The sequence below is a fragment of the Tachysurus fulvidraco genome, chromosome 1 (assembly GCF_022655615.1).
Source record: "Tachysurus fulvidraco isolate hzauxx_2018 chromosome 1, HZAU_PFXX_2.0, whole genome shotgun sequence".
NCBI lineage: Eukaryota > Metazoa > Chordata > Actinopteri > Siluriformes > Bagridae > Tachysurus > Tachysurus fulvidraco.
Genome location: NC_062518.1, coordinates 6439212 through 6511300, shown reverse-complemented (window position 1 = coordinate 6511300; position 72089 = coordinate 6439212). Strand labels below are relative to the sequence as shown.

The 72089-nt window shown below is 36.9% G+C and overlaps 4 protein-coding genes across 13 annotated transcripts in view; 3 read left to right on the top strand and 1 right to left on the bottom strand.

Annotated features, from left to right (window-relative positions):
• Positions 1–1764, top strand: part of itga11a (integrin, alpha 11a) — a 47194-nt gene extending 45430 nt beyond the window's left edge. The window contains exons 29-30 of the mRNA XM_027136922.2: positions 39–152; positions 397–1764. Of these exons, the coding sequence (XP_026992723.2) occupies positions 39–152; positions 397–474 (192 nt within the window). The 3' untranslated portion in view covers positions 475–1764. The remainder of the gene's footprint in view (positions 1–38; positions 153–396) is intronic.
• Positions 1765–2836: 1072 nt separating this feature from the next.
• Positions 2837–7493, top strand: mns1 (meiosis-specific nuclear structural 1). 2 transcript variants are annotated; one of them, XM_027137207.2, is made up of 10 exons: positions 2837–2988; positions 3771–3995; positions 4108–4235; positions 4323–4425; positions 4515–4744; positions 4895–5111; positions 5208–5315; positions 5459–5716; positions 5862–5987; positions 6085–7493. In XM_027137207.2, exons 1-10 carry the CDS (start codon positions 2971–2973, stop codon positions 6178–6180), a joined length of 1509 nt encoding a protein of 502 aa, XP_026993008.2. In that variant the 5' UTR covers positions 2837–2970; the 3' UTR covers positions 6181–7493. The 2 variants fall into 2 exon arrangements, with proteins under 2 accessions (XP_026993008.2, XP_026993009.2); XM_027137208.2 differs by having other exon boundaries at positions 2979–3060.
• A 3319-nt stretch (positions 7494–10812) lies between these two features.
• tph1b (tryptophan hydroxylase 1b) lies at positions 10813–21105 on the top strand. Its single transcript, XM_027137209.2, has 11 exons — positions 10813–10984; positions 12656–12790; positions 13065–13248; positions 13338–13438; positions 13559–13626; positions 13754–13950; positions 14774–14909; positions 15304–15430; positions 19165–19260; positions 19363–19496; positions 20408–21105. Exons 1-11 carry the CDS (start codon positions 10895–10897, stop codon positions 20580–20582), a joined length of 1443 nt encoding a protein of 480 aa, XP_026993010.1. The 5' UTR covers positions 10813–10894; the 3' UTR covers positions 20583–21105.
• Positions 21106–32884: 11779 nt separating this feature from the next.
• On the bottom strand, positions 32885–71583 carry kcnc1a (potassium voltage-gated channel, Shaw-related subfamily, member 1a). Of its 9 annotated transcripts, XR_003439159.2 has the most exons (5): positions 70217–71578; positions 48127–49060; positions 41562–41747; positions 35977–36171; positions 33823–35787 (listed from the first exon to the last, which is right to left on the bottom strand). XR_003439159.2 is itself a non-coding variant. In XM_047815617.1 (4 exons), exons 1-4 carry the CDS (start codon positions 70784–70786, stop codon positions 33149–33151), a joined length of 1719 nt encoding a protein of 572 aa, XP_047671573.1. In that variant the 5' UTR covers positions 70787–71578; the 3' UTR covers positions 32885–33148. The 9 variants fall into 9 exon arrangements, 8 of the variants coding, with proteins under 8 accessions (XP_047671573.1, XP_026992841.1, XP_026992842.1 ...); XM_047815617.1 differs by lacking the exons at positions 33823–35787; positions 35977–36171 and adding an exon at positions 32885–33177; XM_027137040.2 differs by lacking the exon at positions 35977–36171 and having other exon boundaries at positions 70217–71579.
• Between the last annotated feature and the right edge of the window lie 506 nt (positions 71584–72089).

Below are 72089 nucleotides of genomic sequence, written 5' to 3'. Positions count from 1 at the left end.
TATACAACTCAATAATTTAAAGCTGTATTTTTCCTTAGATAATTCTGGAAGTGAGGAAGGAGGAAGATTATCGTGTTCCCATCTGGATTATTATTGGGAGTACGCTAGGAGGATTGTTGCTACTCTCTCTACTCATTTTAGCTCTATGGAAGGTAATAACTTCTGTATGTACTGTATATATAAAACCAATATAATTCATATCAGATCCTGCCATTTTAAGAGGGATGTGTATAATTTCACAATTTCCATTTTTTTTAAATATGTTGTTAGCATGGATACTTATATATAATATAATATATGTTTATATTTAAATTAAATGTTTTTTCACAACTTTTCTTCTGGAAGTTTGGCCGTGGGATGTCACATGGTAAATCCAAGCTATTTCTGTTTCCCCAGCTGGGTTTTTTCCAGAGACAGAAACCCAGGGAGGAGGCAGAAAATGAGGCCAACGGTAAAGTAGCAGAGGAGCGATAACGCAAGCTGCCCACAGGGCTTAACCCGGCCCAACTCTCAGGGAGCGTCCCACTACGAAACTACACGTCTCTGAAACAAGAAGTAGAAGAAGAGAAAGAAATTAGATAGAGAGAGGATATATAAACAAGACCGGTATGCATGTCAATAATAAGAGGAAAAGAAAGTAAGGAAAGAGTCAAAGCAAGAAACGTGAGACGGGAAAATATAGACAGAAAGGAAATGAGGGATTTGCTCAGTGCACTGGACAATCTGTTGCTCATTCATAAAAAAAAACACTGCACCACCTTTCACCTGGCCTGCACTGCTTACTGAGCCCTTGTATCACAGACAAGCCTCCATATATGATCATCAGTCGCAATCGACAGTGGGACTGCATTTAAAGACTTCAAGAGAACAGCTTCTGGGAACATGAACTTTTACATGCAAACATCTGATCTCATGCCAAATTAAACTTCTTCTTTGCAAAGATATACAAGAGAAACCTCAAAGGGCTGTAACTCTCCACAACGGCCATGTTTCCTGGTGCTTTTCTCAAAAAGAAATCTTGGAAAGTAAAAGAGAAAGTGGTGAATTTGAGAGCAGAAGTTCGCACAAGAGCTGACTTGCTTTTTTTATATCAGCAGATTTAAGATGTAACATTAGGCACTGGTGTAAACTAGCTCCTTGTTTTATTTTCAGTGGTTATAATTTATTGGTATGAAAATTGTGTTTTGGATTTTTTTTAATGTCTTCTTGTTGTATTCTGAGACAATAATACATACATTTTTGCCATAGCAAATATGTTTGTCCTTCAAGAATGATTCTCGACTCTTTGAGAGGATGATTTCCTGATTTCCTTTTTTAAATCAATCTTTGATGCACTTTTGATATTGATAGAAAAATGCAAACTTGAATTTTGTTATGAATATCTTTTTTATAACCTAAGCCAGAAATAAGTGTAATATTGCTTCCAAAAGGACTGTGGCATTACCTTGTAGCTCTAGTTTGGCTTTTAAGATGAGCTGTAGTGTTTCTCTTCTGCTTACAAACTCAGCATCTCAACAAATAGCCTTTAAGAAAGGATAGGCTTTTGTTCAGTAGTTTTTTTTTCTCCAACCATGCCCAATGAAAAATGTCCAGAACATTCCATAATGTTCAGGTATACTTACGATTGTTATTTTGTATAGTGTCAAAACTGAAGCATGTATTATAGTCAGAGAAATTTAAGTGTACTATCATTTTTATCTGTATGTCAAAAATAGGAAACAATGGAGTATTTGTACAAAAAGTAATAAAAATGAATACCATTTACTATCAGTCTGTATCATTTCTAATATTAGAATATTTCTTGACACAAGTAAAATCCTCTAATACACAAATTGTCTAGACAAATATTTACAAATTTGATGTAAAGAGGAAATTGATATAGATTTTTACTGCTTGAATTTATCTGCTTATGCATAGACTAGATCAGCAGTGTGATTCATCAGTTCAGGCATTTTGTGTTATGTGAATCAGAATCAAAAAGAGCTTTATTGGCAAGTACATACAAGGAATATATTTTAGTGTCATACGCTTCCAGTACACAGAGACAACAAGATGAGATTACCAAAAAATTGAAAAATAAGTAAACAAATTGTATGCACAGTTGTGTTATATTTGATAGAATAGAATAGAATAGAATAGAATAGAATAGAATAGAATAGAATAGAATGAGATGCAGAGATCTACTAGAATGGAAAGGGTGACAATTAAATGTAAGGTTATTGCACAATGTTATTGCGTAATGGTGGGAACATTTAACTGTTCATTAGGTAGATTGACTGGGGGAAGAAACTGTTCTTGTGACTGGTTGTGCTGGTTTTGGGGGCTCTGTAGCACTGGCCAGATCCTAAAACGTGGATGACTTGGATGTGAAGGATTTGGGGTTTTATTGTGACATTATGAATCACAGATGTTCTTGATTAACATCATAGTCACCATAGATTAATAAATACCACATTTCTACCTGTTAACTAAATATCTCATTTGTTTTGGGTTGGCAAACGCTCTTGGCTAATTTTTCTGATTTTTTTTTACCTGGTTTTCTACATTACTAATCGATGGTGAATAAGTTTTAACAGTATATTATAAGCTCTATTTACTACAGACATGTCAGGTTGAATTTTATTAACTTTTGATGTTAAATGCTAAAATACTTAGCATGTTAGCAGATGTGTATAGTACACACCAGTATCTTTTTTTTATGGGTTAAGCCTGTAGTTTACTGAAGTTAAAGGATAATATCGTTTTAGTGGGTTTCATAAAATTGTAGAAACTCATCCACACTGATTCCTGGTCATAAGTCGGTTCATAAATAGTTAATAAAAAGGTTTTCTTGAGTTTTCTGAATTAGAGGAAATGCATAGCACGGTGACCAATGAGAAGCGCACGTAGATTTTGTACTGACCAATTACAGTCGAGTTTGTTGGTACGAAGGGTTGCCTGTTGGTTTCCACGGTAACGACTTACAAACAAATGGAGGACAAAAACATGGTAGGTACCTAGCAGTTTGTTGGTAACTTTATCAATGCGTTTCTGTTCCACAGACAACTGTACTGACCTGAGGTACGAATTATTCACGACTAGGGTGGTAAATAATTCCTGATGTTAAAGAGCAGAAAGAATAATTCACTTTTTTTAGCTGCTTTGTGAGTTTAAAGTTGTTAAACTCCACATGTTAAATGGCATGCTAGGTAGTTTACCTTAAACTTTACTCTTTTTTTTAGCATAAAACACATCGGAATTTAAATAATAATATTAATAGTATATTTTAAATATAAAATAATAGTTAAAATACTAGATAACAAATGCAGCATCGAGATATTTGGTGATGTTTAGCCTTGAGGAAAGAAATGAACATAACATTTACTTAACAAAACGTGAAAATGGCTAAGGGGACCTCAGTAATGATATGCTCTATTTGGCTGATGAAAGCAGAAATTTAACTATTAATAAAATAAAGAAAACATCGAATAAAATGGTGAAGAATGTGCGCATGCGCAGACCGGGGCGTTAATTAACTTTATCAGGAAAGTTTAATTGTATTTAAGGAACTGTTTTGTTGGTGGAAATGTGTAAAACTATTAACAACTAAATATATACATGCGGTCAATCATGGGGATCCTTGGATAAATGACCTGGATGACATTCCTGTTTAAAGCAGAATGTGCATTTGTTGTTTTTATTTTTTTTTTTAAAAAAGGCTGGGCTTGAGCAATGTTGAATGTTCTTGAAACTTTGTTGGCTTACAATTTTTAATTGCTGTTCATCTCCAGGCTGCAATGAGCCAGCGGCGCATCATGTCTCACAGCTTGCACGAGCGAGCAATCGCCAATTTCAGGCAACAGGAGGAGAAACGTGAGGATCACAAGAGACGTGTGACCAAAGATAAGCAGATTCGTGCCAATCTCAAAAATGAAGAGAGAGTGGAGATGAAAAGGTATCTGCGCACATTGCAAGATGAGGAGTATGAGAGACAAATGGAGGAATCTTACTTAAAGGTTTGATGTTGTCTTTCATTGAAAGTTTTTTGCATCGTACAAACATATGAGCGGTCATCATATACTCTGTATTTACTGTGAATGTAGGCTTTAGTCCATTTTGTTTTTACAGGCAGAGCAGGACAGGATGCACAAGGAGAAGCTATTGGAGCAGGAGGAGAGGATGGCAAAAGAACTGGCCCGTATAAACTATGAGAAAATTCGAGATGAGAAAATGAGGCAGTGCATCAAAGCAAACAGGTGGATAGTGATGAAAAACTACATCGTTAATTTTGTTGTCATTCTGTGCAGTTCATTTATTATTCACCTACTTTCTGTTCACTGTAGTGTGGAGATTCGGGAGTTAGAGGCAAAGCTGAAATCGGCTTATCTAAACAGAGCAAGAGCAGCACAAATAGCTGAGAAAGAGGCTATCAGGTTTGAGGCCATGGTGAGTGCAAGCTTTCTGAACATTAAAAGTCCTTAAATATGAAGGAAAAGTTTGACCTTTTTTACTTTTGTGTATGTGTTGCATTACAGAAGGAGCAAGCTGACATTGTGCGCAGGATGAAGAGTGAAGAGGAGCAAGCAGCAATAGAGCAGGAGAAGCAGGAGCAGAGGCGCTATGAGGAAGTGGTTTGCTATCAGCAGGAACTAGTGAAGCAGCTGGAGGAGAGGGAGAGGATGAGACAGGAGTCATATGATGAGTTCCTCAAGGAGAAACTCATGGTGGATGAAATTGTGCGAAAGATATATGAGGAAGATCGCAAGTGAGATGATGTTTATTGTAATATTTTTCTTGACTGCAATATGATTTTTTTCTATATACTTCTCTTACTGCCTGGTTTATTGAGATTAGCAGTACGTTTAGCAAATTATCAAATATGATGATCTTTGTTGTGGATTGTTTTGTTTTCTAGGAAGCATGAGCTCCGGCTCGAAATGGTCACGGCCACACAGCGATACATTGAAGAGTTCAAAAAGCAGCAGGCTGAGTGGAGGCGCCTGGAAAGAGAGAAAATGGAGGAGGAGAACCGGCGAATTTTGGAGTATGCTAAATACCAGGAGAGGAAAGAAGAGGACAGGATGACTAGTGTTAGACAGAGAGACACAATTAAAGAGAAACTTCAAAAGTTTGTGGGTGACTCGTGACTATAAAATTAGAATCCTCAGATTTGTCAGTAAACAGTATTGATGAATAAATTCTGAAAAAATCCTTTGCTGTCCTTTTAGCTGACTGAGAAGATTGAAAATGAACAGAGGCAGCGGGAAGAGATGGACCGTGCCCGTGATCTGCTTTGTCTTGAGGAGCAGGCAGAGGCTGACAGACAGAAAGAAATTGTGAGAATCTGTCTTCCAATTCTTCTAAAAACTTTAAAGCCAAATATTAATTTACTCATGTTTGTTTATTTAAAACATGATTGTGCTAAAGCAGCATCTTTCACCAAAATAGCCATGTTTCTTAATTTTCTTTTTCCCCACAGGAGGAGATGGAGCGGAGAATCCGGCAGAGGCTGGAGCTGCAGCAGACCTGCCAGGAACAGTTGGCCTTTAAACAACTGCGCCTTCAGGCTGAAAAGGAGGAGGAGGAAGCTTTCAGGCTCACGATGCTGGCCAAGTTTGCTGAAGACGACCGCATTGAGCAGATGAACGCTCAGAAGCGGCGCATGAAACAGCAGGAGCACAAACGTGCTGTGGAGCAGCTAATGGAGGAGAGGAAACAGAAATACCTGGCTGATAAGGTGAAGCTTAAATCATGGGTTAGGCAGTAGAGATGTAGTGCCCATTTTTTGTCTGATGTGCAGCATATATATTGATATATTAATATAAATTGAGGTGTGATGTTTTAGATGGAGATATTCATCTGTGATGTTTGTGTGTGTATAGGAGAGAGAGGCAGAGGAGCGAGCAATTGAACAGGAGAGAGAAACTCAGCGTCGAGAGATCATCGAGGAGGAGAGACTGAAGCTCCTCAGGCTTCACGCTACAAAGCTGTTGGGGTACCTACCAAAGGTAAAGAAACCAGGCAATCGCCTTATTATTAAATAACATTTTATACGTTTGTGTGACTGACTGTACTTAAATTTTTATTTTTTTTATTTTTTTTTAGGGAATTTTTAGGGAGGATGATTTGGAGCATTTTGGTGAAGACTTCAAGAGCAGTTTCCGGACGTTCGACAAGAGCTGTGGAGAGGATGAGCAATAACGCTGATCAACTTGTGACCACTAGATGGCAGACATAAATGATTTTACAAGTAGTTTATTACTAGTTCTAAGCAAAGAGCTTTTTACATTTTAAAATCACATAGTGTAATAAACTGTCCAAAGTATAAATATACAAGAAAAACATCCTGAATTAGGAGGAAGCACTCATTGTCATGCTTCTCAGGCACCCCATGACCCGAGTAGTTCGGATAAGCAGTAGAAAATGAGTGAGAGTGAGAGTATTAGAAATAATTTACATATTTAAAAACAGCATTGAAACAATCCCAGGTTTGCTCTTAATCTTTGAGGAAATTCTTTTTTCTAAGCTATTGTTTTTAATGGTTTGACTTTGTGACTACCTTTTAATAATCTAGTGAAATATTTTGAAATTATATAGACTGCATTTCACTACATAGGAAATAAAAGTAAAAGGGATTAGAGAGTAATACACATAGGGATCTTCTTATTTCCATTAAGGTGCTGTTTGAGAGTTATTTGTGCCTTTATTTTGTCCAAGGAGCTTAGCATTTGATAAATATGCATTTTTGACCTGGTTCCTCTTCAGATATTCATATGCTTTCTAATAAGTTAACAGTAAATTAATCCAGTAAGCAATCAGAACATTTAGAGATTCTCTTATAACTAATACAGGAAGTAAATAATTAAGAAATAAAACACAATTTGCAGTTTACAATTTTGCATGAACAGCTATACTCTTAACTATGGCTGTCAAATATAATGTCGTTGAACATCCACAAGTCCTCTGAAGACTCAGAAACCTTCCTGACTGTTAAACCAAGCTCAGACACTGGAGAACTCTTCCATAAATTTGAAATAAATATCATCTTATTAAAAATGTCACTATGTAGTATTATATATTGTTGGAGTTTATATTGAGTGTTCCACTTGCAGTTTAGTCTGCAGTTTAGTTATTTTTTTTTTTAAATACATAAAATAAATGTACATGAATAAAGTGATTTCTGAAGTGCACAGAAGTAAACAACAGGTGTGGCAAACTATTTTAAAAAGATTCCCTGCAAATAATAATGCATGTTACTTTATATTTCATTAACTAAAAACATGAAAAGTCATCGAGTCTGAACATCCTCCTTGTTGTAAAGTCTAAGAACTTTATTAACTTGTTAGACCTTAATTGACTCATTAGAACTCAGATAAAGTATTGTCATTAGTAATAAGTTTTTTAGAGAATTGTCAGCTCCCTTACTCCTTTGCTCTTAGTCCTTGTGAATGAACTGTTATTAATATTACCAAATGTATTTTGATATAAACCTGTGATTTGTCTTGCAACTGGAACTTTTCATATTTTTTGATCAAACTGTTTTGGGAATTTATTACATTAAAATAGTTGACTTCTTAGAGAACATAATTTGCTTTTATAGCAGTCAAAATGTATAAGTTAGCTACACCCAGAGGAACAGCTGGTAACCTTCTTCCAAAAATGAACATAGCTCTACTGCTTGACTGACACTGAGTAGAAGCAGGTTCATGATCATCACAGAATCTAATCAGATGTGATGGTTTGTGCACAGCCTTTGAGCCTTGAGCATCTTGTCAACTGCCAATCATACCTAGCTTCACAGATCCTGTCTGAATTCAATTCTAAGATGCCGGGTTCCTCTGCAAATAATTTCTACGTCTGTGTTGATGTTTCTGCATCATGTCAGCGCCTTCTATACTATAGCCTATGTATAGAAACCAGACATGTTCATATGGAAAGATAAACTACAAATGGTGAGAAAAATGTGCTTTGCTTCCATAAAAAAGCTTGGTGTTTCAGTTAGTCCAGTTCTTCATGTCATTCATGCAGAAGTTATTGAGATGACAGCTCAGACAGATGTAAACGTAAGCATACAGAATACACAAAAGTATACACACAAGTTCACACCCCAGGAGGCTATACAGTATAAACACTCAGAGCCACTGCTGAGTCTTTTCAACATTTATGAATGCCTCAGTATGAGATATGACTTTTATGTCATTTATGTCATTTTATGTTTAACCAACAAATACAGCAATAATATGGTTTCCAAAGGTCAATAGAAAAAGAAAATAATCTGAACATTTTATTAGTCCTTATTGTGCCAAGCATTGACTCAGAAGTGATTCAGACCTACTCTGGGAATTAGTGTTTCCTCTATAATTCCAAGACCTGCTAAGAGAATAGTTTATTGTAGGTATCATGAAGTTGGTTCTGGTAAATGGCTGAATACTTCAGTCTTGGAACAAATCAAGCAAAGCCCACTGAACACAGCAAGGTTTAATTCAAGCTGACATTGTTTTCCAATGCAGGGTTCATTTGACTTACCTAAGAAGACAGATGTCAATGATGCATGTTGGAAAGACCAGGGGTTACACTGAGGGATGAACACAGACCCTTTTGAGATATACCATATAAGTTAATGTGACTTACTAAACTTCTGTGAGTCTGATTTTTGTGGAACACTACGTTAAAGTGAATTTTAATGTAAGTTCAGAACTAAATTTGATTAAATGGCAGAACATTATATTTTCATATAGCAGAATATTTGATTGCAAATGGATGTATGATGTGATAATTTTGTCATCATTGTCTGTCTTACTCTTCAGCTAAAGCTAATATGATTTAAGTATAATGTTCTGCTTTTGTAATTTCATATTGTTCTTCACTTAACATTCAAATTTCATACAGCCTTATGTAAATCATAAATCTTGAGTCCAAGAGGGTCATGAAAAATTTGTGCTATGTAATTACCGGATGATAAACATATATATTTGTGTGTGAAATATTGGCACCTGATTTAATGATGTATGATCTTTAAAACTGTTTTTGTTTTTGACACAAATGTAAACAAATAAGCTGATGTTTCTGGATGACTTTATCTGTATGAAGTTGACTCATATGCTTAGTGAGTGTGTATTATATTCTTGTTAGCCTATATAGGCCTATAATATTAGATTACTTTACATTATTAACATTATAAAAAGCTGGGGATTTTGTTTGTCATATTCTGAGAAAACTCTTATAAATTGGCTGTAATTCCCCCAAATAATCAGGTACAAACATGCTCTATTTCCAGCCCTGTAGGTGTTTCACATCAATGAAGCAGAGACATTATAGCATTAGGAAGGAGTGGAAGTGTGGGAATGTTGAAATAAAATATAAGCCATGGGTTGGCATGGGTTTTACAACCACGACTCATTAAAGCACACTTTTGGCTTGATTACTGCAGGGGCGAGATCGTAAAACTCCATTGTTCACAACTACCAGATTGTTATTATTAATAATACATTAACGTGTGCTTTAATTACTTTCCATCATCACCCACTGGAATAAGTTAGCTGAGCAGGACTCAATCTGAAATTACTCCTCAGCAGGTTTGATCGGGGGTTTCCTGTAAAGAGTGATAAGCAAATACCCGTCCTTCACCACAACCTCATTACAGCTTGTGGTCCTGTTTGATAATGTGCTTTTTGCCATCAGTCCTTCAGCAGGTATTGTCCAGCGAGGTCACTAGTGAAGTTCACTTATCCACATCACGCCATGGAAAAACAACCAGGAGACACGACAAAAATAAAATAAACAAATGCAAACGTCAGTCCGTATGTGCAATGGTCGATCAAGTGCCTTCATGTCCCCCTCCATGTCTGCACTTTGGAATAAATATTTTAAATGTATAATGTAAATGTTCTATTTATTTCATGCAGAATTAGAATAGGTTGATGAATTAACATTTTGATGAAGATGATTACGATTGTGATGATGAGGACGAGGAAGAGGATTTCTTTAAATATTGCTATCGAAATGTGATTTAATAATGCCACGTATAAACAAATTGTGCTACAAACAATTTTAATTCTGTATGTAAACTAAATATGAAATTTTGTTGAAATAGTTTAACTTTTATAGTATAAAGCAATAAATATCTTTCCTTCAAATGTAGATAGTAAGATAGTCCTTGAGAGTTATAATAATAATCTATCTATATCTATCTATAATCTATATAATCTATCATATGTTGAGGAATTTGTGTTATTATTAATAACACATTTAAACATATCTAAATTTACCTTAAATAATTCAGCATGCAAATAAAAAAGAATAAAAATCTCAATTACATAAACATAAAGTACTTTACTTAATGGACAATTCCATTAGGTCACCATGCACGACTTTATGAGGATCATATCAGCCAATGACAAATTTCCAACTATATTTTGTGCATGTTCTGCTCGTGTTCTTTTCAGTAGGTATTTTGCTAACTAATGGAAATGTGCTGTACCTAATGGCAGTTCTTGTGTAGCTCAGTAAAAAGGAAAATGTTTGTTTTTTTCTTCTTCTAAGGGTCATTATTTAAATAGGCGTTGTAGAAGAATACAAAAAATAATACATTTTCACCACCATCTTCAGGTGTTAAACTATAAAGGTTTGAGTAAAATCATTTTTCCAAATAAACACTTTATTACCTTATTATTATAATTAGTACCGTGTCGGATTAATTAGCCCACACTACACGATGACGCTTCTTGATAATTATTTTCCGTGTCCTTTCCCAGTTCTTTTATCATCACTTGGTGGCGCAAAACCGGTATGCACGCGCATGCGCGCAATTGCCCCCGTCCGGTGCCTCGCGCTCAATAAATACCGCGTCGAGCTGAAGTCCAGAAGACACGCGATTTCTCGGTCAGGCGTTCGGGCATATACATAGTTAGATGGCATGTTTTCGACTAAGACGAACGGACCGCGCCGAGGACGCTCTTTTGATTCCATTCACAAATATCACATAGAAAATCAACAAAACTGTGAGGTTAGTGATTTTGTCATTATTGCTACTCTTCAAGTGCATATCTTGGCATTTATAAATGATAGAATGGGAGACATACAAATGAAAGTGAATGGATCAGATGTAATGTAATGTAATGTAATGTAATGTAATGCAGTGGGACAAACTTAGACCTCTGATCTGATTGGGATCGCTGTCCACAACACAGTGCTGAACTTTCTCCATATTGTGTGAAATTACAGGGTTTAATTCCTTCTTTTTATTACTTGTAATAAATTGTGTAATAAATTGATAGTATTGATAAATTGATATAAATTGATAGTAAGATCTCTGCATTATTGTCTTTTACTTGAATAGGTTCACTGATAGTGATATCTCTTCAAAAAAAACAAACAAAAAAAAAAAAAAAAACATAATGTTTCTTAAGCCAACAGTGTGCTTTGATGAGTCGTGGTTGTAAACCCCACGCCAACCCATGGCTTATATTTTATTCCTACATTCCCACACTTCCACTCCTTTCTAATGCTATAATGTCTCTGCTTCACTTATCCACATCATGACATTGAAAAACAACCAGGAGAGCTGAACTTTCTAGATATTGTGTGAAATTACAAGGTTTAATGCCTTTTTTCTATTACTTTGTGTAATAAATTGATAGTAAGATCTCTGTATTATTGTCTTTTACTTGAAAAAAATAGGTTCACTGAAAATTTTAAAAACATGTAAGATAAGAAATAGTGGTATCTTTAAAAAAACATTTTTTATGTTTTAAATCTTTTTTAATTCATTTTTTTTCTTTGATATAAAGTCATCTCACCAATTTAGTTTAAAATATGAAAGCAGAATTCAAAAATATGCTCTAGGATATTAGGAAAATTCATCAATTGAATGTCAAACACCTTATTCGCTTTAGTAAAATACAATAGTCTAAGTGGTTCAAGTAAGAATGATGGGAATCAGATGGTCGGAGATCAGAAATTAAGAACTTATGTATTATGCTTTGTGATATATTAACTGGAACATTCCTGCATGGTGGACCTCACTGAAATCTTAATCCTGATCCAGCCATCATTTATACTTGGATAATTTCCAACATATTCTGATACAGTAAAATCCTGAGTTAACTCTTTTAATTCAAAATTCAACATTCTTGTTTTTTTTGTGTGTGTGCCACACAATTGTGTTGACAGTTATTGAGTTCAGCAAAGCTAATAAATTATTGTGCATTAATATCGAGTCATTTAGTGGTAGAAGAATTAACTTCAATGAAATTTAAGACCCTGAATCTATGCCAAGAACAAACTTGATATAACTTCACAAACCTGGGTATTTTCAGGCAGTTTAAAAAATGCATAATAAATAATTAATGTTTTTTTTTTATTAAAAAAGCACAAATATTCAGAAATGTTAATCTTATTTGTTATTCAGGATGGAGTAGTTTATTATTTAATTCCAAAAATGGCAATGTATTATTGTCACAGGATAGAAACATAAACATCAGCCAGTGACATGCATTATTTATGTAAAGGTGCTGATATGTTTGTGTTTGGAGCTTCATAATGAGCAGCTGTAACAGGAGGGAGTTAGACTGTACATTATTGCAATATTATCTAACTGTCAATGATTTCTTAGTTAATTATTTATATGTATTATGGTAATAAACTATGTTACTATGTTTTGTCCTTTTGTTTAAAGATGAATAAATCCACATTTAATCATACTAATGAGAGCCAAGATGATTCCCTGTCTTCCAAAAGAGAACATGCAGCAATTGTCTTCTCTCTGAAGAACGAAGTCGGTAACCTTGTAAAGGCATTAAAACTTTTTCAGGTATACATAACTTTTTTTTTTTAGATAAAATAACATATTAGCTAAGTATACTAGCTAATTTATTTGAAAATAATTAACAGTATGAAACCCCAGGTACAAGAATGGTACAGTTTAGTATCCATTTTTCTGAGCATGTGCAGTACATTTATTTGAAATATTTACTTGTGGAAGTAAAATAAATTGACAGGAACATGATAAGACTTTTAGAATTTAAGACTTGGTTTTAGACTTTTGGATTTCTTTCTTTTCCAATTCATCTAACATTCACATCCAGGAACACCATATCAGCCTTTTACACATTGAGTCCCGGAAATCTAGGCGGCGTAACTCTGAGCTGGAAGTGTTGGTCAACTGTGACAGTGAGAGAGAGACGCTGAACAAAATCATTCAGCTTCTGAGAAAACAAACGAGCATCATCACCATGGACTTACCGGACCGACAGTGCACACCTGGAGATAGTATAAGTCTTTTCTTTTTAGACATTTCGACATCATGTTTTAACAGAGCTTCTATATGATGTAGTTTTACCTGTTGCTCTTTTTTCTAGCTATCTCAGATGAGCCATGGTTTCCCAAGAAGATCTCAGATCTTGATAAATCTGCCAACCGTGTTCTGATGTACGGTTCTGACCTGGATGCCGATCATCCTGTGAGTGTTTTTCCCCCTACAATTTCACTTACTACAGTACATGTCTACATAACAATTGCATCAATTCCATTATACCAGAAAGCCTAATTTGACAGTAATATTTGTCTGATCACATCTCAGGGATTTAAAGACAGTGTCTACCGAAAGAGAAGGAAGTACTTTGCTGACCTTGCAATGCACTACAAACAGTAGGTCACATAGTTTTACATATTTCTATATTGCTTTTCATAATATGAAAAGTAACCAAACTGCATATCACTCAGTTGTTTCTTCTGCTTTACATGAATTTCCTGCTCCATCTAACCCTATGTGAAGTGGAGACCCAATCCCACGTGTGGAGTTCACAGAGGAGGAGGTGAGAACATGGGGCGTGGTGTTCAGAGAGCTAAATAAGCTCTACCCTACACACGCCTGTAGAGAGTACCTGCATAACCTTCCTCTGCTCACACAGCAGTGTGGCTACAGAGAAGACAACATCCCTCAGCTGGAGGATGTATCCCGCTTTCTTAAAGGTGAGACAGTAATTCCATCATCAGTTCTGTATAAAATGAAGGTTTAGATTACAATACAATAATAAAAATTAGAATACAAACCATGCTTCTGTTCAGATCCTAAATTTGATCTTGTAAAAAAGCTTAGGGTTGTTTTTCATCGAAATATATTCATTTTTCCGTTTATACTTTTTTTTTTAACTGTGTAAACAAATTTCCAATTTTAGGTGTGTGTGTGTGTGTGTGTGTGTGTGTGTGTGTGTGTGTGTGTGTTTGTGTGTGTTTGTGAGATTGGCAGCAGGTGTATGTGGAACTCCAGGGACTGTGAATGTGACCACTGTGTGTAAATCTAGGGATTGTAGTCTTTAGTGGCCATGTTTGTAGGCTGCAGTGTTTTCTTTGAAGTTCAAGAAGAGAGGTGACATGACACAGCTACTTCACTCTCTTTTTAAGTCCAGGTTTCTCTGGAGTTCTCCATGTCTGTGTTCACAAATTACTTCTGGATATTTCAAATCCCCTACCTCTAAAAAACTTTATAAATTTGTGCCACTGAACTGCTCCTTGGTGTGAATGTATGTGTACCTTCTCCTTCCTGCAGGGAAAGAAAGAAAGAAAGAAAGAAAGAAAGAAAGAAAGAAAGAAAGAAAGAAAGAAAGAAAGAAAGAAAGAAAGAATGAACAAAATAACAAAATAATGTTACAGTAGGGGTTTTCATATAGAACACCTTTAGGACCCTTTGATTTTCTCAAAGAAAATGCACAAGACTCCCGATATAAAACTGTGTGTGTCTGTGTATGTGTATAAAGACTATGTCATGTCTGTTTGCATATGTTTTTTTTTTTAGAGCAAACAGGCTTCACAATTCGCCCAGTAGCTGGATATTTGTCACCCCGTGATTTCCTGGCAGGTCTGGCATTTCGCGTGTTCCACTGTACTCAGTACATTCGCCACAGTTCTCATCCACTCTACACACCTGAGCCGTGAGTATGACATCATACATCATGCATCAGCTCCCTGGCCTGGCAGTTTGTCCTTGATCTAAAACAACAAACACACCACCACCTGCTGCTTGTCTCTACAAGTTTCTCATCGTGTCATCTCATCAGCACAATGAACAGCTGTCAATGTTTCTATTGTTTGTCTTCTTAGTGTTGCCTAATTTACTGTCACCTACTGTCTCTTCACTCTATATGCCTTTTCTATTCATTATACAGTACGTAGCATAATTTTTAAAGGTTAATAAGACTCAAGAGATCAAATGCATTTTAAAATATTTTTCTGTAATCTCATCTCTACTAGTTTGTACTAATAGAGCAGTCTTGACCATCATCAAGGGCACTACTTTATTTTTTGGTGCGGTATTTTGTTTTACAGGGACACATGTCATGAATTACTTGGTCATGTGCCCTTGCTGGCTGAACCAAGTTTTGCCCAGTTCTCTCAGGAGTTAGGCCTGGCTTCTCTTGGGGCTTCTGATGATGCTGTACAAAAACTGGCAACCGTAAGTCTTCTGCTACTCAGAGCTATAATCATATCAACATGTCAGATTAATAAGTAGTCCTAGCATTTTGTGGTGGTGCAGCAGGTAATATCAGGACACTCTGGGTTTCTCTCAGTGCTGAATGTCAACTTTCTGTTCTTTATCCGTTGCAACCCTGACCATAATGAAGTGATTACTGCAGATGAACCAATGTAGACAGAAAATTCATTAGTGTGCTTAAGGATCTGATTATTCTGTATGTGCCACTTTAAAAAAGTTCTAGTAGGGTTGAGTATTGGATGACTTTTGAAGTACTGACAATGGTTTATTTATTAGATTGTTAAATGCAGTTGATTCTAATATATAAACCTAATTTCATTTATCTTCAGTAAGCTCTCTATGCTGTTCAGGTTCATGTTGGATTTGAAGCGTATACCAGGAGCATTGTAGGCCACCATTCACACACACTGACACTCTCATTCATATCTATTGGCAATTTGGTATATCCAGTGTAAGAAAGATTCCTCCTCGCACTTGTCCGCGTCCCTTTATCTCTGCAAAACAATAGGAGCTCCGGAGCACTGAGAGAACAAACCACACGAGTGAAATCAAATCTGGTTTATTCCAAACAGCTGCTCAAAGAACTGAGCAATGAATACATACGCAATGGAATACAGTAAGCTCTGGTGTATGAGATAAGGCGGGGGCTAAGTTTTTTTCAACATAGATGGGGAATGCCACAACTCTTATCCAGGCATTGAAGGTCAATAAGCCTGTACATGAGCAAAGAGAAACTGAGTGTCCTGCGAGTAATCTCACAAGCAGGTCAACCTATCTTGTCTTCTTCATCCTGTCAAGATAGAGCGCTAAAAGAACAGGATAGACTCAAATCAAGAACACTAAATCAGAAGAACATTAAATCAGAAGAGGTGAAGATGACATATAACACAGAAATACATTTTTACATGACAGAGGTTTCATCATTTCTATTCCCTTCACCTGGTATCCTTCACCATCACTCTACCTATCCTACCTAAAACTACCTCTCACCCCCTCGCTCTTACCCGCCGCAACCTTTACTCTGTCTCCCCTTCATCTGTAACTTCTGGCACTCTTTCTTCCCTTCCTGATCCTGACTTCCTCACTACCCTTGGACTCAGCCACAGATACTTTCCTCTCATCTCTTTCCTCAACTATGGACTTCCTCTGCTCTATGTTCACTAAACCCAAGAAAACTTCTGCTCCTTGGCTTTCAGATGTGCTGCGCAACTATCGAAGAGAGCTAAGATCATCAGAGAGAAAGTGGAAGAAATCACAACTTGATGCAGATCTTGATTTTTACCGAACACTTCTTGTCAAGTTCTCCTCAGATGTGACTTCTGCCAAGACTTCCTACTACAAGGAAAAGCTTGAAGCTTCCTCACATGACCCTCGGAAATTCCACAACATCATCTCTTCTCTGCTCAACCCCTCGGCTCCACCTTCTTCATCCTCCCTGACTGCAGAAGACTTTGCTTCTTTCTACCAGGAGAAGATTAATTTCAGCCCCGACTGCACTTACATCTCAGAGTATGCATTCCCCTACACCTTCATTGTCACATTTCTCAACTGTGGCAGCAGAAGAGATTTTGCAACTCGTCCAGTCCTGCAATCCTACCACCTGCCCATTGGATCTGCTCCCTACCACTATGCTCCAGACCATTTCGCAAGACCTTTTGCCCTTCATTTCCACTATCGTCAATAGATCCATAGAGGTATCATCAGGTACCAACTACTTTCAAGAGAGCAAGGGTTATCTACTCAGTAATCAGTAACTACAGACCGGTATCACTTCTCTCATTTCTTTCAAAAATTCTTGAACGCATTGTCTATAATCAACTGTCTGTCTATCTCTCACAGAACAACCTTCAAGGCCCCAACCAGTCTGGCTTTAAAGCAGCTCACTCTACAGAGACAGCCCTTTTGGATGTCTCTGAGAAGCTACATACTGCTAGATCAGCCAAACTGTCATCAGTCCTCATCCTCCTTGACCTTTCAGCAGCGTTTGATACGGTCAACCACAAGACTCTCTTATCCACCCTCAAGAGTCTTGGGATTTGCAGATCAGCTTGGGAATGGTTTGCTTCCTACCTGGAAGGGCGCTCATATCAGGTAACATGGAGGGGAGTGACATCTGCTCCACGCAGACTCTCCACTGGCGTCCCACAGGGCTCAGTACTTGGTCCTCTTCTTTTCTCCTTGTATACTCACTCTCTTGGTGAAGTTATTTCATCACATGGGTTCTCTTACCACTGCTATGCTGATGATACACAACTTATGTTCTCTTTCCCACCCTCAAATGCCACAGCTTCTGACCGGATCTCAGCATGTCTAGCAGAAATTTCATCATGGATGACTGCTCATCAGTTAAAGCTCAATCCTAGCAAAACTGAACTGCTATTCATCCCAGGTGATTCATCCCCAGGTCATGATCTTGCTATATCCTTGCACAACGATCTGATCTCCCCTTCAGCCACAGCTCACAACTTTGGGGTAACCATGGACAATCAACTGTCCTTTTCCTCTCATGTTGCTAATGTGACTCGCTCATGTCGGTTTCTTCTCTACAACATTAGAAGGATTCGGTCATTTTTGTCCACACAGACTGCTCAGGTACTTGTTCAGTCTCTTGTCATTTCTAGACTGGATTACTGCAATGCACTGCAGGCAGGTCTACTTCTGAACGCAATCCGTCCTCTGCAAATGATCCAAAATGCAGCTGCCCGGCTTGTTTTCAACCTGCCAAAGTTCTCACATACCCCTGCTGCTGCGATCCCTCCACTGGCTTCTGGTAGCTGCACGCATCCGATTCAAAACACTGATGCTGGCCTACAAAGCCAAAAATGGACCAGCTCCCTCTTACCTAAAAGCCCTCATCAGTCCTCGCACTGCACCCCGCAACCTCCGATCTACCAGCACTGCTCGACTAGTTCCACCATCTCTCAGGGTAAGAGGCAAGTATACTACAAGACTCTTCTCTGTTCTGGCACCAAGGTGGTGGAATGAACTTCCCCTAGAGGTCCGGACAGCTGAGTCACTGGCTATTTTCAAACGGCTGTTGAAGACCTACTTATCCAGGAAACACTTCAACTAGCACTTCTTCCCTTATCTTTTGCATTTAAAAAAGAAATCTTTGACACTTTTTCATTGTAACTTTGAACAAATGTTTTAAACTCATGGTATCTTAAGTATGTAACCTAGTGAACCAGCATTAATGTATTCAATGTTAGAGATTTAATGCTGTAAATGTAAATGTAAATGTAAGATTATGGTTACGTTATCAGCAAGCCTTACCATCCTATGTTCCCGATAGATATGTTTTTGTACACAGAGTACAAAAACAAGAAAACAAGAACACACTTATCACAGGTCAGCATGACCAGAGTGGGGAGAACATTCCATTCGACAGAGAAAGAGAAATGTGGAAAGAAAATGAAATAAGCACCAAAATTAATTAACATAAAGAAAATTCATTTCAGCATCCAGTCCACCTATTGCAATGATTTAAGGAGGTGTAATGAAACTCAGAGGAAGGCTACATAAACACAGGTCAAACATGTGAGCTCCACAGACACAGTACACTGAGCTCAGTACAGAAGCTAGGACCCTGGAGCTCAAAAGTAAAAATAATCTTTAAAATAAAAGTGAATATTGTCAATATAGAAATCTGAGCCATGACCATAAAACACAAGGTTTTCTTGTATATTTGATTACAGTGCTACTTCTTCACAGTGGAGTTTGGCTTATGTAAGCAGGACGGCCAGCTTCGAGCCTACGGGGCTGGTCTTCTCTCATCCATCAGTGAACTTCAGGTAGCTAACTAATTCATTGTGTTTGTTAAGTTTTAAGAGTGATGATATATAATATTATGATTTATATTAAACTTAGACAATGACAGTGAGCTTCTTTAACAGCACGCACTCTCAGGTAGCGCCAAAATCCTGCCTTTCGATCCCAAAGTGACATGCAGACAGGAGTGTCTCATCACCACCTTTCAGGAGGTCTACTTTATGTCTGAGAGCTTTGAGGAGGCTAAGGTTAGGATGAGGTATGTTACTAACCTTTTTTCCTGTTATTTCTATAATCCTGAATCTTTATTGATAGACATTTAAATGCATCAAAAAGATAGATTTAACATTAAAACCATTTCTGCAGTAGATCAGTAAACATTTAAAGTAGTGAAGCAGTGAGAATAAATACAAGAAATACTGTAGACGCTGTGGTTTTGAAAGCTATTGCACAAATGAGCCCATTACACAATATTTTGGTGTATTTTAAGTGCAATAAATGAATTTCAAATCTAATAAAGCTAATAATTTTACTATATGGTACCAGTTTTACCACACAATTTTCTAATGCACTATAGAAAGCTTTTTTTTCACTTATTATAAGAACAGATTTCGTGATTTTAGAACAAATTTCTAGTTTTTCTATTAGATGTCTTTAAAACATTTGCAAAAAGAGACAGAATATAATTGCACACATACTGTAAGTGTTCATTTCAATATTTCCATAATCCATTTGCAATAAACACATTTCAGTGATTTAATTTTTGTTGTTTAATTGTGTTAACACACAGCAGTCAGATGCACATAAATTATTAAAGAATAGCATTTGTGCATATTTGCATTGTTTTACGAATATCTGTACTTGTCTATGACTCATGAGTAAACAGGATATTTTAAGAAAATGAATGACAAATATAATATAACTGTTATTTTCAACAGAATCTGAGGCAAACAAATAATGTCATCAATTTATTGACTTTGTTTTAAGAATTAAAAACTCCAGAGATTCCATATGGAGCAAATTAACAAATTAATTAATTCATCTGTGATATAAACTCAAACATTTTGCTCACAGATGAGATCAGACAAATAATGCAGGGAAATTATTCATATTAATCGTAATAATTCGTCCATTTATTTTACATTTTAATTAATAATTTTCCTTCCACAGGGAATTTGCTAAGACCATCAGGCGTCCATTCACTGTGCGCTACAACCCGTACACACAAAGTGTGTGTGTGCTGAGGGACATGCCCAGTATTAACAGCGTGGTCGAGGAGCTCCGACATGAACTGGACATAGTGGGAGACGCCCTTCAAAGGCTCAACAAACGTATGGGAGTCTAATACCACGATGCACAGTATTGCAGAGTTTAGCAAGCTCAGAATGTTTGTCAAACAGCTAATGAGTGGAATCTGAGATCACTGGCTTAAATCTTGTCAATTATCTTTCACTGCAAACCATTTAATCACTACAATGTTTAAGATGTATCAGTCACATCCTGTTATCTCCACTGAAAAATCAATGCTGATTGGATGCCAGAACTACACACTTCACTGATTATAAAGGCACTTCAGTAAATGGTGTACACTTGTCCTGATCGATTAATGATAGAATCTTCATCCCAGTTTGATGTCCTAGTTAATCAATCACAATTCTCGTCAAAGCCTGGAGAAAACGCACTTATATGGGGAAGCCATGGTGTGAGCCTCACAAATACATAACCTGATTTGATTATTTAAATGACAGTTTATTTAAAAGGCAAAAGTCTTTTTAAAAGATATATTAATGTAATTATTTACGGATGCTATGTTGCTTGTTCTTATTGCTGTAGCCTGTAGCGTATGGGTTAGAAATGTACAAAGAATATTATTTCAAAATATTGATTTAAATGAGAGAGAGAGAGAGAGAGAGAGAGAGAGAGAGAGAGAGAGAGAGTGTGTGTGTGTGTGTGTGTGTGTGTGAGAGAGAGAGAGAGAGAGAGAGAGAGAGAGAGAGAGAGAGAGTGTGTGTGTGTGTGTGTGAGAGAGAGAGAGAGAGAGAGAGAGAGAGAGAGAGAGAGAGAGAGAGAGAGAGAGAGAGAGAGCCTTTACATACATGTTGTTGGTTAATCTTATGGTCTCCTGAAGTTCCATTTAAACAGTGCAGAATAAGAAGTGACACAATATAGCAGGTCGTAATTCAATGTAAAGTATCATGGAGTAAAATGTTTAGAAATAAAAATTACCTTTGACCTGGATATAACATTTATTTGCTTTTTAAAGTGAAAGAAAAGGAAAAGTCTTTCAGATTGCAGTGAACTTGTTCAGCCAGCAGATAGAGGAGTTGGATCATCAGCAAGAAAAGTGTAAACAGTTTATGTTAAAGTTAAAACAAAAAATCATAAAATAGATGCTTTTATCCAAGTCAAGAAATAAGTCAATCAATCAATTATATGATTCAATCAGGTATATTTTCTCCTTTAGTAGTGAAGTTAATAATCAAATAAGATAAGAATCTAGTAAATAATTTGTGAAGACACATTGTAGGGGTTTTAATTAACCTAAAATAAGGTGTGGATTAAAATGACTACTAAAATAAGGTGTGGATTAAAATGACTACTAACTAGAATAAATATCTAATGAGGAAGGCAACGAGTTTTGTTTTGTTTATTGGGCATTACTTCATGCTAGCAGCTGACTTAAAAAAAATAAAATAAACATACAAAGCACTAGATGTATTTCCTACTGACCGCCAGATGGCACTAGTGTGTTAAGTCTGACAGTTCATGGTAATGTGAAAGTACTACACCCCTCTTCACAATAAACTAGAGTAAATTTATTGACCCAATAACAGAAAAATCCTAAGATACAAGTATGACTAAAACAAAACTTGGGTGATTTCTAAGGGGAAAGTATGAAATAAAAACACTGTCAATAATAATCGTACGTAATTCAAAGCATTTGTGTGTACATTTTAATTTTGCGGAGTTGGATCCCAAAATCTACGGCCACGACAGTTTACAGATACGAGATTTTGCGTGTTTGTTCAAATACAACTCCAAAATGTACGACTATGACAGTTTACAGACACAACGCTTGTTTTCACAACACCTCTTTTTTACACACGAAAACGATCTGCGAAACAACTGTCAAAAATACGTCATCACGTTCACAGGCATTACTATCCGAGGGAAGATGAATCGATTCCACGAAGTGCGCATGCGCCCCGCCCTCTTTTAAACCACTGGCGCCGAAATGGTGGAACAGCAGCCAAGCGCTCACTCATCGTCAGTGTTGTATAAAGTAGTAGAAAGCAATACTTGAGTAAAAGTACAAGTATCATACTAGAAAAAGACTTTGGTAGAAGTGAAAGTCACCTTTTAGAATACTACTCAAGTAAAAGTCTTAAAGTATCTGATATTTACTGTACTTAAGTATCAAAATTCATTTTCTGATATTTAATGTACTTAAGTATTTAAAGTAAAGTAAAATTTCAGTGATTTTCGGTAGGCATAAGTGCAGGGGCAGTTCTAGGGTTTCATCTTTAGGGGTTTTAGCCCTCAGTGAGAATTTAAAACAAGAAGAGTTTTATATTATATATTATATGACTACATAGTAAGCCAAAAGTTATGGTATTATTAAATGGCAAAAGTGGACACCAAAACTTTATGCATGATGTAATGATGACAGTCTTGAATCAGATCAGTTCATGTGTGTGTGCATTCTCTACAGACAGTGTGTCCAATGAATGCAGTCATTAATAAACTAATATTCACAAAGACCAAATCAATAAATATTATTTTTATTTAGTATTGTATGGATTGTTTGCATTAATATTTTGTTTGTGCTACAACTCTGGTAATAAGAATAGTGAAATTTCACTGCTTTTGGTTGCTGTATTTGCAGCTTTCCGATTACCGTTATAGATAAACGCCTCCAGCGCTGACTGCGCGTGCACGCTGCGCGTACCTGTGCTTCTCCGTACAGCGTGCGGAAGGTAATGCAATCCAGGAGCAGTGATTCACCAAACCTCCCTTATTAGTCACACACATTTCTTCTGATTTTATTTTGTAGTACCGAAGATGCTTAGTGGAAATATAACGGAGTAAAAGTATACATTTTACCTAGGAAATGTAGTGGAGTAAAAGTGAAAGTTGACATAAATTTAAATAGCGAAGTACAGATACGTGACATTTCTACTTAAGTACAGTAACAAAGTATTTTTATTCCGTTACATTACAACACTGCTCATTGTATCAGGTAAGTTGGTTTTTCCTTCCAGATTCGGACATGTTTAAGGGTTAGTTATCACTAATAACAGAGAGGAGTAATATTACAGATATAGGTTAACTATAGTAAGTAAGATTAGCTCTCAGAGTAAGGTTACATTAGGTGCTTAAAGAATACAGCTGTTTAGGATTCATCACTGCAGTCTGTAGCGTGATGAGATTTTTAACTTACTAACAGCTGTGTACATGCACTGGAATACACAGGTCATGCAATATGTGTTCACTGCTTAAGTGTTAAAGTCAAATTTTATTGTTTATCAGGTTCCATTAGGTGACATCTTGCACTTAGCCCAGAATCTGGTGTCGATGTTGACCAACACCTTAAGTGTTGGACATCAGAAAATGGGGAACCAGTCCAATATCAGTGGACAGTCAGCACAAGAAAGAAGGTCCAAGTCAAATGGGCAGTCAGTGCAGCAGGAAATGGCTAGGTGTGAGGTGTGTGAGGTATGTGTGTGTGTGTGTGTGTGTGTGTGTGTGTGTGTGTGTGTGTGTGTGTGTGTCTTTTATGTAGGCCTATCTCATCACGCTACAGACTGCAGTGATGACCTCCTAAACAGCTGTATTCTTTAAGCACCTAATGTAACCTTACTATGAGAGCTAACCTTACTTACTATAGTTAACCTATATCTGTAATATTACTCCTCTCTGTTATTAGTGATAACTAACCCCTAAACATGTCCGAATTTGGAATGAAAAACCAACTTACCTGAGACGATGAGTGAGCGCTTGGCTGCTGATCCGCCATTTCGGCGCCAGTGGTTTAAAAGAGGGCGGGGCGCACGCGCACTACGTGGAATCGATTCATCTTCCCTCGGATAGTAATGCCTGTGAACGTGATGGCGTATTTTTGACAGTTGTTACGCAGATCGTTTTCGTGTGTAAAAAAGAGGTGTTGTGAAAACAAGCGTTGTGTCTGTAAACTGCCATAGTCGTACATTTTGGAGTTGTATTTGAACAAACACACAAAATCTCGTATCTGTAAACTGTCGTGGCCGTAGATTTTGGGATCCAACTCCGCAAAATTAAAATTTACACACAAATGCTTTGAATTACGTACGATTATTATTGACAGTGTTTTATTCCATAGTTTTTATTCCATAGAAAGTGTGTGCGTGTGTGCGTGTGTGCGTGTGTGCGTGTGTGTGTGTGTGTGTGATATCCAGTTCAACATCTATCAATAGAAATTACTAGGGTTATGGGTTAGGGTTAGGATTAGGTGTTATTTAGAAAGAGGGAAAATATTTGCAAATTTAAACAAACAACAGTTTCATTTCTAAATATTTAAATGTTCATTTTATGCCTGCTATCATGTCTCAAAGATTAGATTTGTTCGGACTTGTACTCCTCAAAGCGGTCTGATGCTTAAAAGTCACTGTATGTTACAATACAAATACATGATTATAGTGAAATGTAGTAGTGTGTGCCTAGATCTTTTACTCGATACTCTAACAACTGTACTCAACTGTAACAGACAAGCTAATGTTCGATAAAGAATATTTCTATTCACTACTATTCTATTCACTACACTACTCTAAACACTACTGTCTCTGACTAAGGAGACTATGAGGATGACAGCAGATAATTGCATATTTCTAATCATGCTACAAATGCTTGAATATTCCTGTATTGACTAGCAGCTGTCAGGAGGCACACTCATTGATACAAACTAAAAGGTCCTAATAATTACCCATCCAAAGTGCACACACAGCAGTGAACACACACACACACCGTGAACACACACCCGGAGCAGTGGGCTGCCATTTATGCTGCGGCGCCCGGGGAGCAGTTGGGGGGGGTTCGGTGCCTTGCTCAAGGGCACTTCAGTCGTGGCCGGCCCGAGAACTCGAACCCACAACCTTCGGGTTAGGAGTCAGACTCTCTAACAATTAGGCCATGACTGCCCCATCATCATCATCATCATCATCATCAACAACATCATCATGTGTTCATCACATAGAGAACAAAATTAAAGACTATAAAGAATGTACATCAAAATCATTACCTTCTAGGTGATGTACAGATGATGATGGAGTGGTGTCATTGTTCTGATCTGAATGTTACACATTCTGTTACCAGGATGGTCTCACATGTAAACTTCGTTTTCCTACTTAAGCTTAGACAAAAATTTATTAAGAGTAACTCCTTCTAGGGCTTTCGAGCTACATGCACCAAATTCGGCTATGTTGTAGACCCTGGTCTGAAGTTTGTTGCTATTAATTTTCTAAGCGATCCGAGTACCGGTACTTCCGGTACCAGGTCTCAAATTGGCCTTTTTCCTCATGACTCCCATTATAAACATTGGAGGATTATAACTCGGCAAGCTTTCGAACTATCTACACCAAACTCGACCAGCTCCTTTAGGGTGATACTTTGAACAAAGTTTTAAATTGGTGTAGCGTCTGGCCTTTCGGTTGTGCCACAGCACAACAAAATATGAAAAATATGCAAAATCAAAATACATTTGCTCAACATGGGCATGTGACATATCAAAACGCTCAGCCCAAGAAGGGGAATTGTGTCACAGGTTTTTGGGTGACATCACATGCTCGTCTCCACTTGCCTCCAAATGTTTTGGCACCCTAGTGCTACACTAGATTTCACGTTCAAGTTTTATGTCCACTTGCCTCCAAAAGTAACACTGACCCTTATGTTCACTTGCATCCAAAAAGCACCGGGCTTTGTGAATACTTGCCTCATCAAAGCCAACATCAAAGTTTTTTGCGACGAACTTAACAAATCTAGTTATTATTTGGATTCACTATGTATTAGAGGTTCGGTTCTATTTTGAGTCTGGTTCCTTTTTTCCTCAGGTAGATTTTCTTTGAGTAGGCTCTAGCTTGCTCACTGAGGCTCTAAGTCTACTTTCCAAAAATCTGTTTTGTCACAATGTCTATTTGAGTTGAATTGAATTGATATACTAACAGGTAATGAGTGGTTAAAGATCACTCTAGAGTTCTGAAGCAGAAAGCAAACTGAAAGCTTAGCTTATCCACTGAACTGGAGAGCACTCAATCAAATGTGGACTGGAAGGAGAGGCACATCAGACTCCACCAAAATGCAATCGCAAACTTAGTGGAAAATGAACATGGCCTGTAATAATTAGTGTCTAGCCAGTACACTAGCAGCAATGATGATGTTATAATCAAGTTTAGATGTGTTTTAGGATATATAGGAGTTAAGGTGTTCATAATATCTCAACAGTTGAAGGGAGTGCAGTTCAATGAACCTAATGTTGAGTGAATAGCACTTACATGCCCCAGGGGAGAACCCACAGACTAAAAAGCTGGCTAAAATCAATGTGACCTGAAGGCCATTCTCACTAGAAAGCTGTATGGCTTTATATATGATACATTTCCTGTTCAGTGCTTATACATTTATTCAACCTTCAGAGAGATTTTCAATTTTCCACCTGCTATTCGAGAGTCGAGTCAGATCGATTTTCCTTCTACAACACTTATTCATGTACCAAATATTTATATGCAAATACATGTTTATGTTTGCTTCACACCACCAAGTACAAGTATTTGGCCAACCACAGCATGCAAAGCAGATCGACAACATTGAGCTTCATATGTGAGCTGTTCGTGCTTCCTGAAAATGCTCGGCCTCTCTCAGTCATGGAAACACTCCAAAACCCCAGGGAGACTGCAGTTCTGAAGAGACAGAAGAACCAGTTCAATTTACTGCTCCATCACTGCCTCCCTAATGAGCTTCTCCCATCCCCCCTACTCCCATTTTCTACTTTGTGTCAGTTATGGATGTTCTGCAAAGCTTCTATACTCAAGTTTCCTGGTCATACATTATATATTAATGTGGGTCAGTTGAATATTGACCAAGTGCACCCCTGGCCAGATAATGCTCGGTTGTTTGAATGCTTTCTCTCATTCATCCAGGTTTACAAATACGATACAGCTTTAGACATTCCATGTATCACAAAACATGCTTAACTGTAAGAACGTAGAATCTCCATTTGTAAACAGTAAATAATAATGAACCGAAAATGATATCTACATGAAAGCTTGGGTAATATATCGAAACCATTGTCTATAGTCAATTGCACCTGAGCAAAATTACAACTGTTTAAAAATAAAAATTCAATCATTTAAAAAATTTTGAAGTGCAGGTTTTTTTTTTTATCATAGTCAGCTTAACATTTTGGATTAAAGGATACAAAAGTTTTAATTCAATTGATTCAGTTATATTTTATTTATATAGAAAATTTAGCAATGGTCACAAAGCAGGTTTACAGAAAGCAGGATATAGATTTAGATAACTAATGAGCAAGCCAGAGGTGACAGGGATGAGGGAGAAGCTACTGCAGATGATGTAAAGAAGAAACCTTGAGATGAACCCATCCCCTCCTGGGTGACACCAGATACAGCGATTATGAGTTAAACTTAACAGTAAAACTATTAGGGTATTTTATGATTTCAGTAGAGTTTAACTTGAAATCTATAGTATTCAACTGAAGTTATCTGGTGAAGAAGTGAAAATAAACTGTAAGTACTGTAGCGATTTTGGCTCGCGAAGCAAGGTAAATATTTATAAGCAACTAAAACGTGTTATAGTGACTTCCAAATATTTTAACCTAAGTTGAAATTAACGGTACTGGAATTAACGTTACGCTTATTTGGTCTGTTCGTCCGGCGAACAGGCCGTGTAACCTTTATTAATTCTATGAAGGCGGTATCTTCCCGGCCAAGAAAGATTCGCTTTCCTTTTACTGTATACCGTAATTTAAATTAAATTAACTTAATAGAGCATGTAGTTCAGACCAGATATTGCAGGTACCTTAATTTGTGAGTGATACTCAGAGACAAATCACCTGTGGCTCAAAATTATGACATTTAATGAATGAGACAAACACAACATAAAACTAACTACACAAACATACAAAAGAAATAGGGAAAACGAAAATGAAAATAAAATAAAACAAAAGAAATTAAAATTGGGGAAAGGGAGGAAGAGACTGGAAAGAAGAAACTAGAGAAAGGAAGGAAAGGAATGGCAAGCTTAGACTCAAAAATTAATCACACCCTAACTGGGAAATCGTCACAGAAACTTAAATTCACCTTAAGATTCAATGAAAGATTCCTAATTAAAATTACGCATCTAAATTGGTTGGTAAAGGAAACGGTTACTTGCATTGGCTTACTGAACAAGAGTCCGGATGCAACAGAGAAAACTCTGAAAAGTCAGTTAGGGTGGGGTCAGACATTCTTCCAAGTTCTCCTGAAGATCAGAGCAGTTGTCGTTCTTGGAAGTGAAGCTTGCTGGAACTTCTTTGAAGGAAGATGGAGTCGTCTTGAAGCTGTTCCGGAAGTCTGACCACGGATTAGTGGTGTTTCTGACAATTTAAAGGTCGCGAACTCCACCCATCCTTGGGAAGATGACCAATACTTCGGTCAGGATTTTGAAGGGAAAAACTCCCTTTGTTTCAGGTGTCTGTGGGTGTGGTTTAGCTATCAAACTTTTAGATGACTTTAAAGTTTGATCCAGGGTGTATTAAGATGGTATGGCGCCTTTCGTGCTCAAATAAAATACACCAGTGCTTGAAAAATGAGTAACTGATAATTTTGTGGTCATTTGGATACTAAACATGAAGGGTAATGACGGTATGAAGGCAGCGGTACATTGCATACATAGATCATTAATCAAGGCAAAGATAAAGGCAAAGAAACAAAAATGAAACATAAACAAGATGCACTTTCATTAGGGACGTAAAAAGAAAACGATAGCTTCGTATACATTCTGACATCAGACCTTAAAGGGTCATACGGCATTAGAACAGGTATACATTAACATGCCATGATCAGTAAGATATGATGATAGAGTATAACAGATTTTAAAATACAATGTTGTTTTCTGACACATGAATAAAATACACCCTTGTCAGGAAATTAAGGAGCAAATAATTTTAAGTCAGGCAAGCCTTAAAAGAAGAAACACATTACAAAAAGGGTTATAAGAATGAGAACCTTAGAGTACCTTATCTTGGGTTTTATTAGTAAACGGAATGTCTCATTGTGTTGTGTGTGTGTGTGTGTGTGTGTGTGTGTGTGTGTGTGTGTGTGTGTGTGTGTGTGTGTGTGTGTGTGTGTGTGTGAGAGAGAGAGAGTTCTGTTTGCAGGCCCCAATGAACCGCATGGGGTTATCTGGTCTTTGTGGAGACTCCAGACATTCTGGAGCCAGATGTTTAGTGTAAAACTGGGTTGCTCATCGGTTAATTGAGGAGTAGATGTTGAAATTTAGGGTGCCTGGGACATGAAATCTAAAATGACTGGTACAAGATGCTACAGTACTGTACATTTGTAAGTAAAATTGTAGTCAGTGAAAAGGAACCAAATAACTACCAGAGTCACTAGATTTGTATTTAGAATGTTTGAATGAAAACTTAAAAAATACAACATATTGATGTTTTTATGGAAAAGCAAATGCATAGAGCATAAGCATTAATTTTTAACTATACACAGGTACATTGCAAGTCATCTAAAAATTATATTTACTGTAAATACAGTAATAATTGTTGATTACTTCAAGTAAGTACTAAGTACTTTCGATCTATGCTTTCATGAAATGTTTACAAACAACAGGAAAAAATGGACTATATAAAACTTCCATTTGTATAAATGGCCCTATATACCATAAAGATGGCAAGAATTATGAATTATAAAAACTCTTTGTTTTCTAACTGAAAAAAGTAACCATTTACTTTGTGCATATAAAATGGTAATTGATATTTTAAGGTGCTTTGTTTGTTTGTCATATTGATTGTAAAGTTAATGGAAATCATATGCAGTATATGCTATAGTATTACTGCAGTAATATATGCATTCTCAAACACATTAATCTACATAATAATTAAGCTACTAAACAAACAAACAAACAAACAAACAAACAGTTGCTCTACTTAAATTTCCGTATCTATTGATAATTAATACACTGTCTCCGAGGTTCATCCAATACGGTGTCATTCCTCCATCCCACACATTCTCATTTAAGAGCTCCTCCATCTCCATTGCCACTATGCCAACCCACTTAAGCGATTGTGAAAGCTTAATTGCTATGCATTAAAATTTCAGGGCCAGCTGTTCCATCCTGGGCCGCTGGCATGACAGCTAGTGAAGATGAAGTGACTGCATGAAAATCACAAGGCACTGAGAGCAGTGCATACACTCATAAGGCTTTGCAAGTCACCATTTCGAAAAGTCCGAGTGTTAGTAAACTTGATGAAGTGAAAGGAATTTGGTAGCCTTTGCTTATGATACATATTTCTAAAAATGTGCTACTGCGAAAATGTGTTGCAGTACATGGTAATGCTGTTGGGTCTCATGTATATTCCATGTGTATCTTATTTTGATACTATGCTAGTACTGTGTATTTGATGGAAGATGGTTATTTCTAGAAATTGCCCTTAGACTGTGTTGCCTCATTGGTGACAGGTAGCCACAGCATGGTAAAGCCCTTATGCTACATTTACATTAGTAAATTACAAAGTAAAAGATTACCATATATATAATATTTTATATTCAATGTATATATATATATATATATATATATATATATATATATATATATATATATATACATACATTTTTGAAACAAAGAAAATAAAGGAACAACTCACCTTAGTCTCGTTTTAGATTGTCCTTGTCACCATTTACACTACTATAACCTCTTTATGTTTAGCCAACTAGACAATTATGATGAAATGAGCTATAAAAGTTTGAAAATATACGATCTCTCATTATACATACTGTAGTTAGTGTTTTTCATACCTTGTTTACACACTTTCTGTTTGCACTTGTTGGGGTGAAGTCTATCTGCCCCTTTTGCTGTAAGTCAGTGTTTTCAAAGTTATTTTAAAAACTCCCAAAAAGTACTAGCTTAAAAAAGCAATGTACCAAGCAATCAGGAAGAGTGACAGGTATCAGTTTTTGCTAATAGTTGGAAGGAAGCAAAAATTTAGATTGTCTCAAGGTGTTTGATGAGCGGGCTGTGAAATAATGCAGTAGCTGTGTACCTGAGCTCACCTGTGTGTGTTTCTCTCTCTCTCTCTCTCTCTCTCTCTCTCTCTCTCTCTCTCTCTCTCTCTCTCTCTCTCTCTCTCACTCTCTCTCACACTGATAGCTCAGGGGTTTTCCCTCACCCACTGTATGCGAGTTCCTTCTCACTTGTCTTTATTCAGGAATATCTTTATTTCTTTTATCTTTGTATCATTATTTTTCTCTTTCTCTCAGCCTTTCAGTTAGTCCCTAATGGAACACTCTGTGCTGTACACCACATATGAATATTCCCCTTGTGAAGGGTTAATATGAGAAGTGTGTATATAGAACATGTTGCCATGGCGTTGTTAGTGCTGCAGATGTAAAATGTGGTGCTGCACTGCTAAAGCAATGAAAGGATGGAGTTTTAGATCTAGGGGTGTAGGTGTTTGTTTCCTTACCTAGATTTGAAGCCATTCTAGAGAGATTTGTAAACATATCGTGTGTGTGTTGGTTTCAGTGTGGAGGGTGATATTTTCTTTGTTACCATAGCAACAGAATGAATCAGGTAAATTCAGAAAGCACCGCAAGGCTTACATAACCATGAAACACAAAGTAAAAAAGGTCTCTGGACTTTGATATGTGAATTACTATTACAGATGAAGCTTTTGTAAAAACACACACGCATGCGCACAAACACAGACACAATAATAAATAAATAAATAAATAAATAAATAAATAAATAAATAAATAAATAAATAAATAATAAAACAATTCCCTTACATACAGGTAAAAATTAATTCAGACTGTTGGAAAGTTGTTTTGTTTGTTTGTTTTTTGCAATTATTTTTAAATCTTTATAAAGGATTTTTTTTGTAGGAGGTGAGGTAAATTTTCTGTTATGGATTGTATTCCCATTTTTGGATAGAAATGATGTTTGGCTTGTACAGACATTCTATGCGGACTGATATGTTGATAAAGATTCTGTCATAAACTCACTAATTACAAGAATTTCATGTCTACTGATGGGTCTGGACGTTTAAGAGACTAAAACACCAAAAAATAAAATTGATAATGTCATTGAGGATGTGATACTTTATTTTATGTTTTTAATACCATTCTACTAAACATTACTACTAAAATGTCTTGTAAAGTGTATGATTTGGCACTTTGTTGTAGGCTATATTTTATTTATCTTTTGTTGTTGCTGCTTTGCTTTTGGCTAAGATAGTCTTCTTCTGTTGCATTCCTAATAAGTATAGCCAAATGTCATATGTCATAGGTCAAACATGTACTGAGTTTATGTCACATTCATAAGAAAGCTAGAACTTTCAAGCAAGACAATAAACAAGAGTATGAACTAAAATAAAAAAAAAAAAGAGGTGGGGATTTTGGTGCTACCTGTTAATATTGGAGAGTTCAAAACACTTACTTATTTGTCAGTCATTTCATTCAATATTGGTGGAACTCTTGTTGCAAATTGCGGAGTGATAACACAAATGTATGGTGGTGATAAAATGTGGAGTTCATATGGAAAATGTGAACAGGTTGGCAGGTGTGAATATGGTAAGGTGTAGAAGAGTCCTTTAAGAGTATGTTGGGAATAAAATACACCAAAATACACTAAGGTTAGTCTTCTGGCTTGCAGTCTGTGTCACCGAATTAGCTGAATGAAACATGTACCTGAAATAGCACACATACACAACAACACATACATCAAATAATTACTCATCTGTACATACACTCAAGCAAAAAGAAAGATACTGCATGACTTATAGTACTACACATTGTATTACTGAGCAGGCAGAAATAAGCTTGATGACTTAATATAAACATGATTTAATAAATATGTCGGTGAATGCAAATGTTTGCACCCCCATAATAAAGAATGAAAAATACATCTTGATTTTACAAATTATAAGTAATTAGTAAAGCGAGAAAATTCTGAATGCTACACCCATGCAGCATAGAGTCATGGGAAATTCGGACCGCCCTTGAGAAAAATCACACACTTGTGTTGCTATGGTTATGCTATTAGGTAACAGGGTTGCCATAGTGTCTGAACAGATCAAAGCTCAGTAAGAGAACAAGGAATAAAGAGAGCACACACACACACACACACACACACACACACACACACACACACACACACACACACACACATCAAACACCAAGATGAAAAAAATAAGTATATATAGAACAACACTGTGAACTTCACGTCTAGGACACAGGGGGCAGTACTTCGTTTGAAGGCACAATTTTTTTAATAATATATGCACACTATGAAGAGCAAACAATAAAATATAAATTAACAGCAACACACAAAAGTATATGAATAGAAAGAATGTTTTATTAATTTAAATCCTTGTCTTTTTATTGAAATAATTAAATGTCACAAAAACAACTGCAAAGGGCCTGTTTGAAAAATAGCCTTTAGAGTTTGCTCAGCTCTTGTGTAGGTTTCTTGTTGTTCCTTGTGGATATGAGCTTTATAAGATCCTCTTCATTATCTCCGTCAGGAACTGCTGAAACAGCACAATAACAGCTCAAGATCTGAGGTTCAACTCTGCTTTTGCAGTACTGCCAGTTCTGGCAATTTCACACTAGAGAGTTGAAGCCGTATTACAGAAAAGGCATTAAATTTCCATTTACTCAAAAGTCTCTGTAAGAGAAAAGTGATGTGTCATGCTTGTCAACATATGTCCAAGGTCACTTTTCATTGTCAACATTTTATATAAAATGTTGAACAGAGATATGCAATAAAGCTTAATATTTGCAAATCATGCTGTTTGCTTTTTGGTTAAGATAAGATATATCTTTATTCGTCCCACAATGGGGAAATTTCTCATTACAGTCTAATATCTGATATTATTTATCTCAGTCTACACACTGGTGTCCAAATGACAAAGGGGAAAAATACAGCAACACATAGGCACCTAAAAGCATAAAATATTAACAGAATACAGTATAATTGTGTGCTCAAGATCTTGATCAGGATCTTGGACATGCTCAAGAAATTAGCAGGCAAGCCTTGTAATATTAAGATATCGAATGGCAATATACTATTATTGATGAATCTATTGCTGTGTTATAAGTAAAAGGTAAAAAAACATTATAGTGTTTTCTAATTACTCATGCCATACGTTATTACTCTTTTCATTTCAAGTCATTTTAAGTCATCTTTAAGAAATCCACATATACTACCACTGGTTATTATATAAAGTGCATTACTTTGTGATAATAAATCCATTTTCAGGTCCTATAACCCCACTCATCACTGTAGTGCTCCTTTTGCTATCGAAAAATGGCAACAACAAAAAAACATGCATTAAAAACACCCAGTTTTGCCATTAACACTAAATATAGGAAGGCCAAAGATATTCTCTTTGTGTTCATTTGTATCCTTTGTCTTTGGTTGACATTAAAACCAGCTGAGGTTGTGGTGAAGCTGGTTTAAAAACTGATCTAACATGGCATTAAACCAGGGGTTCTGAACTATATATATATTTTTTCCAAAGTTCTTGATAAATGACTGAATAGGGAGTCATTTAGCTTTTAATTTATAACTGTGGTTATAACTGTGTGTTTTACCAATTAAACTAGAGCCAAATACTCTGAACAGGTGAGACATCTGTTTTGAACTCGAAGAGATAATTATATATACTCAACATTCAATTTTTGTTATTAAGGAACAGCATAGATTCAACCTTATCATAGCTTGAAGGAATTAACAGGCTAGCATGTGCAAAGCGCAAAGAAAGGCAATTCATGTATAGCAGTAACATTAAAAAGAGAAGCACACCTGAAATACCTATCAGAAAAAGCAATTTCATGAATGGCTGAAGTGAATAACAAGTACAAGTGGTTAGTGAGCAGTTCTTACAGAGAAGCTGTAACAGTAAAAACATTACTCGGGACTATCAATGGAAACCACAAGTAGACACATTAACAACATGGATAGTCACACGAATGATAACACTCATGCAGTCAAACACAGTCTTACTCACATCACAGTTACACCACAAATAGAAACGTTGACAGTAAGATGTGCTACGAACAAAACGAGGGTGGAAACGTTTCTTCCTAGAAAAGTGTAGAAAGGAGAGGGAGGTACATGAGAAGACGCTTCCCTCTTCTAAGCTGGTTTAGCCACTCGATTATGTACGACAATTAGACAAGATAATCAGGTGGGATCAGAGGTGTTGTGAGCCATGCACAGAGTGGTCGGAACACCACGGTTCATGACACACACAGAGTCTGCAGGCCGCCTGCTCCGGCCAGGCCTCTCCGCCGCTACACACAGGGAAAGAAGAGAGACAACACACTAGTTATTACTCAGACAGGTGAGTGGAAGATGATGTTTAAAGGGAAATGAAAAGAAGGCGAGGAGAGATAAAAGGAGCACGAAATGGTAAAGCAAAAAAGTTTATCATGCATCTCGAACATGCCCTGGGTTAATGCATTATACATGATGGTACATACACTTTCGTCTGAAAGTTTAGATCATGCAGCTCAAGTTTATCTGCAGTTCCCTTGAAATGTCACTTGTTTTATTTGTCTCCATGCTTTTAAGTGCAGTTTAACATGCTATCTCCTTTAGACGATCTCTTCTTTTCCTCCTTCAATCATTTCAGACGACCTCTTTTTGCCCTTAGATCACCAGGCCAAAGAGAGTATCTATTCATACCAGGAGAGAATAAATAAATAAATAAAATGACATTCATTTCCATTCAATGAAAAAACAAAGTCTGCAAACAGGTTTCATACAAAATTTATTTCATGCTAGAATTGGAACCATGTGCTCTTTTATCTATCAACTTTTTTATTTTATTTATTTATCCTTTTTTTTTGCATAACATTGTGCATGCATCTGATTCACTCCCCGTAGCTCTAAATTGCATACAGTGCTCTTATGTTGTAAATATACATCTGTCTTTTTTTTTAAATTTGTAATCATTTTGTACCTAAAAGAAAAGATATGAGTAAAGATGTGCAATGCACACCTTGACTCCCTTCTTTTAACACTATGACAATTTTTGTCATTTTTTTATGTCATTTATTTTTCAAAAATAACACTGTCAAAAGTCTGTACTTAATATGTGAAATAAACAGCTGCTCACGATAGCTCTCCACATGATCTACGAACCAATATTATAGCATAAAACAGAAAAATATCAACTAAATTTGCTTTTTTCGCTTAGTTAGATTCAATAGCACAAGCATGCCAAACAGAAACAAGATGAAAAGATCGAACTGCGCACACAGAAAGCTTGCTGATATCATTTCTTTTGTCCTCCTTAGCAACAACTTGTTTCGTATTCAAGATTTGAGGTCAATATGACCAGAGCCGGCTTACAGGTGTTTAGAAGCACAGATGAAAATGGTAACGTATATAATTTGCTGCTAAAGAATTGTACATCTTTGAACATCTTGTAATCATGGCTACATGAAGCGTATTCAAAAAGTGAAGAAAGAAAATATATATTTTTTCATACATATATTCATAACAGCAGTAAGCATTTTTTTAAACATACCACCATGCAACTCATGCTAAAATGTAAGCCTTCTACAACTGTCACATAGGACAATGTAGATTATACCAGTACAAGTGTTAGTGGATAGAATGCGCCATTGTTTATTAATGTTATTCCACTTCTTCTAATCAACAGCAGATTGTACCATGTCTTCAGTGCTGATGAATTTTTGTCCACACTTTCAGTCCTTTAAAAAAGTGTCCTTGTCCAAAAAAAGACCCTTTGCTGCTTTGAGAGGGTAATCAGACAGAACAAAAAGAAGCTTTCGCAACCTTGGTATGTGAAGAATATTCAAACTTAGTACCAGTATCCTACTGTCTTTTCTCTTTCCTTTTCTCTACAATGCCTCTCTCCATTGGAAAGTGACCTCAAGCCACTGTGGAGCCAAGAAACGTTGGAGAGTAAGTTTTCCTCTCTGAGCCGATGTGGTCCTGTGGTCAGGTCACACGAAGTGCTTCTGCCTGCATATACTTAACTAGGACAGTCTCGTCTTTACAGGAATCTGTAGTAGAGAATACAGGGGAGGGTGGGGTTGCTCAGGGTCATCCTGCCACTGCGCCTCGGCCATTCAACTCAGCTTACACAATGAGGACGATTGGGAGGGAAAAATAAGGTGAAGAGACTTCTCACGGAGGAAAAAAAAAGCATTGGATTCTTGGACAATCCAGATTTGCCAGAAAAGAGAAGGGATGGACAGAGACATAGAGAAAGAAGGAAACAGTAGAGAGACAGCTGCTGAGGACAGCAGGAAGAGACTGTGGCATGCGGGAGACTTTTTTTTTCTTTGGGTGGGGGGGGGGCTATGCTGTCAGACTGGACAGAGGTGGAAACCTGTTTTGCAGGTGAATTGGAGTAAAACGAATGGGACTTGAAGCTGAGCAGATTTTTTGTGGATTAAAAAACAGACAAGGCAAAGACAAAAAGTAAGGTGCAGCATGGGTAGGAAACCGCTCAGCATCTTGGGCTCACGTTTCAGCTACACATTGCCACTCACTGAATGCATTTATCGATTTATTGTTCTGATTTGATGTACAGGTGTCTGCTGGTGAATTAAACACGGCTACAGTGCAAAAAAAATCAAAAGGGAGGATTAAATGAAACCTCAAGTATATATGCAGTTAGATATGTAGGATGTGCAGTTGGAGCCTGGTTTATACACTTTCCCTGAGAACTTCTTTAGACATTTGACAGATTTGTTTATTCTTTCTAACAGCTGAAAAGCAACAAACAATAGTGACAGAAAGCCACCGAGACAGGGAAAGAGGACAGAAAGCCAGATAAGGAAGCAAAGCTCTAATTTCGACAAGGACAGAGCATACCAACACAGCAATAGGCGTCCTAATAGGGGTTAGATGAGAAGGAGGGAGAACTGAAGTTCTAGCAGACAGATTAGGTCATTGCTCCCTACTTCACCATTCATTCCCCACAGGATAAAATGAGAATGGGAGCTCTGCACAAGAACAAGCTGAGCATAGGACCTAGTGGATAACAATACCCATTTGGCCAGCTCTGTTGACTATCGTGCCCATGTGCCAGGACTTTTTCTATCCTTGGTTTGATAAAGTGGAATGTGCAAATGACTGTCAAATACAGAGACTGTGTGCTCTGTTTTCAGTTTTAGGGATGGATTCATATCTGGTTTTAGTTGTCAGCTGTCAGCATTTTACCAGCTGTCAGGCATCATGCAGTTAAAAAAGAGCAGACATGCACTGAGGAAAAGTTTGGGCTGATATCAAGTAAGATAGAGGGTTACTGGAGAACAAGGTTTAGGAGAAATGCTACAAATATTTTTGAGGTATTTGCAAAATGTATTTGTTCTTCAAGTGGGAAAAGGGGCCATATGTACTAAGACCTATCGTGGTAATTTTCACTAAGACTGATAAAAATTGCAATCTTTTTTTTTAATTTGTTGATCTATTTTGCTTCGCTCACAGTTTTCCCCACTGAATTATGTGACTTGTTTTTCTATTCTAAGACCTGTCTCTGCCCTGTCACATCACTGGTTTGTTAACTAATTGTGTTCACCTGTTCTGTGTTAGGCCTTGGTTGAGTCTATTTCCTGGTTTTGACCTGTTTTGACATATATTACGGATTATCCCCATATAATACTGCCTGCCTATATTTTGACATCTTCTATGGATTTTCCTGTCTTTTCTTATCCATTTTGTCTTTCAGTCCACATTGAAAAGGTCATTTCTTCCACACCACAAACAATTTAATAACTCACTTTGTACAGCCAAAAAAAATTATATATATATTATTATAAATATAAATTATATTTAGTTATTGTGGATTGTGGATTTAGGCCTAATAAGTACTAATTACTGCCAGTTTAACACCAATTTAAGATGGTGGATATGATCAGTTTTGTAGGTGATATATGTATTAAGGATGTGCATACACAAGTGCTTTAAGTAACATATGGCTAGTTCAGTAGATCCATAGTTTTGCGTGCTTCTCTGTCTGCTGTATCAGGTAGATCTGATGTATCATTAGTAGATAGGGCCCAATAATCCCTCAGTAAATGTGATATTGAAATCATCTTATAGCTGCCCAGAAAGGCTTTACATTTGCCTGAAAGATTCCATGAATGACTCTTATGGTTCTTATCAAGATCAACACTAAAATCATTTACCTATTCATTACTACATGTTTTATGACATTCCTGTTCATGTACTCCCTACAGGGTCCATTTCTCCCAACCAATACCAGCCCCTGCAGCAGGACAAAGCATGCAGGAAGGTCTATAACCTGGGCCGAAACATGCAGCACACCAAAGTACAAAACTTGCCTTAAAACAGCTACATTAAAACTGCAAACACTTACACAACCAAACACAGTTGGACACACACACCTCTCTTTCACGCTCTCTTTCTTTCTCACACACACATTTGCTGACATAGCCTACATATGTACAGAAAAATACTTTCACACTGACAAAAGCTCTTACAAACACAATCAACACATTTTAAACAGCAAACTGAGACAGAAATATTCTGTGTGTGTAGGAGAAGTGCGTGTGGTATGTAGCTGTTGATTGTTCTTATGGTGCTTCTAAAAGTGGAAACGTGGATTTAAACAGAGCATGCTCACACAGAGCTGGACACAAGACACAGAGAGACAGTGCTATTGCTTGGTTAGTGATGACACTGGTTCAACTTTTATTGATCTTACCTAGCCTCTGTTTAGAATATTATACATAGATTTATGACCATCACCAGTCTGGCTACAACAGATGAAAAGCTCTTGATGAAAGCTTTCTTGTCCATAATGTATATTTATAACCTACTCCTTGCTTCTGGCCTTGTAGTTAAACACTAAGAAGCTGATGAATTTCCATCTAAACAGTCTTGGTTGTAACTACAATGGCTGCAGGTGGATAAGTGAGTACAAACAGTGTTTCCCCATACTGATTTAAATAGTGTGTAAAAATGACAGGGATCTCACAAGCTGCAGGGGATGGATGGACTTTTAGTTGCTAATTATGTCCTAAAAGGCATCTGCATTCTGCTATTAGTGATTAAAGTGGGGCTGGCAGTCAGGTGGTGACTCTTGCATGGCCATCCTCCTGGCTGTGTGTCCACCCTAACTGCAACAATGGGTAGCCTAGCGTGGGACCGGCTGGGTCCCCCCCTGCCCTCCCTGAGAACGTTCCAGCTATTGGCCAATCATAGGACCAGAGGGAAAACAATGACAGGAGTAACAAACACAAAGGGACAGACGTACGGACAGCCAAGTGTAGGAGATAACAAGTAAAAAACAAACGACAAAGAAAAAAACAGAAAAAAGGAAAGATTAAGGTTGGCCCCAGGAGGCAGCTGTATGCGAGTCAAAGTGAGTTTGAACATAATGCAAGACGGTGTTGTGAGAAAAAAAACTTATTACATGTTTAGAAAAGTGGAGTGAGTTGGAGTAATGTAGTTATGTAGATCTAGAGGTTCAAGATGTCATATCCATTACCTTATTTTCACACTAGCAAGTGACAATTTCTTCATGTCAGTTGTCTCTTGCATTTAGCAACCGCTTCAATGGAAACTATTTGCAGGTAGGAACTAAAGTTGCAAACAGGGAACTGAATAAATGTTAGGCCACATGGTCCATAGCACTGGTTCAAGGAATCATTTCAACTAGGTGCTTTAATGCATCTAAATGAATTTTAAATGTTGAATATCCCTTGTTGCTGTTGATGAAATTGCAGCCCACATTGATCAGAAAAGGAATGTTGCTAGGCGTAGAACGTTCGCTTGCTAATGTAAACATAAGGTAAGTATCTAATGGAAATAATGTAGATTAAATATAAAAACTGAAACGGTTTATAACTGAAAATGTTTTTGTAGTCCAGACAGAATGTTTGAATGGTGTCTGACTGCAACTAAGGCAATGTTGTGTGAAATAATAGGCCTTTTCACTGTCTCTCTGTAATGAGTGTGCTCTGGTTTGGTATAATTTTTGGAGGTAGAGATGAACATTGTTTGACTTGAGTTTGTTGTGTGTAAAAATGCATTTGTGTGCATGTGAATAGCTACTACGTACCTTTTCTCACTCTGGCTCCAGGGTGTGTGGCTCGGCCGGTCATGTTTAGAAGGAAACATGGAGTTTCCCCACGTGGTTCGCAGGGGCTAAAAATCTGGCCGTCCTCAGGAGAAATGGCCTGGTCTATGTGTGGACAGTCTTCATTGGCCAGCGCTGCCTTAGCCGCCTCACCGTTCAGTTTGGGATCTTCGAACACACAAGCACATGTGAGAGAATACAGGTGCAGGGCTACGCTTGACGGGTTGCATGCCTCATAGCAGGGGTTAGTTAGGAGGAGGAAGTTAATGAAGCGCCCTCTGTAAGGTTGGTGGTTATGTTCGAAGGAGGTGGTGAATATAACATGCATACTATGGTCTTTTTATAAGAACTGGTGAACTGCATTGGGATACCATGCTCATTCTATTGGATAGATCACCAAATGTCCTCAGCTTGACATGCACACATACAAACAGACACTAAGGGCACTAAAAAGGTATAGAGATCTTATGTGATTTGTTTTTCTTCTTTGTATGTGAGTGAAAATGCTAAAGAACGAACACATATTGCATAGTTATTCTCAACATTAACGGACACAGCTACAGGGTATTTGGAATATACTAAATGATTTTCAGGAAGAAAAAAAAACTTAGATAATCATAAATATGACTGTATACCTAATCAGGACACTGAAATCTTACTATTTAATTTTCAATTCAATTCAGTCAGTTAGCCTCACTGCCTTTTATGGCCTTATAGATTAAGCCATATAAAAATGAAGCAAATTCGTTTGAAAGATACTGTAAGTAAACATTTGCATGCTTGTGTCTCATTAGCTTGCGGTAAGTGATCTTGGGTAAGAGCTAAATATAGAGAATCAGAAGACAGTTTCATACCGAAGAGGAATTTATAGAAATGCTGCATGGCAACCAGCCTGTTCACCTGTGCACACTTTGGCACCAAGAACTCTGACAAATTTATGCCTCGTCGATCACAAAAAGCCAAGGAGGCAGAGCACTGCCAAAAAGCTGTTGAAAAGGAACTGAATTTTATATTGCACACTAATGGCAAAGGTTCCTTTCTACATTTGTTAAGGTCAACCATAAAACAGTTGTAGTCAAGATGCAGCAATCTAAAAGCTATCGATAAGGGAAATTTTGAAGCCTGTTTGGCAACATTACAGCAGACCTGTTTCATTATGGTCAAGTGATGGAATTATCTTCAACCTCTGGCAATGTTACCCTTGTTAGTGAACAAACAGCTATAAAATATAGTCTAGATTATGCTTTATTAAGTATGGCATCCATTCAGCAGGTACTCTCTAGTATCTGTCCCCAGTGTACGATATTTTTCATATTTGACTTTCTCAGGATCCCTCAACAGTGTTGACTCACACACAGATTAACACACACACAGAGCTCTGCACATATGTGTATAAATAGCTGGGCACACACACACACACACACACACACCACCCCAAGGAAATGCTGGCATGTGACGCAAAGCTCCCGGGATGAAAGCATGAGGTGGAAAGGGGGGAGTGGGTTGTGAGTCATCTTTAGAATAGCTCCACACACACAATTAAGGCATTCCTCTCGCTCTTTTATTGTTTCTGTCACTTATCTGCACTTCCTGTGCCTTCCTCAGTCTTAAAATACACATTTAAAAAATGTGCTGATACTGAGCATGACGTAACACACAAAAATATGTATATGTGAAATGTTGTTTGATTTTCTCATGAAACATTTTATCTGCAGCAAAAAAGTTAGTTCATATCTGAACCTAAAGAAACTTAAGAAAGAATTAACTCCTATAAATGCATACATTTGTTTTGATTTGTGTGTGTGTGTGTGTGTGTGTGTGTGTGTGTGTGTGTGTGTGTGTGTGTGTGTGTGTGTGTGTGTGTGTGTGTGTGTTGTAGAGGCCACATCATCTCCTTAGATGAAAGCTACTGTTTAAAGATAACATCTAATGCAACATTAAATATAAACAATTGAGGATCATTTTGCATCAGCTTTATATGGCTGAAATGACAAATAAAACTTCTCGATTTGAATTGCCATAGACAGACGGCAGGTCCATTTGTGATTCATGACATTTTGTGAGTCAGTTTTGTAATCATGTGATGTCAGAAATGTTTCCCAATGGCCTGCTCTTTCAGTTAAAATACTGTGCATAACTTATGGTTCTGTCAAGTTTACATTTTTGTAGCTTAAAATGTACTTTGTCGTCTCACGGATTACTGATTATGGATCTGTAAGAAAACGTTACTTTAAAATAGTTATCCACAATGCAAATACAGTACTAGGAAGGACAGTGTCATCATTTGACAGCACTGTGGGTCAACACTCTGGGTTATAAAGAAATCAGCCCAAGCCGCTAACCATATTTACTTAATCGCTGGTGGTGCTTTGCTTTGTTGTATTTGGTTCCTCAAAAGTAAAATGAATCACTTTAAACCAGTAGCAAATAAGATGATCTGAATGACAAAATTGGGTCTAATTTTTTTTTCCTATTAAAAAAGGCGCATTCCTCTTAGCCTATTTATACTAGCCATCCCTGTATTTTATGAATAAACATATGAAGATCCAGAGCTTGTAATCCCACTGCACACCAAGACTGTGTTATTTACATATAAAAGCAGGGTAACTAAAGCAAGGCCAAGGCATAGAGCAGCCGTTCTGGGGCTCTGATGGGACTGTCCTACTTCTTCGCCACTATTTCTGCTCTGAGATGGCACACAGCGGTACACTTACAACAAAAAACTCTAAATCATCTTTAATTAAGCCTTAGACACATAAATATCTAGAGCATTTACTATTTGTTAATTGTTGGATCAGAGCTCTGATTAATCAGCTAGTTTTAGCTGTTAACCAATATGACATGAATGCAACTTGTGGATGCCACACGTTCACCATAGTTTTTTTATGTCAAGAAAATACATCTGCCAGTCTAAAAAGACATTTCACAGATTTCCAGTTAAATAAAAGTTACAAATTCAATTTCAAAAGCATCTACAGTTTTCACATTTGTAAATAAACCCCTCCGTGAATGAAATAGAGGAATATCAATTGGAAATCAATTTTATCAATTGGAATGGTCACGCTTTGAAAAAAGCCTTGGATTAAAACAAAAAGAAAGCATTCTAGTGAATGTGAATAATTAGTGTTCTATCTAGTATGTCAATGAATTTGAACAGTACAGGGGTGTGTTACAGATGTACTGTACTGTAGGAGACTAACTATGGGAAAGAGAGCACTGTCTCCATCAATCTGAGTTTGTGTGTGTGTGTGTGTGTGTTTGTGCACTGCTTGGGAGTGCTTGTAGCAGAAAGGTGAGCTATTTACCAGCAGGGTTCCTGTTTGTGCATGTGTTTAAGCCTGTACTTGTATATCAACCTTGGGGGAAAAAATGAATGTATGTTCATGCAATGCAAGTCCATGCTGGCTTTGCATCTGCTGTGTGTTTTCCTGTTTGGTGCCAGTCTTACAAATGCCATCTGTCCATCTTTGCTATTTCTCATGGTATTATGCCCAGAGTCAAGCAGCTCGAACTGATTAACCAGGCGTGTATGCCTTATGTGTCTACACACTGAATGCAACGCCAATGCTAGAAAAAGCAACCAGTGAAACAGCAAAAGCAAATAACTAGTGTATTTCATTAACAGTTCACTGAACTGACTGAACTGAACATATTTTTGTAAGATTTTTCATATCTGAATCTAAAGAAGCCTAAGAAAGACTAAATTCCTATAAAAGCATACATTTGTTTTGATGTGTGTGTGTGTGTGTGTGTGTGTGTGTGTGTGTGTGTGTGTGTGTGTGTGTGTGTGTGTGTGTGTGTGTGTGTGTCTGTGTGTCTGTGTGTCTGTGTGTTTTGCAGGAGTTGTTCAAGTTGAGCTGAATGACTGCGGCGTGATGCAGAGCCCGATTCCTATTTTGTGGTTGCTCAGACACTGTCGCCATGGTAACATGCTCCAGTGCCATATTAAAAAAAACAGTGGTGGTGGAAGGCAATAAACAAGACATCAAATGAAAAAGGAGTGTGAGTGGAAAACAGTGAAAACTATTTCTGAATAGAAAATCTGAGTCAGCAGTTTTAGAAATACATTAATTATATTCATTCTGGAAAAATTACTGAAGTTCAAAGCATTTATATGGTACGATTTGATGGAAAGGGTGGTTATAATAAACAGATAAACAATACAGGATAATTTTTATGCTGCTGTACTGTGATTCTCTCTCTCTCCCTCTCTCTCTCTTTCTGACACACACACACACACACACACACACACACACACACACACACACACACACACACACACACACACACACACACACACACAGTTATGACTCATTGCTATCCCTGCACCCTTTCTAATAGTGGCATCCTTATTCATTGAGTACAGCACCTGTCACAGGTCCCCTTAATCACAGCTATAAGAATACAACAGTCTTCCAAAATGCCTTATTTTCCAAAAACCTAAAACCCTATCATTTCAAAATATTAGAAATCAACACTGCTACATGTTCCTTGCCAGTAATTGTACTCTATAATATGTGGTCATTTATAAATAATCACCGGCAAGCTTTAATTACCTGCAAAGATGTTCACTGACTGACAGACAAAATGTAAGTCCGTGCAGTGGTTCGAAATAGTTTCAAATGCACTTTTTTACACCTACGTGGGTGAGACTACGAATGTGAAAATAACCTTCACCATTTATAGTACTAATAAGTGAAATATCACTGTGGTAGCATGTAGGGTTTTATTTAAAATGCTCCACTCTATTCACTTACAAATCTTAACACAGGTATAATGCTAACATATCTAAAACAAATGTAATTAAAAAGGTATGTAAAACCCATCCAGTTAAACTAATCTCCTTAGCAAACATATCATACTGTATATGTATTTTGTATTAACTTACACTGTTTTCATACATAACTAGCATTAATTAGCATTTTTCTCCATGTAAATTTAAATGTAAAGTAAGTTACTTGAGCGTGTACATGCAGCTGTGTACACTGCAGTATAAAAGAACAAGAGCGTATGCTATTGTGTGTTATTTTGTGTATTTACAGATCGTTATCTATCTAAGAGAGATACCATGGTTGATCACAGATGTACCATTGTGTGTGCATGTTTGCAAATTACATCGATCTACAGTATACTGTATGTGTACGTATGGAGCATTATATATAATCTCTTCCTGAATACATACAAGAAGAGCTACTCTCAATTACACACTAATGAAACAACTCTTTCTTTCTCTTACTATCTTCAGCTCTCTTATGAAAGTGGACAGTCTCTAAGTACTTCCAGTGAAAGCACTTATCTGCTCTTACACTCATTTCAGGCTACTTACTAATGTCAGGGGGCAGAATTTTCATGCTCATAAGTATCTTTTTCACTAGAGGAGTAGTAGTGTTAGTGTGACGGCCTGGTGTTAACACTTTGTGGAATAAAGCAGAACAATTAAATAAAAATATATAAATAAACAGTCTGTGTGAATTATACAGGTAGTCGGTTGATACGTTTGGTATTAAATGTGTACTATGTTGAGTTTGTTTCAACATGTTCCCTGTACAGAGAAGATATGTACATTTATGTTTACACTAATCCATACCTTTTTTTAGGTATGGAACTACATTTTTGTTTCATGTTTGTCTCATCCAAAAAATTTTGTCTATGGCATTGTTGAATGTACATTATATGATGGCAGATTTTATATATCTGCCTTGGCGTGCCAATAATATGTGAGTTTGGATGTAACAAATTTAACAAGTTCTTTTAGGTATTCAGGAAAGTCATTAAAATTCCCGTTTGTAATGATAAAACATTTTGTATGCTACAAATGGGGTTTTGACTACAAATACATCAAAATTACGATTAAAATAACACTGAAGTCTTGTTCCTGATATAAAATGCCACACATAATCCTCTATTAGTTCATTACAAAATGTAACATACTGTATGTGCCTTAAGAGATTGCTACATAACATACTGTATATCTGTATATATAAAGTTCTATATCTAGTTATATATAGCTTTATCAGTCTATGTGCAACTACAAGCTACACATCAACATCACTTAATATTCTTATTGACTGCATTATATGATCTACATAAATATGTATAGGCCTATGTCAATACACACACATTAAGGACCTAAGAGTTAGATTGGTATATTTCATTATAGCTGAATGAGCATGCTATGGATTTTTTTTTTTCCTTCTATAAAAATGCAGTTCACCTTGATATGTTCCATAGTAGGAAAGCATCCAGTGTTAGAAAAGTGTGTGGTGTAGAGTGAGACTTTTAATGGCACTGTGTGTGTATTTATGTGCAACAGAATAGGAAAAAATGCTGAATGGGTTTTTTAATGCCTCTGGAGGTTGATATGCAGAAGTTGCTTGCTTGTCTGGAAAGTGAGAAATGTTGCATTGAGGAGGCAAGCTGAGGGAACAGTAAAGAAGTCAGTGGGGCAGAAGGAAAGGAAACAGAGGGTTCAGTCTCATTCTCAGGCTAGGAGTATTTAGTCTCTTTTCGTGCATTCAGATGGTCATGCCACTGAAGGGTTTCCTACCTGCTCGGTTCATTTCTAAAACCTCGTCCTGGGCAGCCAGCGGGCATGTGTCACTCTGTGTGCTGTGGTGGGGAGAGTTCGTGCCTGACTTACAGAAATTTGGAGAGCCCAGATGTGGGGCACGTGGGATGTGCTTGTTCTTTTTCTTTGGTAGTTTTTGTTTTGCCATAGCCAGCGAGTAGTACATCCCAAAGTTATTGACAATGACCGGGACAGGCATGGCAATGGTGAGCACGCCAGCCAGAGCACACAACGCACCCACCAGCATGCCCGACCACGTCTGTGGGTACATGTCTCCATAACCCAGAGTAGTCATAGTGACCACGGCCCACCAAAACCCAATGGGGATGTTCTTGAAGTGTGTATGCTCGCTGGCGCGGGGGTCATTAGGCTGGGCCCCAATGCGCTCAGCGTAGTATATCATAGTGGCAAAGATGAGCACTCCAAGGGCAAGGAAGATGATGAGAAGGAGGAACTCATTTGTGCTAGCACGGAGTGTATGCCCAAGCACACGTAGGCCAACAAAGTGGCGTGTCAGTTTAAAGATTCGCAGGATGCGCACAAATCGGACTACACGCAAAAACCCGAGCACATCTTTAGCCTCTTTGGAGGACAGGCCGCTCAGACCCACCTCTAAGTAGAAAGGCAGGATGGCCACAAAATCTATAATGTTGAGAGCGTTCTTGATGAACTTTTTTTTGTCGGGACAGAAGGTGATGCGCATGAGGAATTCGAAGGTAAACCATACCACGCACACGCCCTCTATGTAAGTAAGATAGACCTCAGTCTCAGTCTCCTGGTAGACCCGCGTGATGTTGTTGTCATGTGGGTCAACATCTGTGCGGTTGATGATGGGGTTGAAGGCCTCGTGTGTCTCCAGGCAGAATGTGGTTATAGAAACCAGGATGAAGAACAGAGAGGCAAACGCCACCCACTGGAGGACAGAGAGAGAGTGAGAGAGAGAGAGCAAGTGAACAAAAAAGAGGAAAGGTGGAAAAGGGAGAAACAAAATATAATTTTAAAGACAACAAATATTTCTATGAACTATTTTCTACTGCAGAAACTGCAGTGATGTGGTTCAGTGTCACTGGTTTCGAAGTGGGAACATGAGATCAAGATTTATTGAATTTTTTTTAGTAATTAAATTATATTTCACGGTGGTAGTTTGACTCTACTGACGTCTCATTGATTTACTTTATAATTCGCCAATCAGTGTCACATTTTATTATATTTTAATTTTATTCAAGACTTGATATATAGACGCATAGGTATAAGGTACATTATATGACCAAAGGTATGTGAACACCTGACCATAACTGCAAAGTCCACCATTGCATGTGTAACAGCCGTCCTTTAGGAAGGAATTAAACTTGATTTGGGAACTTGACTATGGGAAATTCTGCTATTTCAGCCAAAAAGAACATTAGTGCAGACACACACTGATGTCAGAAGAGCGCCTGGTACACAGTTGGCATGTTAATTAATTCTAGGGTGATCTCAGGGCTTTGTGCAGGCCAATCAAGTTCTTAATACCAACACTGGCAAACCATATCTTAATTAAGTTCTTAGTTCTTACGAAGGGAAATTATTTCTTTCTTTCTTTGTTCTTAGTTCTTATGAAGGGAAAATGTAATGTTAAACATACTATACTATGTTAATTCAACATTGTGGCAACAGGTTCGGGAAGATCCACTTATGGGTGCTTGATCAGGTATCCACCTGCTTTTGGACATTCATTAATGAAAGACAGGTTTATGGGCTGATATGATAAGCAATTGCATGACCAATGAATGGAACCTGTTCATTTATTTGCTATTTTATGCTATTTTGCTGCATTTTGTGATGTCTGGTAAAAAAAAAATGACCCAGAGCATCTAAAGTTCATTAATAATGGAAATTAAACAAAAGGTGAAAATGTACAGTAGGTCAGTGCTTATAATAGAGCACCAATTTAACTTGACTTATCATAAGACTTGTATAGCTGAAACTGCTCTGATAGAGTGGATTTGAGTACCTGTCTTGGCATTGTACATGTTCAGAATTTAAATTATTTCTTTGGTCACACTCCATAGTAGTGGTTAATCACTCACATGAAAGTAGACACACGGGGATTTAAGAATTTGCATAAGGCTTTTAGAATAATTGTTTGTACCTTGCCAAATAGGTTTAAATTTTAGAAATGTATTTACCTCTGTACCAGTGTTAAGGTGGAAAATTGTGAATTATTTGCCCAGTAGGCTCATACCCTTCACATTTCCCAACCTCCATCTCACCAGCAGCTAAACGCAGTCACGATACTATACAAACAGAAACCCGATAATGTCCTGACTAACCATGTAACAGACTTGCAATGATAAAATATCTCATTTGTTCATACTGAGTAAAAAAGTCTGATAAGTCAAACTCAAGTGTTGTGCACAAACAGGTCACAGGAGATTTTGCTGAATTTATATGAATTAAGATGCAAGACGCCACAGACAAACTGGAACTCTATTCTTTGTAACTTTAAATCCTCTTGGGTTCTGTGTAAGAGAAAATCTTTCTTACTGTAAGAAGGGTAAAAATAAATCAAGAAACTAAACTACACTGCAACTAAATATAAACGAAACAGTAAAGCAGGAGGTGCATCAGGATGAATCAGTGATTCCATAAATGTGGTGTCATTTTATCCTAGGTATATTAAATTTCAAAATGATATATTTTAGTTGTGCCCCTAAGGCTCACTCAACCCTGTTACTGAAATATTGTTCCATGAAAGAAGAAATTTCCAGCATTCTTTTTTTACTCTTTATTTTTCAATGAAACTGTGATATTGACAAAGTCACTTTAACATACAAATGTCCCCAAATTATAGATTGGAAGTAAATTGTTAATAAAAATGGATGCATCTCATTTAATTATCATTTAACCATGTTGCATATTTGTCCAATACTGTTTAATTTTAATTAACTGCAAAATGCAGCATGTGGGTTTTTTAAAATAAAGAAGAAGGTACAAGAAGACACAGATTCAGATTATTACATGATCAGTCAACAGTCTGCAGATCTGCTGTGAATACACACAGGAACTAACAGCACTGGACACAATAGTTATTGATTTACAACTCTTAATCTGATTCCCAAGGAAACATATATCATATACTGATGCTGCTGATATTTCTAGTTGTGTTCAAGAATAAATGCATCTGTTCTCTAATTGGATCTGTACTTAGGATCTGCATCCTAGCATAATCTCTTAAACAGTAGACAATAATTTAAATTATTGAATTAAATTCAAATGCATTAATATTAATTTAAATTCAAATGAATTAATATCTGAACACAATATCTGATAATGGTACTAAATATGTTTCTAAATATAAATCCCAGAACCAGAGACTGGCATCTACAGTACAGCCATGATTGGGGCTGAATGCTTTTTGATGACATGAAAAAGCTCTATAATCATGCCATCTGTAGCAGCTTTCAGCACTCAGGATCCTTGAGACATCACTAGCGCTTTCTCTTTGTTGTTCTGTCTCTTGCTCATTGGTCTTAATTGGAGTCTGGAATATCTACTCAATTCAATTCAAATCAATGAAATGTATTATTCCTGCTGACAATTTCAGCTTGGTCTGATGAGCTACCAGCTACCACAGCACAGTCTGAGCTAGCCAAAACTGGTAGACCATCAATAAATATTTGAGATTTTCTAGTTGCTACTTCTTTTATTATTTAAACCACTTGTCTGCAGCCTTAATTCAGAAATGTTTTCCTTTCTACAAGCCAAAGACTTTGTAGCAGATTGAGAAACACAGCTTATTTTGAGAACCTGAAGAAATGTCTTATTATTGTTTATTCAAATTTTGAATCAACTCCCAAACTTTCAGGAACCTGATTACTAATGACCTGATTACTTTCAGGAACCTGATTACTTTCAGGAACCTGATTACTAATAATGCTCACCTGTTTTCAATCACACTGCTGCCTTTGAAAAACTCAGCCGATCAACGTTCATTTATGACGTTTTGTGCCAGCATTGAGTTTGTAATAAGTACTTTTATCTGCCTGTCTTGCTCAGCAGGCTAAAGATTTGTTGTTGTTTTTGTTTGTTTTTTTTACTTCACACCTGTTTGATTGCTTCCCTTTAAAAAAAAGATATCCGTGCAAAAAATGCATGTTAACAAATGCAAGCCTTGCTTATCAACTATTGGTATATTAATATACAAATGCTTATCAACTACATTTTGACAAAGAGTGTTTATAGAAAAAAATTTGCAGAATTACTCCTACTAATTTTATATCATAGACAAGAAAATAACATAGCATGAAAACTAGAAAATCTCAAGCATTTATTGATCAGTTTAGTGAAGCATTAAGAATGATGGAAAATAACTGGACTACCAGTTTGGTGTGTTTTGTGAAACCAAGCTTCTGGGTTTTACTTAGCTGTTTGCCTGCTAACTTGAAAACATGCAGTCGTATTCATCTCTCTGCTGCATGAAAACAAGACTGACAAACGCATACAAGCATCATAGATATGTCACCCTGATGTTTTACAGCCATTAATAAAAAATGGTTTATTGCCATTACTAGTGGTCATGATAGCAGACAAAACGATTGATGCCATGCTCTCTCTTTTCTTATATCCGTCATGATGCTTCATAAATCCAGTGTTGTAATGTAACTACTTACTGTACTTAAGTAGAAATTTCACGTATCTGTACTTTACTTTGCTATTTAAATTTATGTCAACTTTCACTTTTACTCCACTACATTTCCTAGATAAAATGTATACTTTTACTCCGATATATTTCCACTAAGCGTCGTCGTTACTCGTTACTACAAAATAGAATCAGAAGAAATGTGTGCGACTGCAATAAGGGAGGTTTGGCGAATCACTGCTCCTAGATTGCATTACGCACGTCCGCACGCTCTAAGGAGAAGCACAGGCACGCGCAGCGTGCACGCGCACTCAGAGCTGGAGGCGTTTATCTATGACGTTAATCGGCTGAAAACCACAAAGACGCAACCAAAAGCGAAATGTCACTATTCTTATTACCAGAGTTGATATCACAAACAAAATATTAATGCAAACAATCCATTCAATACTAAATAAAAATAACATTTATTGATTTGGTCTTTGTCTTTTGCATATTTGTTTATTAATGACATCATTCATTGGACACACTGTTTGTAGAGAATGCACACATACATGAACTGATTTGATTCAAGACTGTCATCATTACATCATGCATAAAATTTTGGTGTCCACTTTTGCCATTTAATAATACCATAACTTTTGGCTTACTGTGTAGACATATAATATATAATATAAAACTCTACTTGTTTTAAATTCTCACTGAGGGCTAAAACCCCTAAAGATGAAACCCTAGAACCGCCCCTGCTCTTATACCTACCAAAAATCACTGAAATTTTACTTTTTACTTTTACTTCAAATACTTAAGTAGATTAAATATCAGAAAATTACTTTTGATACTTAAGTACAGTATATATCAGATACTTTAAGACTTTTACTTGAGTAGTATTCTAAAAGGTGACTTTCACTTCTACCAAAGTCTTTTTCTTGTACGATACTTTTACTTTTACTCAAGTATTGCTTTCTAGTACTTTATACAACACTGCATAAATCATTACTTGATGTAAACAGTTTTAACCTGAATTTTTAAAAATACTTTCAAAAATTAGCGCATAGTCTAAACTGTCATGAAATGAAACATTATGACAGCTTTGATAATAATTACCAGCCATGGTAACCCACATTGCAACAAAACACAGGACACAATCTGTCAGAACAAGATATGACATCTGTTACAACATATGAAATAGGATTCAATTAAAGCATCCCCATGTTCAGTTTTTTTTTTGTTTTGTTTTATTTTGTTTTCTTTTTAAAGCAGCTTTTAGTATCAGAAATTGGGAGGCATTAAACTTGAAATCAATTAATAATTCAGAACAAAAACAAGCCAACAAACCTATTGGGTACTTCACTTCTGTTTTATATAACAGCTACAGATATTTACAGAGAATTAAAGCATCAGACAACAAGTAAAACTAGTGGCCGGAGTTTGATCAGATATGCATATTAATCACATAAATCAGTCTGTGGAATCATGAATTTGTGTAGCAGAATCTAGCTCATTGCATTGGATGACACTTTTCACCTGCTCCATCAGTACAGTTGTGTGTCCATTGTGTATCTTCCCATACAACTTACAACCAACTTATGCCATAATTTACAGTCCATTTTCACATTTTTTTTATTCTACATAACATTTTTTTTCTTTTCATTTCTCTTTTCTTTTTTTTTTCTCTTTTTGTGCCCTTGCTTGCTTTACAGGTGAAGAGAGTGCAAACCTCCTACACTGAGTCCCACGCATGGAAACTTACAGCAAGACAAACCACTACATACTGCTCCAACCTCTCAGGCTAAACTAAGTGCAGCAAGTCCACAGATCATCCATCACCACCTTCCTGATTACACTATACAGGCTCCAACAGTACCAGCATTTTAGTTATGTTAATAGTCTAAATTGGACCAAAGGCAACATGATAACATGAATTCTATTTTATTGACATGTAACTGATTTGTATGTAACTACAGAAAGCTCTAAGAGATTACCAGATATTTTCTGCACAATTCCTGTCTGATCCAACAATTGTTTTCTACTCTCATTATGTTTTCTCCCGTTGTTATGTACAAGTGCCAATTCTCAGCAAAATTTCCAGCCCCACAACATCTTAAAAATCACACCAAAAGACCTAAAACTGTCCTAAAGATTTTGCATAATGGAAACAGAGCTTCATTTTCTTGGTTCTTCATCTTTGTGTGAAACAAGGACACCCATTTCTACATACATTTCTGACATACACAAACTGCAGTACACTTTTTTACTACTACCTGTTATGACCATTATATGCACCCTGTAATCAAAGTTTTTGCTATATACCAATAGTATGTCAAGGAAAAATTCTCCATGTTTAAAACCCGACTTAAAACTCATTTTTATTCCCTGGCTTTTGTACAGGCATGAATTTTTTCCCCAAATTGTTCTATTTCATATTGTTTCTGCTGTGTCATCTCTTATTCCTGCTTATGTTCTATAGTTTTTATATATTTATTTTTCGTATTGGTTATTTATTTACCTTCTTCTGCCTACATACTGTACTTCTTCTGTCTACATACTTATTATTTTTATTTTATGGTGTACAGCACTTTGTATCAGCTGTGGCTGTTTTTGAAGTTCTTCATAAATAAAGATTATTATTATTATTATTATTATTATTATTATTATTATTATTATTATTATTATGAATAAAATTAGCAATCCCTAAGCCATCCAACACAAAAAGACTTCCAACCTAAATCATTCTCACATATTATAGAAGGTCTCTTTCTTTTGCCATAGTTTGTGTTAGTGAAAATTGATGATTGATGGTTGATTAACTTTAATTAGATTTAATTATTTGTTTAAAAAAAGTCTGATTTGTTTTTTCCAATCACAAATGTATTTACAAAACTTACTCAATTTGTATGTATGACCAAATATATATATGATCAAATGTTATTGTTATTTGAAGAACTTTAGGTAACCGATCCAACAGATCTGACTTGAAATAATTTAGCCTTTCCACAGTGAATCGGGAGTGCAAGAGCAATTTGCTGCTGTAATATTACTGACTTAATTTTTAATGATAATTTTGCATACTTTAAATTATACTTTATGAATCATCTAAGTCTCTCAGACATCATCTTTACAAGACTAAGATAATAATACTGCTTTTAAGACACGTCTTACCTCCTGCTTCCCATCACAAGGTGTTTGTGCAACTTTGTAAAGCTTACAATAAGCCAGAGATTATTTGGCTTCTGTACGGATCTAAAAAGCTCTCAAATAGCTTTTAAGTGGCCTGGAAGAGTCAGAGGTTAGTGAATAATTTATTTTAAGACGGTATGGTGTGTGGTAATGCAACATTAATAGCACTGAAAAAATATATATATACAGTTACACGCAGCTTGAAAATAAATATTTTAACTACCCTCCCTTAAGCTGTAGATGGATGACACAGAAATAAACAATATTATTCGTCTATGGTGTCTTTTGTATAAAATAAATATTAAACATAAAATACAAATTATTTGAAATAATATAGTTAATAGAGTTGATTCTAGGATTATAAGTTACATCCAAAGTTTTAGCACCTGAATTAATTTCACCATTCAGGACAGAAGATAAACCCAGATCTCTCCATTCCATATGTTAATGTAATGGGCCACCTTCGGACCATCAATCAAAATAAAGTGAGCAGTCGTAAATTACTTGTTTTATTCATGTTTTCTTCAAAGAAATGTATTTGTTCTAGACTTCTAGTCATGCTGTGATTCAGTTAAATTTAAGTCTGAGTCATAAGTCAAAGTACCTAACTCTGCATCAAATACAGTAATTACAGAGTTTCCCAATGAACACAGAAAATACTGTCAGAACTAACAGCCTAAATATGATCTGATTATAGTGTAAAAGATGATGAAATATTAAATGTGTTCCATTAATTGTCAATTCTATTTTCAATCCCAAATGCATTTCAACAACACTAACAAACATCAAGAAAATAATTTTCACTATTGCTCCATTAGAAATTAAATGCAGTACAGTACTGTACACTACAATATGATCATTTTCATAGCGCATGGTGCATCGTATCAAACCTTTTCAATGTTTAACACCCCAATTCTTACATTTACTGGGCTTTAACCCCTTAGGTTTAACCACCAACCAGGGTTTTCAAAGATGAAGAATCAGGTTATTGATTTCTGAGATTTTAAACTGTTTCAAGTTGATTCTGATGAACAGAGTTCATTATAGTTGAGCAAAAAAAAAAAGACATACTTGATTTATGGATTGTTTTTTTCTACAAGCAGACATTGTAGATGATTAGCGCTGCACTCTTGTGCACCTTCTATAATTCTATCCACTTTAGATACAAGCTTTAAGCAGATGTTCAACTGCATTAAAGCATTGTGATCAATGGTATTGACACACATATCTGCATCAATACAGGAGAATTTACTGGTATAATAAACGTGATGAGTGCTAGTACTGTGTGTTAGTACTAAAACCATAATTGCATGCTGCAAAATAAAGGGTGGGTGCAAAATTGCAATACAAGAGAATTGGTTCTTTTTAAAATGGCCCCAACAGAGCAAAAATAGCTGAGTGGTCACAGAGTTAACTGGTCTCTGTTGCAAAAACTGCAGAGAGAGAGAGAGAGAATGGAGAGAATGGAAAGAGAGAAAGAGAGAGAAAGGGAAGAGCCTTGATCAAGTATCTCAAAAATAGCATGCCAGCCTCCCCCTTCCCCTTACATCACCTCTCTCTGTCTCTACCTCTTTCTCTTGTTCTACCTAGGAAGCATCCTGAAGATAAAAGCCTGTCACGTTCTCTTATGTAACCCAGTGCTGCCTTGCACCCACATTCCAGATTCTGTCTGCTTTTCTGTGTGTTTTAGAGTGACTGAAATGAGCCTGACAGCATCAAACACCAAGGCTGTAAACACTATTGACCACACCCAGAAAAGCTGGACTTTTACGCCTGACCTTTTAGAAATGACCTTCAGCGTTAATACTCCATCAGCCGGGCTCAATGGAGATGCACCAAACATAAGCCAATGTCCGTGGGCTAAGGGGTCAGATATTCAGCCACTGGAGACCACTGGTGCCCTTTTATAAATGTCAAAGTGCATGATTTTCATCGGAGAAGAGCGAGAAAGGGGTGAATGAGTGTGAATTCATTGGTATCTATGTTAAATATAACACTGCTTAATGCAGAAAAATACAATACTCTCATAATGGCTTATATTTGCTCAGAATAACATATAACATATATCTGTATCCAGTGGCAGCAGTTTCCTGTTCCACAGCCACATCATTCTTTTTCTCTTTGTATCCTCTTTTATATAGGTGGGAAGAGTTTAAACCACTGATTTTAAACAACTCAAATAGAGCCAGCTTCCAAAATGGCCTATATTTTTACGATATGCTCAAAGTGTGTGCATGCATCTAAATTATTCTATGTTCTTTAACAGGTAAACCCACTAAAAGCCATTGTTCAACCGGATGCTTCCAATAGCACTTTACATATGATTATTTGAATGCCTTGCACTGAATCCACACATCCAAGCTACATTAATTTGCAATAGGACTTTGAGAAACTTGACATAGAGAGCAGTCTCAAAACATGTAGTAGGCTTATAGCAGTGATGAATGCTGTATATACAATGAGGTACAAAAGAAAACAGCCGCATCAATACCCGTGGTTACTGTGGCCTGAAAATGTTACCGCAGGCAGTCTAAATGCACCTTATCAGCATATTATATTCAATAATATTTACTTTGATTACTCTGACTCCTTAGGAGAAACAAGCAACACTTGTCTTTTCTGGTTCTGACATAATTTTTTGACATACAGTCAGTCTCATCTGTTTATACTACTGCTTCATACTGCTATATACTATTATACAGTACTACTATGCTACATTGCTTTATACTGCTGTCTTGATGTGTGTGTGTGTGTGTGTGTGTGTGTGTGTGTGTGTGTGTGTGTGTGTGTGTGTGTGTGTGTGTGTGTGTGTGGACAGTACTGAATGAAAGTTAAAATGCACTAGTGGGCAAACATGACATCCTGGCATCTATGAAGGATCTTTATGGCTGCCAATGGAGGAGATGTGAAAATCATGTGGTTCAAGTCACAGCATGAGTTGTCCACGCTACCCAGCTACAAACTCAACACTGTCATTTTTCCACCACTCAATTATTGCAGAATTACTAGTTGTTCATGTGCTAATTAAGTAGACATTAACAAGCTAGTTGCTTTAACACTGCCCTTGATAACAGGGGTTGGCCTGATCTGGGAAATGCTAATCAAATAATTGAAGTTTATTTGATGAATGAAGTTTATCTTATACCAATAAGGATTTTTTGGAAGCTAAAACCAGTTAGAAAAGTTAGAACAACGGAAGCTTAGAGAGATCAGTTTTGGGTACATAACATAGATTATTCATTCATTCATTCCATTGTATCATCTATAGCACAACTGTACATACAATTTGTTTATTTTTTTAAAAATATTTTAAATATTTTTGCTATTTGTATTTTTTTTATTCTCATCTTATTTTTATTGTCTGTGTGTCGTTGCCTCTGTGCACTAAAATAAATCCCTTGTATGAGCATGCATACTTGGCAATAAAGCTCTTTCTGATTTTGATTAATTCATTCATTCGTTCATTCATTCACATACAGCAAGAGCTTTATTCTGGTTTGGCCATAGTGGATAGAAGATCATTGGGCATGAAATGGGACCATACCACTGATGTGATGCCAGCCCATCTCAGGGCATAATTTTCACACACATTCACACCTGTAGGCAACTTTAAAGTAGCCAATCCACAAGTACAGTATGTTGAGGGGGAAAATCATACCTATGTGATGGCAACCCTAGCAACATAGATAATGCCCTTGTAAAATTAGACCTTATTGACCTTAGTGAGTCTTATCTTACCTCACTAACCTTATGTTTTTCATTATACATAGCATGTTAGGTACATGACTTGGCTAATGCCAGAAATTAGCATTGACATTCTTGTATGCTGAAATGCTTTCAGGACACAAACTAGGCAGTGCATTACATAGCCAGTTTGACAGTCCAGAGAGAAAATATTTTTTCAGAATGCTTCAATCCGCCTCGTTTCCGATGAGTCATTGTTTTCTACACATACTGTAGCTGTCAATTTTTGATTTGGTGAAACCCTGTGACATTATTAATGTCTACTTCATATTTAGGATAAACAATAGTACTGTCTGTGTGAACTTCAGGGTTATCATCTCTTTTACATCATACTGTACTGCCGATGGGCTTACTTATTCTTCTTGTATTTTTGGAATGTACACAGGACCTACACAAATCCAATTTCCTGAGTGAGAGTTATGTAGAAAAAGAGATTTCTACAGTACGTGTCAGAAACTGCTACCATGTGCCATTTTAAATACAAGTTATTTTAAAATCACAATTTCTAATACAGTATTTATTATTTAAGTATTTGAGTAAATAATACATACAGTATATAATGAATATGCATATACATAGATACATATTCAAAACTGAAAGCCACTTTTGATAGACTACAGTCACTATAAATATAAATTAGTTTAAAATCTGATCAGATACAGGGACTTCTCTAAACATCTTAAATGAGACCTGTGGCAGGTCCATGGCAATGAGGGACACCACTATCACATGATCCTGGCATTCATGCCCAAAGCCCCAGAGGTCTGGCATAGACCTGCCTGGACCAGTTGCTTTGTCCATGTGCAACACCAACACACCCACTGTTGATCAGCAGGGACCTTTCTGCCACCCTCACCTCCTCCACCACCGTTGATATTGGGGCATTTGCATCATCTTACACAGTTCCATTACTATATTTGGGAGCTAAATAATTTATGTCTATACTTAATCCTAACCCTAATCATGGAGGCTGTCCAAATGTACACAAACATCAGCATGTTCTTACATGCAGTGTTAATAGATGGATGTTTCCCTACAATTCACTACATATTCACCTCCTACAAACCAGCATCAAGGGATCCAAACAGCCACATGACAAACCACAACGTGCTGTCCCAAATGGAAACACCACAGGAGATGCTCTTCCAAAGATCCCTTCAATACAGAAGGAAATTAAGACACAAACCCAGTCCCTTTGTGAGCCTATTCTACTTAGAAAAACATGTGTATTGGATAAAAGTACTGCCAAAACCAGTATAAAACTTTTGGTGATGTTGCATAAATGTGTCATAGTTCATTTTTATTTCTGTTCATTTTTGAATTGTAGTACTATACCATCAATACTAGCATTTATATTGATGTGAATAGAATTGTTAGGAGTGGAGTAACTGCCATATCACATGTAACTGTATTACAATGTACACATGGTTATCCTTATGTAACAATCTCATCCAATACTATAACGAAACAAAGTGAAATTAATTAAAGAGAGAAAAGAAATAAAAGACAACAAAGACAGAGAGCGAGGAAAAAGGAAGCTGTAGAAAATAAACTAAAAGAAATGGGGAAATTGTTATTGGACATAAAGAAATTGAATGTATCTGATTAAAACTGTAAAGAAAAAGACCTAGAAGGAACCTGATTCAACCCAAAGAGGAACAGACACTGTACCTAGACATTTGGATCAAGACTCATCATCTTGCTGAAAGAAGATTATAGAATTGTTATGTTTTCTTTTCCATTTTATAGAATGCTAAGTTTCCTTTACCTTTATATGAATTTTCTTTTTCATTTCATAAAATGACAAGTTTCATTTACCTTTATATGAATGTATGTAACCATTATGTGATTAAGAAATTATATAATTTTCATTGGTATGTTTTAGATATTAAGACAAAGAGTAACAGTGAAAGCATAAAAAATAAATCACAAGGCTTTGGGTCAGCAGCTTTGTGTCAGCTGAATAAGAACACACAATAGGCCATGCAGCCTAGGAGACTTCTCAGGATGTTTTGCAAAAGTATGAGATCATGAGAGACTTGGCGATATGCGGACAGAAGCAGAATGACCGTTATGAGATCATACTATGAAATGTTATAAATCGGTGTGCATTCAACTAGAGGCAAGCTCATTGTGTTATACTTTGTTATTGCTTATAGAGAGTGCATCAGGAGAACAAACGCAGGCTTACACTTGGAAAGTGTTTCTTGGTTTGTTTTATCTTTGCATTTTACTTATTTCTACTTACGCTAGAATTGTTTGACTATTTGAAAGAGATTTTTGTTTGTAATTTTCTTTTCTTTTACCTTACATATATTACACACATCTATTTGTATTACATTACTTCTGATAATGTATTGTGGAATGTTTACAGCACCTACACAAATCCAATATTTGCACACCAACAAAACAATAAAAACCATGTTTACCTCCAGAGGTAAAGATAATTGCTGGTAAAAAATCATGCAGCAACACCGAGTTTTTAACAGGCCATGTAAAAGAACAGCTATTTGTGATTGTACATTAAATCCATGTATTAAGATGCATTGATCCACCCCCTTTTGGTTTTACTTTACGCATTGATCAAGACAAACACTTGTGCATGACGTAGCATATTTGCTTTTAATTACTTGCTAACGCCTGTGTGATTGATTTAGTCTGGTTTCATGTTACTTTATTTGTTTTCTCTTGACCATAAGGCCAGAAATGAGTTACCATGACTACACACACATAGCAACAAATCCAGTCAAGTGTCTGAATGGTGCATGTTGCATACTTATCACACACTAATGTTTATTTGAAAGATAACTGCCTCTTTAATTCCTCTCTGCATGTTTTTAAGAAACATGTATTTTTCTATTCTGCAATCTCTTCTTAGCATATCACTTCCATCAAAATTACAATTCAAAATGTGTGAGCAAATTGAACAAAATTTTTACTTTCACAGAATTGAATTATTCTTCTGATTGTTTTAATTCTAAAGACTTTTCCCATGGCCTTTAATCAGTACGTGACATGGTAAGTGGTGGTGTTTTGCATGTGCAATGCAAACATAGCACTAGAAAGCAGCTTAATCTTCTGAAGTCACTGCACCATGGAGATTTTTATCCTACTTTAAATCCAGTCAAACTTGTCCCCAGGTGATAACCTTTTAACAAAGCCCGGAATCAGTCATTGTGGCCCCTATGACGCCCCAGTTTTGGTGTCTGACATCATGCTTCTTAGTTGAGTTTTGCCAAAGCTATTAACAGCTGCTTTTTCTCCAGAGGCACTGTTCTGGTGCTTTTTAAAGGGATGTCCTGCTCCACTTACTGCTCTGAGACAGAACTGGGGAAAACGAGGGAGCGAGGTGACATGATTAGGGAGAAACATGGGTCGCTCTGGAAAGCGGACAAGAGTCTGTCTGATCGGCTTTGCATTTTATTAGCTGTGCATCGAGTAAAGGGCAAAGCGAAGGGGAAAACGTAGTGAAATATGGTGTGTAGGTTTATGTAGGCATGCAGGCATGCATAATATAGTGTATGAGTGGGCTGTAGAATAGAGCCGTTTGTTTGCAATAAATGAATGTGCTTGTGTTTTATTATGTGTACGTGTGCAGTCAAAACTTTAGTCATCCACAAATGAATTTCATAAAAGAATGGATCTATGTACATCTATGCATATCAGATTTTCCTCTGTCTGTATGCCAATATAATATATCATATACCAGAGACTATTTGGTAAAACTTGTGATGTATGTGCATCTTGCAAACAGTTAATGGGAGTGAAATCACATGGTGGAGTAATGCAACTCCTCGCTATCTTCCTCCAGTAATTAACAGGACCTAGGCTGCTGCACTCTAATTAATGCTAATCACTCCAAGCTCCCTCCAGGGAGGATCTCTGTTCAGTATTCATGGAGTAAAAAAAATCCCTGATATTCCATTCAAACTTCGTCTTGTGCCGTCACATACATCTCATTAACTATAAAACATGACCCGTTTAGTTATAAGGCATTAAGTCATCCATTATTTCTAGCTGCACCTTCTTTTTCAATCAGGAACAATGTCTACATGTGATCGCTTGCACTGAACTAAATTGAGCCTACTAGAAGCAGAAAGCCAGGCACTGCAGACAGCTTAATAATCATGCACAGAGTGAAACAGGCATAGACGAAAAAAAAAGGACGAGGGCAAGAAAGAGAAAGAAAATGGAAACGAGGAAACCAAGCAGATGGTCACAAGATAAACGGAGAAAAAAATGTTTGAATCCTGGCACAAAATGTGTTACTTAATCCGTTTTTTCTCATTTTTTGCTTTTTGGAATAAAGCCAATTCTCTTTTTTTGCTAAACCCCAGTATTAAGAACATAAGTATTGAAATATAAGTCTCTATTCAGCACTGTCATTTATCTTGTACTTTATAATAAAATATTAAATATATGCGTATAGGTTAGCTTTCTGACTTAATCAGAACACTTCAAGTTGCAGCTTATTATTACTATGATTTGTTTTTTAACTACAGTGAAATTAATAGATTTAAGGGGTTTAAAATCTACATACTAGATTCTTCTATCACTATCAAAATCTGTATTGGACTTTACTATGAACTATACAAGCTCTTTTTTATATATTTATACCTGGTAAATGCATTTATGATCAGCTCTTTGCTCAATTCGGTTTATTTGTAATTTCTGTAGTGATGAGTCTCCTCCTCTCCAGATCTTCTCAACCTCCACCGTAGTTGCTATGGCAACAAAGAGCAATCTGATGAGCCTGGGCCGCCCGTGCATCCTTCAGTTTTGGCTTCCATTCACATTTTAGTTCCATGTCCTAACTCTCTGTACAGTGTATTTATGTCATAAGCCTTAGGTTTAAACATTCTCTTTCTACCATCATCTATGTCCATCCTTAAACTCAGCAGGAGTTTTTATATGTTATGTATGTTACAGCGACTGGACTGATGGTATGTAATTGTTTTAATAGTTTGGCTATTTCATGTGGTCTTAAGATAGCTCAGCTTGTTAATTGGTCTGTTTACTGGATCTGCTCAGTGGCTGATTTGAGAGCGACTCTGCTGTTCAGTGAGTGATTGAGTGCACACTCTCTAATCCCCACAGGGAAACAAGTAAAATGGTCAGAGCTCAAGAAAGTGAGGATCCACTGAGGACATAGATGATAATGCGTGAATTGTCACTCTCCACAGGTATAAAAACAGACTCTACCTGTGGGTTAGCAGTTGTCAGTTCTCTCTACAACAACATATTGGGTAAAAACAAACAGTGAAAGATTAAGAAATTAATTTATTAATTTAAAAAAATAAAAAATATGAAAACAGATTGACTGTTAACTTTGCATGTTATGTCCATGTTGGGATGCCATTCCTGGTTTGTCACACCTTTACAGTCTGAAACCGTATTAAAAACAGCTATATTATTATAAAGATTACACAATATAGTCAAACATTCTTCATCAGCTATAGAGGCAAAGTGCTTCTAAAGATGTAGGAAATTAAACCAGTAAATGTTTGAATATTTCAGCAGGTTTATGTGAAATAAAGCATTAACACTACGAATTGTTACATTTTTAGCCATTAGCTAATTGTTAATGGTTAAATATTAAAAGGTTTTCATTGAATGAAAAGCTTTTCATTCATGCTAGCTTCCTATCCTGGATTCTTTCTGCCATCTTTTTTAGTTTATTTATAACTAGACCCTTACAAATTGTAGTTCAGTATCACTAATAATTTATACAGATGACAAACTAATGGTAAATAGCATAAGGGTTTAAGCCACCAAAAGGCTTGGCAAGATGCAAGTCTCTGGAACTGTATCGGAGCGATAAGCACCATTCACTTTTAATTATGGTCATGGAAAGCAACGTCAGTCCAAAATTTCCCCTAGGTGTTCAGTTAGGTTTATATCTGGTGACTGTGAATGCCAAATGAATTAGAATATTTTTTTTCCTCATTAAAACATTCAGTGTGCCCTTGTACCCTGTGGATGGTCATCCTGGAAGAGACCACTACCATCATGATAGGTACATTTAATCAGAGAATAAGGACAATCACTCAGAAGAACGCTGTATTTATTCACAGTGACCGAAACTGTCACACAGTTACTTTTATACACAGTGTATGTGATCTGTTCCATATTTGCAAGTGAAATATGAATGGAGTTAATGAAGTCAGTTGTTGAAAAAAGTGCAAGACTTCCATTCTAAAAGACGTACTGCATTTCAAAACAAGGATGCATCAGAACATAACAAAAATACTCTAAAAAACAGGCAGATGTATCTCACTTTTTTTTATGAATCTATCCAGTCATAAAAAACTCAAAGCAATGGGAGCGACTTATGGTAGATGGGAGGTGCTGTGTCTTGGAAACATGCCAATCTACTCTCACATAGCCAAGAAGGCAGGTGCTGTATATCGACCAGCACGTAAATAAAAAAAAAAACATTTTTTTTCTACAGAAAAGCTTACTTCTGTGTAGTTCAAATCCAATATGGGTCAGGGCACAATATGTGAGAATTAGATTAGACAAAAACTGGAATAGCATTGATGTTACATTGATGAGGGGAGTATTTGTAATTTACTGGTGTGCAAAATTGAATTGTGAATGAGGTTTGACTAAATCAATAGTAAGAATTATTGGATTGTTGAACTGGACAATAGATTGTTTAAAATGGCTCGTGATGATCAAAATCAAACAAAGCTTTTAGTAAAAAAAAAAAAAAGAGGTCAAATCAGTATGGAAGCATTAATACTGAAGCATCAACAATGAGTCATCTAAACTCTACTGTGATTGACAATTCAAAAATGATAATGCATTTTCTGTGAAAACTAAATGCACACACTGTGCATGACAACTAATCCAGTTGAGAACAGAGAACACTCTCTGAATCTATGACAAGCTAGAATTGAAGCCTGATACTTCTGTACCGTTTATACATTATACATACAAATCTATCAATGATTTAACCCGTTTTAGGCCATCAAGAGCAAAAAGGTATCATTAATACATGTTAATTTCAGTGAAATGCAGATAGGCTGTTAACAAAGATTTCATGACAACTGGATGGCATTTTATCTTGATGATTGGATTTTCGGTTAATTGACGGCTTTCAGTGAGATGTGAGATGTGCTGGAAGTAAAAATGACTCACTTGCTGCAACTACATTGTCACATGACACAGAAAGCGCCGACGAAGTTTGTCACGTTCTCTGGCACCTCGTGAGAAAGAGCAGCATTAATCAGTTTCATTTGCGCTCTGAACCTGTTGCCATGACAACATATTCCCAAGACTTTCATGAGGGGAAAAAAGCAACATCTCATCTGCCAAGGACATGAATATATCAGGTGCCTGTGGGACAGCGACATAAACAGCAGCTAGATGAGCACATTATGGCATCTCTCTAGTTTTTTCTCTGCATGTGGAACAAGATAGACAGGACTACAGGGTTTACTTTTAAGATAGTAATTCATTGAGTCATATGACTCACATTTTAACTAAAAAACAGTGACAATGTGGTTTCCATATTTACACAATATGGAAATTACAAAGAATGGCTGAACTTCAACGCCTTAAAGAACATTTTCCCAGTATATGAAGGTTCTACTGATGTGGTTTACTAGACAGATTCCCAGGTTTTGGTTTACCAGTCAAATTCCCACAGTTTAATCTCATCCATATTTGAAATGTAACTGTGATGAAAAGGTTTTTTCCAGCTCCATCGATCATCTTTATCAAATTTTGACTCATTTTCTCCACCACATTATCCCCACCATGCTTTCTACGCATAATTCATCAGCCAACATGCCATTACCATCTATTAACACCCTGCATTACTGCATTTCTGACCTCTTATCTGTTTCCTAATATCTGGTAAACACAGCATTGTAATGCTCCATTAGCTGTCTGCAGGAACATTTTGTGGCTTGTGCTAGACCTTTGTCAGCTAAAATCTACTAATGGTACAGTATTCTGCTTTCATTGCAATGTGGTAGCCCAATTATTAGAAAGAAATTAAAAATTGATGTTGTCCTTTACCCAGCAATCACCCCAGACTATACCACACCAAACTCACACTGTCATGCAAAAATCTTTGTTGAATTTATTGTTATCTGTTAAATTGTAGTGATTCAGAGAATAAAAGAAATGCAAGCTTTACAATCTTGAAAGGTTTGTTGGCTTCCCCAACAAGTTTTTAGGGTTTCTGTAATTATCATAATTTTATTCTGTAATTTTAATGGTTAAGTTTAAATAGGTGCAGGTTTTTTTTTAATCTGTATTAAAAACATGCTCACTTTGCCAAGTGTATCCATAGTTCTTTGGACTTTTTATTTTTTATTTTCATGTTTTCTAATCAGTTTATCATAGGTTATTCAAATCACTAGTCATTACACAACAATAATAAAGTCATATAATATACGGTAGCTAAACTTCATACTATATGCTCAAATGGTCTTGCAAGGAAAGCTCATTATTGCAGGTTTTTATAACAATGTAATGTTCCCCAGTACTAACAAGCAAAAGAAAGATGTTTTTTTCCCCTGTAAGTTTTGCATGTTAATTTATTAATGACATAATGAATATTTAACAATATATCACACCTGGGAATTTAGTTGATAGAGAATTTGACTAATATTAAATCACATAACATCCGACCACGTCGCCCTCTTTCATTTGAACTTGTGCAAATTTCCCATGAGATGAGGTTATATTTCCAGTGCAAATATCAAATGGCTCTGCTCGTTCTACGCTATGTGAAATACCATGAAAGTATGTTGCTATTTATTGTGCACTGAGTTATTGAGGAGCTATTACATTACGCTGTTCTATTGCTTACATTACAGAGAACCAGCATCAAACAACGTAGCTTGCTTTATTGCTTTGTCTTCTAAGACACCTATAAATACATAAACAAGTATCAACAAAAATCTCAATTGCAGCCCTCAGTCCTGCTGTATGGAATGAGAGGCATGTTTGTGCCATCAATGATGCATCAGCTCTCCCTGATTCGAAGCTCAAAGCAGCATGGAAAAATGAATATCAAAAACCCTCTGGCTTGTGATGCATTCCCTTTAATCTAACTCCCATAGAGAATTATTTGTCAGAGAGCGAGCTCACGGCACGTCTCACAGCAGTTTTATTGTAGGCGAGGGAAGCTGTCGATCAATGCAACATGACGCCCAGGCAGACTGCTCATTTTCCCCTTGTTGAATGCCTGTAATCATTACACAGCTGATGTATAGATTACACATTATAATTTGATAAAACTTTAAAGGAAACAACCAGTTGACCATGAACATCTACTTTACTCTACATATTATAATGAGAATCACAAAATAAAGAGCTGTTCCTTAATCCCACTGCAGCTCAGAGGTATTCTCTACATCAAGCACAAACTACTCTGATTTCCCTGCTCATCCTTCTTAATGATTAGCATAATTAGTGTCCTTAAGTGCTCAAGTCCTGGCCATCGTAAGCAATATTGGTGTTTGTGCTTAATTCCACAAGACTTAGTCACCTATGCAAAGTCAACTGCACCAAAATAAAGCATCCAGGCCTAGAAAATGCTGGCTGTGGGTGCAGACTATTATTCCACCCAAGCAATAACAGACCTGATTCGAAATCTAGGAACTGCACTGTCTACACTGACTGAGTTTGTAGAATTATCTATGTGTGCAGCTGACTGGTTGAAACAAAACCATGAGATTTTGTAAGCATTTTGTAAGCCTCTACAGATATCTAAGCATTGTGTTTTCTCCAGCTAATTATGCCATACTTTAAACTATGATGTTTTTGTAGGACAGCAAATAACCTTTGAACAATTTAAAGATTTTCTAAGCAGAATAAATATTTCATTTCCTGTATTTTCAAATCAAAATTTTCACAACCCTTTTTTCAAGGCTATTTTTTTTTCTGAAACCAGAGCTTTTAGAAACAACATTCCTCTTTGCCATTTCTTCCGTTCGATCAATGGCTCACCCGAATTCTAGGATTCAGCTAGCACTTTGTCACCAAAAAAACTGAGATGTAGGACTGCTTCCGTCCAGATGTTTTTAGTCCAGCAGGACAGTTTTTTCACCTTCTTTCTTAGAAAAGCAATATTTTGCAATATTAGTGAAACTTTTATATGTGCACAATACTGAGAATAAAAAAAGAATATTATACAAAATAGCTTTACATCATTTCATTCGATGGGATTTTTATTTTAAGATATTTATATCTTATATTTTTATATCTAACCCTAACCCAAAAGAATGAGTTGGCATTAACACTTGTTTACTGAAAACTTCTCAGCAATGAATCACACTACACAGTCACTTTCCTGTGTTATATAAAGTGTGACCCTCTGTACTCTAAATCTGGATATTCATTAATGGGCTCAATCAAGTTAATCCAGTGCATAGCCTGTCAAATATAGGGATTTCATACACTGTGCTACAGTTTTAAGGAAGACAGGAAGGTTTCAAGTCAATTCAGAAGAAGTGCATGATTGCAGTTGTAATAATTTATGCTCATGTTATGACATTTCATATAACTTACCCTTGCATATTTAGAAGAGTAGGGATCCTCGAAGAGCGCCCAGACGCGACGTTGCCATCGTTGCCACAGTCCAGCCGTTTTGGCATCGGTCGTGTCCCCGAGCGCGAGCCTCTTGGTCATTTCCAACTCGTCGTCACCGTCCCCGGATTCACCCAGACCGTCTCCATCCACCTCGTCGCTGCCCAGGTCGACGGGCCCGCCGCCGAAACTGTCTAGGGCTTCCTCGGCTTCGCGGTGTTGTCGGTAGGTCATCCAGCAGCACGGCTCCACGTCCGTCTCGTCGATGCCCCAGAAGGCGAGCTCCTCCTCATAAAGCGGGCCGCATACGTCCGCCGGGCAATGCAGCTTTCCGGTACGGTAGTAGTTAAGGATGTGCGCGAAGACGCCCGGGTGTCGGTCGAAGAAAAACTCGTCTCCATGAGCGTCGTAGTCGAAGTGACTGTGGGCGTCGGGTTCGGCGAGCCAGGCCAAGCGTGTCCCCGGCAGAGTGCGCAAGGTGCTGCGATAGGTCTGGTGCCGGATCCCCCCGACGTTAATCACAACTCGGTCTTTCTCGTCGCCTTGGACCATCGCGTCGCTCGGGCATGTCGCGAGCGAGGGTCGGGTGTTACATCCTAAAGCTCTGGCGAGGCAACGCGCACCGACCCGGGGGAAACATGCGCGCTATGGGTAAACCGGATAATGAGAGGTTGCACAGAACTGAAAATATTAAGCACGCTGTCAGTCTTGGTCGTGCAGTTCTAAAATGTGTCTCCAATTACGCATAGCTCAGGTAAATCGCTTTGTCGAATATAATATGACAGCGATTAGGAAAATAAAAAATTCAGTGCAAAAGAAGATGCTCCCACGAACACGTGAACCAATTTTCCAAAAAACATGCACTCCAACATCATAATGCACTTCACTAAAAGATCCTATACAGGTGTGGAACCACAGGACAGTGGTACTGGCGGCATTTACTAAAAGGCGACGCTGAATATGTCTTGATTCTGAACGGAGAGCTCCAAGCTGAGAAAGCGCTTCCTCTCCTCACACCCAGTGTGTAGTGTCTGGTGATATCTCCTCTCTTCTACTCTCTCTCCTCTCCTCTCCTCTCTCCTCTCTTAGCCCAGTATGTAGAAAGGTTTCCTTCTCGGGTTTGGTGGGATGTCTATAGTTTTGTGTTCAGCACAAATCCATGCGGACCATATCTGTCATATTTGCGCGTCATCCGACATCAACTGGTCTTGGATATGTCAAGGGTGCGATTTATCTATCCTCTTTATTACGTTAGAATCGAACCAGAATGAGAACACACCAGTCTTTCCCCTACGCTCCGTCTATGTTTCTCTGTCACTGCAGTGCGCGCCTCAAAGAAAAAAGCAATGACAGGTAGCAGCATCAGTTCACTCTGGTTGGCCAAGGCGCATGCGCAATTGCTTTAGAAAATCTGTAATTTCAGAACTCGGGAACGGTGTGTGTACATAAACGTGACCTGAATGATAATGATTATCTCTCTACACTGGCACCTGTCAAGAAGTGGTATATATTAGGCAGCAAATGAACAGACAACAAATGAACAGACATTCGTAAGGATCCGAGTGACCTACAAAGGCCAAATTGTGATTCTTAGATACAAGTGGGTCGTCTCCAAAACATTGGGTCTTGTGTGGTGTTCCCAGTAAGCAGTGTTTAGTACCTAGAAGAAGTGGTACAAGGAAGGACATCCACTTAACTGCTGGCAGGGACATGGCCGCCCTAGTCTCTATGATGCAAAGTGGATTGAAGCAAGCCTGTCTTGTCCAATCCCACAAAACAGTTACTGTAGCACAAAACCGTACTGAAACCGTAATGCTGCCTGTGAAGAAAAGGTGTCAGAACACAGAGCATTGTA

Bases quoted from the DNA above. Each gene is read 5' to 3' on its own strand.
- mns1 (XM_027137207.2), top strand. The intron at 5,112-5,207 runs GTGGGTGACTCG...CTGTCCTTTTAG, and splicing joins AAGAGAAACTTCAAAAGTTT to CTGACTGAGAAGATTGAAAA. The intron at 5,988-6,084 runs GTAAAGAAACCA...ATTTTTTTTTAG, and splicing joins TGTTGGGGTACCTACCAAAG to GGAATTTTTAGGGAGGATGA.
- tph1b (XM_027137209.2), top strand. From the start codon at position 10,895: ATGTTTTCGACTAAGACGAACGGACCGCGCCGAGGACGCTCTTTTGAT. The intron at 10,985-12,655 runs GTTAGTGATTTT...TTTTGTTTAAAG, and splicing joins AAAATCAACAAAACTGTGAG to ATGAATAAATCCACATTTAA. The intron at 12,791-13,064 runs GTATACATAACT...ATTCACATCCAG, and splicing joins AGGCATTAAAACTTTTTCAG to GAACACCATATCAGCCTTTT.
- kcnc1a (XM_027137039.2), bottom strand. From the start codon at position 70,786: ATGGTCCAAGGCGACGAGAAAGACCGAGTTGTGATTAACGTCGGGGGG. The intron at 41,748-48,126 runs GTAGGAAACCCT...GTGTGTTCGAAG, and splicing joins TTTAGAAATGAACCGAGCAG to ATCCCAAACTGAACGGTGAG. The intron at 40,686-41,561 runs GTACGTAGTAGC...ATTGGCCAATAG, and splicing joins TGGAGCCAGAGTGAGAAAAG to CTGGAACGTTCTCAGGGAGG.